Source organism: Oreochromis niloticus, unplaced genomic scaffold (genome assembly GCF_001858045.2).
Source record: "Oreochromis niloticus isolate F11D_XX unplaced genomic scaffold, O_niloticus_UMD_NMBU tig00000282_pilon, whole genome shotgun sequence".
NCBI lineage: Eukaryota > Metazoa > Chordata > Actinopteri > Cichliformes > Cichlidae > Oreochromis > Oreochromis niloticus.
Window position 1 is genome coordinate 165,546 of NW_020327106.1, and position 72,089 is coordinate 237,634.

The 72,089-nt window shown below is 41.8% G+C and overlaps 2 protein-coding genes and 1 long non-coding RNA gene across 3 annotated transcripts; 1 reads left to right on the plus strand and 2 right to left on the minus strand.

Annotated features, from left to right (window-relative positions):
* Positions 1-2,317: 2,317 nt before the first annotated feature.
* On the minus strand, positions 2,318-16,709 carry LOC112844488 (protein NLRC3-like). The gene is made up of 5 exons (XM_025904189.1): positions 16,480-16,709; positions 16,294-16,395; positions 6,406-6,484; positions 4,271-4,472; positions 2,318-4,107 (listed from the first exon to the last, which is right to left on the minus strand). Exons 1-5 carry the CDS (start codon positions 16,566-16,568, stop codon positions 2,318-2,320), a joined length of 2,262 nt encoding a protein of 753 aa, XP_025759974.1. The 5' UTR covers positions 16,569-16,709.
* Positions 16,710-45,002: 28,293 nt separating this feature from the next.
* On the plus strand, positions 45,003-54,389 carry LOC112844486 (NACHT, LRR and PYD domains-containing protein 3-like). Its single transcript, XM_025904187.1, has 5 exons — positions 45,003-45,636; positions 52,025-52,198; positions 52,405-52,569; positions 53,080-53,253; positions 53,639-54,389. Exons 1-5 carry the CDS (start codon positions 45,125-45,127, stop codon positions 53,748-53,750), a joined length of 1,137 nt encoding a protein of 378 aa, XP_025759972.1. The 5' UTR covers positions 45,003-45,124; the 3' UTR covers positions 53,751-54,389.
* Positions 54,390-58,661: 4,272 nt separating this feature from the next.
* Positions 58,662-59,148, minus strand: LOC112844489 (uncharacterized). The gene is made up of 2 exons (XR_003217217.1): positions 58,955-59,148; positions 58,662-58,840 (listed from the first exon to the last, which is right to left on the minus strand). It is a non-coding gene; the product is annotated as an uncharacterized LOC112844489 (long non-coding RNA).
* Between the last annotated feature and the right edge of the window lie 12,941 nt (positions 59,149-72,089).

Below are 72,089 nucleotides of genomic sequence, written 5' to 3' on the forward strand. Positions count from 1 at the left end.
TGACACCATCAATAGTGGAGCTACCTTTTACAGGTGAAACTGATTTGACCTACTGTATAAGGCTACTGCAGTTACTTCTTATCAGGGTTAGTAGGGAAGACATCTGGATGAGGTAGTTAGTAGTTGGTAGTTAGTACCGGGCGAGTCCCCTAACCCACATTATCTACAGAACCCTGCATTATCTACTGGGTAAGAATGCCTGTTTTATCAAACTATGGCCATTACTACTGTGATCATTTGATGCCCAGTGTGCCGCTCTCTTAACGTCTCTATAAAGGTTACCTGTTTATACAATAATATAAAATCACATTTAAAATGATCATCTGTTGAAAGGTTTGAATCCTGACCTGAGAGTTTCCACTGCACAGTGTGAACTCTTTAGTCCAGCAGACAGAAGCTTCACTCCTGAATCCTGCAGGTCAGAGTTACTCAGGTCCAGCTCTCTCAGACTGGAGGACTGGGAGCTGAGGACTGAGGACAGAGCTTCACAGCTTCTCTCTGACAGGTTGCAGCCACTCAGTCTGAAAAATAAAAGACAATCTATGAAACAAATACTCATGTAGAGTTTGTTAATACATTTCACAACATTAAATCTTGACTTTCTATTTTTAAAGGAAACATTAACATACTAAGAAACAACGTCATATGGATGAACTTTAATTAATAATTCTAACAACAAACTGTTTTCTGATCTGACCTCAGAGTATTCAGTTTACAGTTTAAACTTTGTAGTCCAGCAGACAGAAGCTTCACTCCTGAATCCTGCAGCTTTCTGATACTCAGGTCCAGCTCTGTCAGACTAGAGGACTGTGAGCTGAGAACTGAGGACAGAGCTTCACAGTTTTCCTCTGAGAGTTCACAGATGTTAAGTCTGAAGATAAAAACATGAATAATTATTGTTGTTAAAGTGTAATCAGGGTGCAATAGCTTATTGTCTTGTGCTGAGCAGGTTAGTATAAGTTCACTTTAAGTTAGAAATGAATAAAAATGCTATGAAACAAGGATAACTGGATAAAGTTTACCTTTACTGGTTAAATTGTTGATTAGTTTTGTCAGTTGATATAAACAAAAACAAACATCAAACATATAAACAAACAGAATTAAATAGAATACAAATTGATCTGACCTCAGAATATTCAGTTTGGCGTGTGGACTCTCCACTGCAGCAGACAGAAGCTTTACTGCTGAAGCCTTCAGGCTGTTGGTACTCAGGTCCAGCTCTCTCAGACTACAGGACTGGGAGCTGACCACTGACAACAAATTTTCACAGCCTTCCTCTGAGACGTTACAGCTGCTCAGTCTGAGAGAGACAGGAAAAAACAAAACAAAAAAAAACAAACAATATATGTGACAAATGAAATTTGTTTATGTGTTGAACCTTTTTTTAATTTTATTTTAAACCTATGAGACTATGAGTGCTACCAGTCCAGTGCCCACGATTGGTACCTTGATGGTACCTTGATGGTACCTTGCTCAGGGGTACCTCAGGGTAGCTATTCGGTGGATTCGACCCCCGAGCTAAAGATCATGGGGCGACCACTCTGCCTACTGAGCTAATAATTCTGTGTACACTATCATACAATATTAACTAACACAAATATTTTTTTAAACATTTCAGTAATTCAGAAATTATTATGCTCATTACCTGTGTACTGTGAGGAACACTGGATTTTAAACACTAGCTGTATAAAACTCTTCCTGTTAAAGGTGCGTATAAAGGAGATGAGCTGAAATGCACATCATGGAGAATGTTTGCTGTCAGGATATGTCAAAGGCAAAGCAGAGATCCATCCAGTCTCTTCCACTTACCCCACAGAGGGACAGACAACCACTCTCACTCACACCTGCATGAAGTTTAGATCACCAGGTAACCTAACTGCATGTCTTTGGATGTTGGGAGGAAACTGTAGAGGACCCAGAGAGAACCCACAGTAATTCTGTGGGAACACTGGTTATGGCAGCCTTACAGTTAGATATGAATACTGTCAAGAAACAGGACCTTAGAGGCAATTTCAGTTATGAAGGATGAGTTTTCCCCTCCATGCTGGATGAAAAAAGGACAGCCACAGCAGAGATTTATAATAAACAAGGGAGAGTGTGCACTGAAAGTGAGACAAAAAACAAACTGCTGGAGTTGGAGACAAGTGAACAAGCTGAGGATAATAAACCTGTCAGAGGGGCTGAAGGATCAGAGCTCATGATCTTATTGGCTGGGTCTGGATTTTACTTTGATAAGAGTTACAGACAAAAATGTGTCAGAAATGCTGACACGTCCTGCTGGACTGAAAAAATATATAGGCGATGAGTTCATGATTACTTACAGAGCTTTGTTGGAGGCTTTGACCACTGGCAGCATTCTCAGAAGAGCCTCCTCTGAAGCAGAGTATTTCTTCAGGTCAAACACATCCAGATCTTCTTCTGATGACAGTAACATGAAGGTCAGAGCTGAGCACTGAGCAGGAGACAGTTTACCTGTGGAGAGACTTCCTGAAGTCCTGTATTGTTGGATCTCCTCCACTAGAGAACGATCATTCAGTTCATTCAGACAGTGGAGCAGATTGATGCTTTTCTCTGCAGACAGATTCTCACTTAGCTTCTCCTTGATATACTGGACTGTTTCCTGATTGGTCTGTGAGCTACTTCCTGTCTGTGTCAGCAGACCTCGTAGGAGAGTCTGATTGGTCTGCAGTGAAAGACCCAGGAGGAAGCGGAGGAACAAGTCCAGGTGTCCATTTGGACTCTGTAAGGCCTTGTTCACAGCACTCTGGTGAAAAGATTTTTTTTTGCTTAAAAAGCTAAAACGCTTGGAGGTTGTTTGTTTCTGTTCGAGCAGATTGAGTCCAGAGTTGATGAAGGTCAGATGGACATGAAGAGCAGCCAGAAACTCCTGAACACTCAGATGGATGAAGCAGAACACCTTGTCCTGGTACAGTCCTCTCTCCTCTTTAAAGATCTGTGTGAACACTCCTGAGTACACTGAGGCTGCTCTGATATCGATGCCACACTCTGTCAGGTCTGATTCATAGAAGATCAGGTTTCCTTTCTGCAGCTGATCAAAAGCCAGTTTTCCCAGAGACTCCATCATCTTCCTGCTCTCTGGACTCCAGTGTGGATCTGTCTCAGCTCCTCCATCATACTTGACCTTCTTCACTTTGGCCTGAACCACCAGGAAGTGGATGTACATCTCAGTCAGGGTCTTGGGCAGCTGTCCTCCCTCTCTGGTTTCCAGCACATCCTCCAGAACTGCAGCAGTGATCCAGCAGAAGACTGGGATGTGGCACATGATGTGGAGGCTTCGTGATGTCTTGATGTGGGAGATGATCCTGCTGGCCTGCTCCTCATCTCTGAATCTCTTCCTGAAGTACTCCTCCTTCTGTGGGTCAGTGAACCCTCTGACCTCTGTCACCATGCCAACACACTGTGGAGGGATCTGATTGGCTGCTGCAGGTCGTGTGGTTATCCAGAGGCGAGCAGAGGGAAGCAGTTTCCCCCTGATGAGGTTTATCAGCAGCACATCCACTGAGGTGGACTTTCTAGGGTCAGTTAGGATTGTAGTTTTGTGGAAGTCCAGAGGAAGTCGACACTCATCCAGACCATCAAAGATGAACACAACCTGGAAGTCTTCAAAGCTGCAGATTCCTGCTTCTTTGGTTTCAGTAAAGAAGTGATGAACAAGTTCCACCAAGCTGAACTTTTCCTCTTTCAGCACATTCAGCTCTCTGAAAGTGAATGGAAATATGAACTGGATGTCCTGGTTGGCTTTGTCTTCAGCCCAGTCCAGGGTGTATTTCTGTGTTAAGACTGTTTTCCCAATCCCAGCCACTCCCTTTGTCAGCACTGTTCTGATTGGTTCATCTCTTCCAGGTGAGGCTTTAAAGATGTCTTCTTGTCTGATTGTTGTTTCTGGTCTGTCTGGTTTCCTGGATGTTGTTTCAATCTGTCTGACCTCATGTTCATCATTGACCTCTGCAGTCCCTCCCTCTGTGATGTAGAGCTCTGTGTAGATCTGATTCAGAAGGGTTGGGTTTCCTGCTTTAGCGATGCCCTCAAACACACACTGGAACTTCGTCTTCAGTGTGGATTTAAGCTTACGATGACAAACTGCAGCTGGAAGTTCTGAATAATAATAATAAAAGTACAACTTGAACAATCATATTTTACAAAATGCTGATGACAATTTCTGACCCACTGAGAAATGACTGAACACGCTGGTGTCACAAGTGTCTAAGTTATCTAACAGCTTAAAACCTTTAGTAAGAAATCCTCTTACTGCTCTGCAGACGGTCAGCCAGCTCCTCCTGCTTCATTCTCCTCAGGAAGTCCACTGTGATCTTCACAAATGCCTCTCTGCTCATCCTCTGCTCATCATCCTCCCTCTGAAACTCCAAGCACTGGGGCTTATTTGGATTCAGAGCCTTCTGGATCTTCTTCAGCTCGTTCTTCACAAAAGTGATCATGTTGTCCTCCAGCAGCTGGAACAGAATACTTTATGAATGACCCACCACTCTGAACTTCAGTCTACACAACGTTCACTTCTTTATGATCAAGGAACATATCATCCACGATCTCTTCACCAATTATAAGTTTGACTTTATCTAATTAACTGAGACATTCTCCACAACTCCGTGATCCTAAAACGTTGATTCTGTTCATATGAATGCAGTGATTTCAGTGGGAGAAACATTTCACTGGTGTTCAGAGCTGAACTACCAATGGGTTGATGATTGAAGCCAGAAACTTGGAGATGTTTCAGGTGACTGAGTTGATCGTACAGACAGCTGGTCTTAAAGGTTCACTCTGTTTACACATACAGATCAGTATTTAAGGTTTGACTCTCATCATCCACTGAAGCACAAACTGGGCGTCATCAGGACGCTACAACACAGAACAAACACCATCCCCACAGACACAGCAGCCAGGGAAGCAGAAGAACATCATATCAAGAAGGTCCTGAGTAAATGCGAACGCTGGTTTGACGGCGGAGTCAAGGAGGCCATTTATGTGAAAAGGGAAAGACCATCTCTGAATGGAGGAGGGGCCTAAGTCTGTCACCATCTTACAATGCTGTGATTGCAGCCATTCCCCAACTCTCTGTGAATGGGACTGATGGACATTGATCAATGATCCTGACAATATGCGTACCAATGATCAAGGAACTGACCTCCCTGCCCATTGTTCCTTCAGTGCTGCTAGTTTCAGTCATTATGCAAATGTCCTGTTTATAAGGTTGGAAACCTGCAGTCAGCTGAGACTGAAGAAGTCACTGTGATGATGATGAAACGTTTCTCCCACTGAAAACATCCAGATGAACCAGATGAACAGGATCAACCTTTTTGGGATTTACGTGCCTGGATGATTGAGCATCAAGACACAACTCTGTGACTTTTCTCAGTTGAATAAATCCTCTCCTCCAGGTTTGTTTACATCTACCAGCCCTGTGGCTCTGCCCAGGGACAATAATCTATGTGATAGGTGGAAAGTCATACAGGTGTCTGCTCCTGCCTTCAGTTATTTTTATCTACTGTGTGTCAACTGGCTGAACCTACTCCAACTGTCTACCATCCCCCTAAACTCAACAATGACTTAGTGATCAATCCATTCTCTGACCAAACACATCCTGCTGCAGGATGTTAACATAGCAGCACACTGATGGTCCCACTCACTGTGAACAACACATTTGGACCTGATTGGCTGCTCTGGTTTACACGCGAACTTTGACTGCTGTCACCAACTTGAGAGTTGATGACAGCAGCCGCTGAGAGTCCTCCTCCTTCCCATGGGGTTTACTTTCTCTACTACTTTCACTATAAACACGCCCCTTTCATGCACCTGCAGAGGGCCACCAGCAGATGGAGCTGTCTTAAACAAATCCACTCCACAAGTGTTGAGCGACCCATAATTTCTCTGTACTTTTCATAAGAGCAGCCAGACTTTCAGCTAGTTTTTCTTTTTTAAGTGCTCTGCAGGCTTTATGAAGGTGTGTCAAAATTGTTCTTTGGACATTGGCTGCTTTTTAAATCATTTTCAGTCCTCGTACAGGAACATTCTTCAAGCTAAATCCAAGTGTGTTAGACCAGAGTTAACTTGATAGATATGCGTGGGTGTGTAACTCTTAGAAGCTGTTTGGGCTGCTTTTTATGGGGGCTGGGTCTTTGGAAAGTGAGCACACAACAGTTTTAGTAACACACCCTGAACTGCACACTTTAACAAACAACATGAGATTTTAACAGTAATGTAAAAATGTTTAAAACGTTTCCCTGTGATCACATTTGCTCCGTCTGATTTCAAAGTTTGTTTTCTTTTGGTCATTTAGTCCACAGAGTCCTTGGTGTTCTGAAAGGGACCTATAAACAAATGTATTATTATTAATATTAATAATAAAGTAGTTGTTGTCCATGTACAGACCATAAATATGGAGTCCAGCTGTGTTTGATGCTGCTGGGCAGACTGACTACTGGGAACCTCTGAGCTCTGCTGGTCCACTCTGTGGAGGAACCATCAAAAATTGGTTGTCATTGTACCAACACACACACACACACTCTTTGGTTGGAATGTGAGTTTAGCCTCTAAAAGCTGTGTTCAGTCACTTTTGCTGCTTCCCTTGTTGTATCTGTATTTGTAGTTTCACTGCCAGAGATAATAATAATAATAATGATAATAATAATAATAATAATAATAATAATAATAATAATACTAAACTTTATTTATAAAGCACACTTAAAAACCAAGGGTATGCCAAGGTGCTTAACAAGTAACATAGAGAATAGAAGGAAGATAATAGAAATAGGACCAAAGCAAGTACTAGCAGGTAGCTGTCACTGATACATAGGAAAGCAACAGGTACAGAGCAAACAAGAAATTAAATGAGCATAAAAGTGCATAATATAAAATCATAAAAGAAATATTAACTAGAGGGAAAGGCAAGATTGAATAAGTGGGTTTTTAGTCGTGATTTGAACAGTGCAATGGAATCAGATGCGCGGATGTCAAGAGGAAGGGTATTCCACAGTACCGGGGCAGCCAGAGCAAACGCACGGTCACCCCGGGCCTTCAGCCGAGATCTGGGTTGGGTCAGAAGTAGTTGAGTGGCAGATCTAAGTGTTCTAGCAGGAGTATGTGGTTTGAGAAGTTCACTAAGATAACTTGGCGCTAATTTATTAATAGTTTTGAATGTAAGGAGTAATATTTTAAATTGAATACGGCACTTTATGGGCAGCCAATGCAAGCTAGCTAGAACAGGAGTAATAGGGCAACATTTCCTGGTACCAGTCAAGAGGCGGGCTGCTGCATTTTGGACTGTTTGCAGTCTAAGAAGAAGAGAAGAGGGAAGACCGTAGTACAAGGAGTTACAATAATCCAACCTGGAGGTCACAAAAGCGTGAATAAGCTTCTCCAGGTCCTCATGCGGAACATAATGCCTAGCCTTAGAGATAAGGCACAGTTGGTGGAAGCTAGATCTCACTACAGGGAGTGCAGAATTATTAGGCAAGTTGTATTTTTGAGGAATAATTTTATTATTGAACAACAACCATGTTCTCAATGAAACCAAAAAACCCATTAATATCAAAGCTGAATGTTTTTGGAAGTAGTTTGTAGTTTGTTTTTAGTTTGAGCTATTTTAGGGGGATATCTGTGTGTGCAGGTGACTATTACTGTGCATAATTATTAGGCAACTTAACAAAAAACAAATATATACCCATTTCAATTATTTATTTTTACCAGTGAAACCAATATAACATCTCCACATTCACAAATATACATTTCTGACATTCAAAAACAAAACAAAAACAAATCAGCGACCAATATAGCCACCTTTCTTTGCAAGGACACTCAAAAGCCTGCCATCCATGGATTCTGTCAGTGTTTTGATCTGTTCACCATCAACATTGCGTGCAGCAGCAACCACAGCCTCCCAGACACTGTTCAGAGAGGTGTACTGTTTTCCCTCCTTGTAAATCTCACATTTGATGATGGACCACAGGTTCTCAATGGGGTTCAGATCAGGTGAACAAGGAGGCCATGTCATTAGTTTTTCTTCTTTTATACCCTTTCTTGCCAGCCACGCTGTGGAGTACTTGGACGCGTGTGATGGAGCATTGTCCTGCATGAAAATCATGTTTTTCTTGAAGGATGCAGACTTCTTCCTGTACCACTGCTTGAAGAAGGTGTCTTCCAGAAACTGGCAGTAGGACTGGGAGTTGAGCTTGACTCCATCCTCAACCCGAAAAGGCCCCACAAGCTCATCTTTGATGATACCAGCCCAAACCAGTACTCCACCTCCACCTTGCTGGCGTCTGAGTCGGACTGGAGCTGTCTGCCCTTTACCAATCCAGCCACGGGCCCATCCATCTGGCCCATCAAGACTCACTCTCATTTCATCAGTCCATAAAACCTTAGAAAAATCAGTCTTGAGATATTTCTTGGCCCAGTCTTGACGTTTCAGCTTGTGTGTCTTGTTCAGTGGTGGTCGTCTTTCAGCCTTTCTTACCTTGGCCATGTCTCTGAGTATTGCACACCTTGTGCTTTTGGGCACTCCAGTGATGTTGCAGCTCTGAAATATGGCCAAACTGGTGGCAAGTGGCATCTTGGCAGCTGCACGCTTGACTTTTCTCAGTTCATGGGCAGTTATTTTGCGCCTTGGTTTTTCCACACGCTTCTTGCGACCCTGTTGACTATTTTGAATGAAACGCTTGATTGTTCGATGATCACGCTTCAGAAGCTTTGCAATTTTAAGACTGCTGCATCCCTCTGCAAGATATCTCACTATTTTTGACTTTTCTGAGCCTGTCAAGTCCTTCTTTTGACCCATTTTGCCAAAGGAAAGGAAGTTGCCTAATAATTATGCACACCTGATATAGGGTGTTGATGTCATTAGACCACACCCCTTCTCATTACAGAGATGCACATCACCTAATATGCTTAATTGGTAGTAGGCTTTCGAGCCTATACAGCTTGGAGTGAGACAACATGCATGAAGAGGATGATGTGGACAAAATACTCATTTGCCTAATAATTCTGCACTCCCTGTACAGCAGACACTTGCTTATCGAGTTTGAGCGAGCTATCCAGCAGTACACCCAAGTTACTGACATAGTCACAAGAAAAGCTAGCAAAGGGACCCAGGGCAGCACAGAGTTGGGCACGAGGGATTTTACTGTTGAACACCACAATCTCAGTCTTCTTATCATTTAAAACAAGAGAATTACTCAGGAACCATTCTTTGACCTCCCGCATGCATTCTTGAAAGTAGTGTAGGGACACAGCAAGGTCGTCAGTAAGTTCAAAATAGATCTGTATGTCATCAGTGTAACAGTGGAAGGCGATATTGTATTTTTCAAAGATTGCGCCTAGAGGGAGAAGAGAATAGGGCCTAAAACTGATCCTTGGGGCACACTACAACAGACCGGAGCGGAGGAAGAGGAGAAGGTGCCTAAGTTACTGATAAGGATCTATCAGCGAGATATGATTTAAACCAGTCGAGGGCAGTGCCTCGAATACCCACAGTGTGCTCAAGTCTTAGTAATAAAATGTTATGGTCCACCATATCAAAGGCCAAAGAGAGGTCCAGTAAAACTAGGACCATAGAGCGTCCAGTATCAGTGATTACAAGAATATCATTAAGAACCCTAACCAACGCTGTTTCAGTGCTATGCAATGGCTTAAAGGCAGATTGAAATTTCTCAGCAATATTGTTTGTGTCCAAGTACGCCTGGAGCTGGGAGAGAACTAGTCTCTCCAGGATCTTGGACAAGAATGAAAGCTTAGAGATCGGTCTGTAGTTTGAAAGGTCATAACAGTCAGAGTTTCTTTTTTTAAGAATCGGGTGGACTACAGCATGCTTAAAGGCAATGTTCCCTCTAATTTTTCACGTGTCTGAGCGAACACACAAACTCCCTGAGCGATCCCTTGGACCACTGTGAGCGACATCAGCACTGTGGTCACGCCAGCATCTAATCCATCCAAGTTTCATGGTTTATTAAAATAATCAAATTACAGCATTTACATTTATGTTAGACTACTTTTAATTAACTGCTTTATCCCACTTACAATGAAAATGTAAACAAATCTTGTTCATGACCTGTGTAGGATGTTAAGACTATTGGAAGTAAAAATAACTTGAACTCCAATTTTGAAAAAACAACTTCTTTTTTTTTATAAAGCTCTGACTTGTATTATGAGTCTGAGTCTGTGGTCTGGGAGAGAGTCTGTAACTCTGTCTGCAAAATACAGTACATAATGACCAATGTTGAGCAATTAATTATATAGTTACTTCTTCAAAACAGTAACTGAGTTTTGCAAACAACAAAGTTTTTTGCAGCTTTTTTTTAATGCAGCCAAGGCGTTTTTTAAACAAACATTTCAAACTATTTACAGAACAATCAGCTGTTCTGCATCAAATCTGATGCCACACAAATTATTTGTGCCACTCCAAAACATAATTTCTGTCCACTATGAGATAAAGGAGAACAACAGCCTGATACCTGCAGGCCTGACAACAGCAGATGTATCACTGCTGTAACACCTGCAACACTCAGCAGTCGCCTCATTGTTCTGACACACACAACAAAACTATTGACTACACTACACACTAACTACACACTAACTACACAAGATTTGCGCTAAACGTCGCAAATCTCTCACATCTCAAAACACCGCCGTCACTCCTAAAACTTCCCCCCGTGTCTTAACAACTAGATGCCACGTTGCCATATCATTTTTTGATTGGTCGACATGGTACTTTTTTCGACCAATAGGAAAGGGCAGTGTTTTCTTGGTTTTGTTTTTGCTCACAGGCGGAGAGCGCTTTCGAGAGTTTTCCTTATAAAACGCCGTTTTTACCGTTTCTTCCCGCAGTAAATATAAATAGACAGTATTCAGGAAGAAAACCAAACATTGTATATATATTTTTTTTATCATAACTCTGGTTTTACGTGGCCTATCAACACAATTTAAAAACTGGTATAAAGTCCACACTTTTTTTCCGTCAGTTGTTCCGTCTGTCCTGCTCACATCTCCAATGGTTGTACACGTTGTCATTAACGTGGCTTCACTCCACATCAGCCACGCCGCTTTGCTAGCTAAAACACCGGTGTCGGCACATAAGGACGCTGTCATAGCCTGTCAACCGTGTTGATGGGCTGCGTATATACGAATGTGAATCCCATCATTGGCTGGACTATGGGATAAGGTGGCATCGTTCTAAACACATACAGGAGCAGCCAGTCACTTACTGACTAACACTGCAAAACAGAATTGTTAACGTATTTATTTTAATTTCAATTCAGGTTACATTTTTTTTTTTGTGCGCAACGCAGATTTTCTGTGCGCAGAGACCATGCCAGCAGTGCGCAATTGCGCACGTGCGCAGCTTAGAGGGAACATTGCTTAAAGGCCAAAGGAACACAGCCTGAGAGCAAGGAAAAGTTCATAAGAAATAGGATACTAGGTCCAATTACATCAAAACAGTCCTTAGCTATGCGAGATGGAAGAATGTCAAGCACAGTATTGGTGTTATTCATTTGAACAACTAGCCGCTTAAGAGACAAAAGTGACACAGGCTCAAACTGGTGGAAAGTTGAAATGCACTCAGGAGTGGGGAGAGGATATAAAACAGGGGGAAGGGAGGACTTAAGAGATGTGATCTTATCTAAAAAGTGAATTTGAAATCGCTCACAAAGAGCCTGAGAATAAATTAAAGGCATGTCCGGGGAAAGGTTAACCACAGAGTTAAAAATTTTAAATAAGGTACGGGGGTTATGGTCATTGGCAAGGATGATTTTGGACAAGAAGGACGCTTTGGCCATTTTAGCAGCACTTTGGAATTTTAAGCGGCTAGTCCGTAGCATGTCGTGAGAAACCTGAAGTTTATCTTTTTTCCACCTTCTCTCAGCGCGCCGACACATGCGATGTAAAGCGCGCGTAGTGTCATTAAGCCAACACTGAGAGTAGGTTCTAGGGAGCTTCATTTTAATGGGGGCAACAGTATCAAGGATTGAAGAAAATAGCGATAACAAGGTATTAGCACAGTCATCAACCGAGCGAAAAGAACAACAGTCAAGAGTGACAGATGCAGAATCCAAGAAAGACATAGAGAAGTTTGACACCGCTTCAGCATTAATTACACGTAGCGGGCGAAGGGGAGCCGCAGGATGTAGTTCATTAGTGCATAAGCCAGTATCAAATATAACTGGGAAATGATCCCAGATCCCAGCGTCACTCATATCCTTGATACAAATGTCCAGACCATATGAGAAAACCAAGTCCAAAGTATGTCCTTTAACATGCATTGGGTCATTAACCCACTGAGCCAGGTTAAAAGAGTCCGTTAAAGCAAGGAAGTCTTCAGCAAATGGGTCATCCTTACAGCAAGTGTGTATGTTAAAATCACCGACAATGAGAACACAACCATACTTAAAAAGAATGGAGCCTAGGAGATCAGCAAAGTCCGTGATAAAATATTTGCTATATTTAGGTGGTCGATAAACCACCCACTCGTGACTGCATCCACGACCACACTCGTGGATGCAGTCATCTCCAATAATTGGACTTCAAAGCTAGAGTAGGTAGGTGAGGGTAGCTGCCGAACTGCATAAGAATTTTTAAAGACCGAGGCTACGCCACCACCCCTACCAGTAAGGGTTGGTGAGCTAAAAGTGACACAGTCCGATGGAAGAAGTTCGGTAAAAGGGATAAACTCACCAGGACGAATCCAGGTTTCAGTCAGGAATAAAGCATCAATCCCATTAGTGGAGAGGAAGTCATTTAAGAGAAAAGTCTTATTGACCAGCGACCTGACATTAACCAATGCCATCCGTATCCTAGGGGTTAAGTCGCTACGGGTGGTGCGTCGTAGGACACTTAGGTTGCTTCGGCAAACGCCGCATCCGAGCGATGTTATCCAAACCCAAGCAGGAAAACATGCCACAGGAATGGCAGGGTAGACTTCGTGGTCGGCCAAGCAGATCCAACGGTGGGTGAGCAACTTAGCATCAGAGCGCTCCTGGGAAGGAGGGAAAGAAGATAAAATATCCAGGCTGGCATGTGGGTAGCCTGTGGCTCTGGCTTTAAAGTAGACCCTGAGGCGAACGCAACGGCCGCTCCTTCTACCGCGTTTCCTATAGCGTTTCTTGTGTAGATTCGGAATAGGTAGGTGGAGGAAGCTGGTCAGAGGGGCCGGTCGGGGCGCGGTGGCGTCACCCAGGTTCCAGCAAGGATCAGCCCGAGAGGAATGAGAGAGTCTTAGATTTAAAAGTGTTTGCCTGTCATATGTAATCAGTGCACAGCCATTAGATGAGCATACAACTAAAAGGATAAAAAAATACAATGCCAAGGTCCATAAAGAGCGTAGAGAGGGTAAAAAGCAGTGAAGCAGATACAGCCGAGGACGGCAAGCCACGTACACCGGCGCCATCTTGGACAGACAGGATCAAAATGATCAATAATACAAATGATACTCCAGAGTCGTTCCACTGTTATCCTGATCACTGACACTTCTTTGTTGGGTTTTAAACTCTGTAAAAACACAAAGATCATAATTCCCTGAATGACTTCAGTTTTTTTCTAACTGAACTTTGATTCTAAAGTTAAAGACGTCTTGATGCATTCTCAATCATCCAGGAAAGTAAATCTCCAAAAGTTGAATCTGTTCATCTGGACGTAGCGTTTTGTGGGAGAAACGTTTCGTCACTCATCCAAGTGACTTCTTCAGTCTCAGCTGACTGCAGGTTTCCCCAAACCTTATAAACAGTACATTTGCATAATGACTGAAACCAGCCCACTGAAGGAACAATGGGCTGTGAGGTCAGTTCCTTAATCATAATTATGCAAATTCCCATGACCATTGATCAACAATCACTGACCAAAACCCACTGATCAAAGAACACTGATCAATGGCCATGAGTCCCATTCACAGAGAGTTGGGGAATGGCTGCAATCACAGCATTGTAAGATGGCGAAAGATGTACCCTTAGGCCCCCTCCTCGATTCAGAGATGGTCTTTCCCTTTTCACGTAAATGGCCTCCTTGACTCCGCGCTCAAACCAGCGTTCCTCCCTGTCCAGGATGTGTACATCCTCATCATTGAAAGAGTGTCCACTGGCCTGTAGGTGTAAATAGACTGCAGAGTCCTGGCCTGATGAGGTTGCTCTTCTGTGTTGTGCCATCCGCTTCGCTAGAGGTTGTTTGGTTTCCCCGATGTATAAATCCTGGCAATCCTCCTGGCACTTAACAGCGTACACTATGTTACTCTGTTTGTGTCGGGGGACCCGATCCTTGGGGTGGACCAGTTTTTGGCGCAGCGTGTTTTGGGGTTTAAAAGCCACAGAGACCCGGTGTTTAGAAAAAATGCGTCTCAACTGTTCCGATACTCCTGACACATATGGGATCACTAAAGTTAAAGACGTTTCTCAATAAATGTACTTGTGATACGTCATCATTCACAGATCAATTACTGTTCAATTCAAAGTATGTATAAAGCCAAGTGTGTAAGTTCATCTCTGAATGTTTGTGAAGCATTCCTACATTAAGCTTAACAACCGATATATGAAGCTCTGACGTCTGTGCGTTGTCATTGGTGAGTCTGTTTGTTTGTTAATTCCAACCACCAAACTGTTTACCTGCAGCACAGTTTGTTTGTTTTTCAAAGTAAAACTGTGAAACACACTTTTTTCATACTTGTGTTAAGTTTTGTATAGAAATGACACAAAATTCAGTGTCAGGTTAAATGTGATAGAAACAACTCACATTGACATCCATCCTGATAAAAGATGAGTGCTGGAAAACCGTGTTTGCATTTATTTGCACTGCTTTCCACCCTGATTGTCTCTTATTTTCAGCTTCAAGTATAAAAGGGTCCATTCTACAACCTGTTTTTGTTTAGTTGTTTAATATTACTATGTTGTGCTGATATTGCACTTTTTTCCAGAACCAAGGAGTTTTTGAAATCTGCCTGTAATTGCATTTTAAATGACTTTTTCAATATTACTTTAAATACTTAGATTTAAAGTTTTGCTAACAGTTTATATAAAAAGATCAGTTTTGCTGACCTGTGAAATATTTTGGGTGCAGTGTAGTTTTTGCATACAGGTATAACAGAATAGCTTTAGTGTTTGTTTGTTTTTTAAATATGACTACAAAATGCAGCAAGATATATTAAAAAAGCAGTTTTAGTGATTATAAAATAGACTATATAAGATTTGGCAGGTATCCAAATGTATGATATCAGTACATAAAAACACTGGTGTGGTGCCATCTCTGCCAAGAATGCGATTGCTTGAGTATTGAGAGTATTTTTTGGTCCTGATCACATTTTTAATCTCATCTCTCCACCTTGAACAACTAATAACTGAGTGAAAACACTCTGATAGAAATCTGAGCTCATCTTTGATCAGCATGTGAATGTTAAGCAGCAAACAGAAGTCTAGTTCAGTCTCATTTGTACAGGTTACAAAGGTTTCTAGAGTCCCATCAGCGCTCCTGATCAGCTGATCCACACTCTCATTTCCTCCTGATCACATGATTGCAGCTCAGTGTATTCAGGCCTAACTGATGCAGCAGTGTCTCATCTACAGTTAGTACAACACACAGCAGCAAAGCTCCTACACACACTGAGGACAGTGAACACATCACTGCAGCAGCTTCACGTTCACTGCAGAATCCAGTTTAACCAAATCTCTACATGTTACAGCTGCACTTTATATCTCAGAGCATCTTCTAGCTGAGACCCTCAGACCAGAGAATAAATGACTGTTACAGGGTCAAAGGTCAGGATTCAAACACAGGACTGTGTTTCACTGTTTCAGCATCAACACTGTGGAACAAAGTTGCTCTCACTGTGAGATCAGCACAGTCAGTGAGGTGTAGTAAACTCCTCTGGATGAATCCTCCTGATCTGTCACATTGATCCAGCTGTCTGCAGATTCATCACTGTGGTCGGCCTGCTGCCGACAGCAGCTGCATCGCTGCTGCCAACAGCAGCTGGATCACTGCTTCATGTTTGAAAGGAGCTTTCTTTATCAGTCAGTTCATTATAGGAACAAGAAGCTCATCAGATCCTGTCTCTGTGACACTGAAGGTGAGATTAACAATGAAAGATGCAGTCCCAGTGTGAGCCACTAACAGTGTGTTATCATTTACATATAAACTCACAGGAAAAGAGTAAAAGCACTCGTATAAATGTGTGAATGAGGCGAGTATCAAAGAGCTCTGAGTCTGACTTAGATGTGTTTGCACTGCAGTTTATATCCAACAACATCAAGCAGTTAAATCAAAGAGTTCATGTTACTAACAGCTCACCTCTCTGCAGCAGACACAGGCTGGACTTTAAAACTAATGGGTACACCTTTAGACCCGTCACTCTGTAAGGACACAGAGCTGGGTGGAGGTCCAGGCTGGTTCCTGTGAATAATGATGGAGCAGTGCTGTGAGTGCTGAGCTGTGACATGGAGAAGAGTCATGGACAGTTAGAGATGGTCATCTCACCTCTGAGCTTTGGTCTGGCTCTCATGTTCCCCACACAGAGTGCTTTTAGAGGGAGGGACTCCCTCCTCTCTGTCCTCACACTGATCCATGCTGCTCAATTCACATCAGCTCACACACACTTTCTACCTTCACCTGCAGAGGAAACACAAATCATTCATGTGCACATCAGCTGAGAGCTGCAGAGGTCGTGTCTGATGTGTTGGACTAACATCCATCTGAGACACAGCTTTCATCAGTTCATATAAAAAGTGTAACAGAGATAGTTTTTATACAAAACAATTCTTTTTCTTTTTTGTAATTTTACTTAAGAGCTCTTTGATTTACCTTTAACTTAGCATTAGCATGCTGTGTGGCTAGCTTAGCGTCAGAGCTCTGCAGGTGTCTCGTTTGTAAATATTAATCACAGTGACAGTAAAAGAGGTAAAGGGATGACGTCATCGCGTACGCTGCGTCCTCTGTGGACTCTGAGTGAACTCACAAAGTACAAACTATAATATGTCACGTGAAGATTCATCAGCCAGATGAAGTGTTTACTGACAATTGACATTGATAGCGGACATCATCATCACTATTCCAACAATCCTCTCCACACAGACAAGCATAAACACACTCGACTATCACTAAATCAAATTAAACATGCATTTGTAATGACGCTACTTCAGTTTACAATACGGTTCATTCGCTCGGTCAGCAGGTGGCGGTATCCTCGTACACTGGGGAGTAAACTGCCATTAAACGACACAGAAGAAGAAGAAAAAATCTGCACATGCGCAGTACGGATCGGGTAGACCCGATTTGTACGGTCCGACTTTGCACATGCGCATTAAGGATCGGGGAGTCCTGATCCATAAGTATATTTTTATTTTTTGTTTGTGTCTACATTGTACTGAAATGCTTCATTATTCAAGCATTTTAAGAGATACTTATTATTCTTAACATCTTAACAGATACTCTGACCTGTAACTATCGTAAAATGCTTCGGCCGGAAGTAGACACCTTTCGCACATGCGTGGTACCGATCGGGTTTCCGGTATGGATCGGGTAGTGACAGCGGCGTGTCTCTCTCTTCACTTGCATACCCACCACGGAAGCAGTGGAGACTGTCAGAAAACGACTACAAGAAGACAGCTCCTTGGAAGACAGGACCAACTTCACACCCGATCAGATTTGCACACTGTTAGACCTCTGCCTTACCACAACATACCTCAAATACAACGAAGGCTTCTACAGACAAAAACATGGCTGTGCCATGGGCTCCCCCGTGTCACCTATTGTAGCCAACCTTTACATGGAGGAAGTGGAAAGAAAGGCTCTTGGCTCTTTTAAAGGGAGAGTACCCAGCCACTGGTACAGATATGTAGATGACACCTGGGTCAAAATCAAGACACAAGAAGTGGAATCCTTCACTGCGCGCATTAACGCCGTGGATAAAAACATCAAGTTCACCAGGGAAGACACAAAGGATAACTGTTTGCCTTTCCTGGACTGCGCTGCGCACATTGAAGAGAATGGCAACCTCAACATTGAAGTTTACCGGAAGCCCACACACACGGACCAGTACCTCCTCTTTGACTCCCATCACCCTCTGGAACACAAACTTGGAGTAATTAGGACCCTACACCACCGGGCAGAACTTGTTCCCTCTAAGCCTGAGGGAAAAAAGAAGGAACGCACACATGTAAAGGAAGCACTGAAAACATGCGGTTATCCTAACTGGGCATTCATAAAGTCAGCAAAGAGGCACAGAAAAGAAGATCAGACACCAGCGAGGGAGGATAAGAAAGACAGACGCAACAACGTTGTCATTCCCTATGTAGCCGGTGTATCAGAGAAACTCAGGAGAGTTTTCTCCAAGCACGACATCCCAGTGTACTTCAGACCCAGCAACACACTCAGACACAAACTGGTTCACCCGAAAGACAAAACCCCAAAACACAGACTGAACAACGTGGTGTATGCTGTACAGTGCAGCGAGGAATGCCCGGACCTCTACATTGGAGAGACCAAACAGCCACTTCACAAGCGTATGGCACAACATAGAAGAGCCACCTCCACAGGACAAGACTCAGCAGTCCATCTGCATCTTAAGGATAAAGGTCACTCTTTCGAGGATGCCAATGTTCACATATTGGACAGAGAGGACAGATGGTTTGAAAGAGGAGTGAAAGAGGCCATCTATGTCCACTGTGAGCGACCATCTTTGAACAGAGGCGGTGGTTTACGACACCAACTGTCTGCCATCTATAATCCAGTTTTGAGTTCCCTCCCCAGATGCCTTAACGCCCACTCACATCCTGGGCCATCTGACCTCAGGGATTCACATGACAAGGTGGGGCCAGGTTTCACAATGAGCTCACCCGAAACCCTGGCTGATTAGGTCCCACACCCGCTTTCACACCTTGGCGCATGTGATTAGAGGATCACCAGGGGGTCCTTTGTCCCTCCTTGGGGGGAAACTCCCACTGGGTTTAAATCTGGGACTCTCGGCCTTTTGACCTTAGAACTGAAGAAGCTTCTCGGATGAGAGGTGAAACGTCTTCAAGCAACTTAAAGAAGTCCAGACGCTTTTCTTTGCAAACTCCTTTGACTTTTACAAAGATTCTTTCTTTTGTTATCAATAGTTATCATCATGCTGATTGATGTCCAAGGGGTCTCCTTTCCCATAAGTTTGATTCTAATTCCTACCGCGGTGATGTTAAATTGGGGTGAAACGTCATCATAGCAGCTTTGACTGGCAGCTGCAGTCACGGAGAAACTTGCGTATCTCTGTTTGGGAATAGCAGATAGAGCGTAGGCTCTGAGAGGAGGGCCAGCGTTTACGCTACGAAAACACGACCGACTGTTTTAACCTGACAGCCTGAGGTGTTCTTCAGTAAACTGGACTACCCGACAGAAGGACCCGAGGCCCCGCTGCACTTTTTCGGTAAGTTAAACGTGTTTGTAAGCTAATCCGTAACTACCGTCCTTAGCTAGCTCCTGAGACCTAGCTAGCTAAAATGAGGACTCGGCTGTCAGGGTTTGTTTAGCTAATCTGTGCAGGTGAATGAATTTACTAAAGAAATGAAGAGAAACGGTCCGGGCTACTCAGTCACTAATTACTGTTACTGTACTTTTATTACAAGTATTATACTGTAAAAGCAACAGGCTGCACCCTGCTGCAGCTCCTGTGCAGAGCTGAATATTAAATATGTGCAAACAGCATGTTTTCAGGCTCTTGCCACATCTGTAAAGACAGTAACATCTTTTTTAAAAACTTGTACTTCAGTAACTCCTCATTAATCAGGAACTATGGATTAAAGTACTGTAGTGTACTGTAATACTGAAAAAAATGTAAGAGAAGAACTAAAGATCCTGAGTGTGTGAGGACAGAAGAATCAGCTTTATTTCAATTTTGAGGGATAAAATTTCTGAGTTTGATGGTTCTGTTCTCTTTGTGATTACAGGAGCTGCCCTCAGATTCAGACCTCAGCACCACCCAGTGACAGCAGAAGTGTCTTTTTTATAACAGTGACATGGTTGTATTTACCTTAATTAAACGAGTCGTCAGTCGCGGTAAACCAGCAAAAAAACTTGAGCAGCCGGGCTACGTAAAAAGTGTAGGGGGGCGTGTTTGGGGTCACGTCCAGCGGGTGTGTGGGCGGGAGCGTTACACAGTCGCTCCACCTCAAGTCACTACTGCGCAGACTCTGGCTCCAAATTTGCAAGATGGCAGCCTCCACAAGCGGGATATTTTGGCTTCATTTTTGCACAATGGGAGGAGGCGGAGTCGCGTCGTCCATGTTTTCTACAGTCAATGGTTTTTTTGTTTTGTTTTGTTTTTTTTGTTTGTTTTTTTTTTTGAGTTTCCGGTATGGTTTTTTTTTTTTTTTTAAATTTAAACTTTATTTAACAAACAATGAGTATACAACATACGAACAGATGAAGTATACAAAACAACAGAACATGAACACACAAAGCCAGGGGTAAAAAGTTACAAGAATACACGCAAAAATTCACAGATATATATTGTTTTGAGAGCCTTTTTGTTGGTAGAGTCTGATATTGATTGTATATACATTTCCACATCCTTAAAAAAATGACAGAAATATGGTGTTTTGTTAGTAAACTTACATTTATGGATAAAAAATTTAGCTAAAAGTATTAACAAATTTATCATAAAAAAAACATTTATCATTCCTCTTGGGGAACCTGAAGAAACAGAATAAAACATTTTCCCATCGTAAAGAAAATTCCCTTAAAATATGGACAATAACAAAACTGCTAAATTCCTTCCAGAATCTCTGTGTAAAAGAACAGTACCAAAAAAGATGTGTCACAGTTTCTGGATGATCCCCACAGAAAGTACAGTTAGTATTTATGTCTCTTTTAAATTTTACCATGTAGTGACTGGCTGGATAACATTTATGTAGAATTTAAATGAGACTTCCTTCACCTTATTTACAATCAAATATTTATGGGGGATCATCCAGACTGTCTTCCACTTGATATCTGGAACATATCGGTTCCAGTAAGATATTACATATGGGAGAGAGACGACATCTTCTTGGAATAAACTACGTATTCTCTTATTGTTGTTACCAAGTTCCTGTGAAAAGCAGATTTTTCCTATTGGTGACTCAGCTGGATCAGGGAGAGTGACTGAGGTAGATATTGAGCTGTCAGTGTTTTTATATAACATTAGAGTCCCTGAGGGTATGGCACCAAGCACCATTGAGAATTCCTGAACACTGATTGGAAAATTATATAGTGCAATAAAGTCATTGTAAGTAAGTAGTTGTCCCTCTTTATTAACCAGCTGAGCCACCAATAGGATCCCATTTTGGACCCAAGTTTCCAGGAAAAGTGATTTATTTTTATATAAAATATCTCTGTTGTTCCAGATAAGGTATTTGTGAGGTGAGAAGTTGTGTTTATAAATGAGGGTCCACGCTAAGAGGACTTGCTTATGGAAGGATGAAAGTTTTACAGGGAGTTTCTCAACATTGTAATTACAATTTAAAATAAAATTGAAGCCACCAAAACAAGAGAAAATATGATATGGTATAAAGTTCCAGATAGAGGTAGGGTTTTTAAGAAAATGTTTAGCCCAATTAATTTTGAAAGTGTTATTTAAAGTAGAAAAGTCTAAGACGTTAAGCCCACCTGATTCGTACTTATTCATCACAACAGTTTTTCTAATATAATGCGTACGGTTTTTCCATATAAAATTAAAGAGCATACGGTCAATATCTTTACTAATTTTCTTATCCAGATGTAAGGAGAGAGCAGCATATGTTAATCGGGATATCCCTTCAGCTTTAGTAATTAACACTCTACCTTTCAACGACAAGTCCCTTTGCAGCCACTGGTTGAACTTTTTTAGGGTTTTCTGTATAATTGGAGTGAAGTTTGAAGAGCATCTTGATTTTTGGTCTTTGGATATCAACAGTCCCAAGTATGTGACTTCTTGTTTAACAGAAATATTACAGATAGTATTTGCAGGGCAGTCTTTAATTGCTAGTAACTCACACTTTTTTAGATTTAGGCATAAACCAGAGGCCTCAGAGAAATCACTAATCACACTAAGGGCTGGAGGGATTTGGTTTGCATTCTTCAAGAAGAGTGTGGTGTCATCGGCTAACTGGCTGATGACGAGCTCCTTATCAGCTATGGTGATTCCTTGTACAACACTGTTTGAGATATTAGTTGCAAGAATTTGTGTACAAAGTAAAAATAAATATGGTGAAATAGGACATCCTTGGCGAATACCACGTTTCAGGTCAAATCTCGGGGTGGAGCCGTTAATCATTTTAATAGAACTATTGCCATTCGTGTATAAGGTTTTGACAGCTTTACAGAAAAATTCACCAAAGCCAAATTTTTCCAAAGAGTGGAAAATAAATTGATGTTCAATTGTATCAAAAACCTTATAAAAATCCAGGAAGAGAATGAAGCTATTGTCAGGTACCAAATCAGAGTAATCAAGTAAATCCAGAACCAGTCTAATGTTATTAGAAATGTGTCTATTTCTCATAAAGCCTGATTGTGTCTCATCAATAATTGTGTCCAAGACCTCTTTAATTCTGTTAGCAAGTATTAAAGCCATAATCTTATAGTCATTATTGAGCAGGGAGATGGGTCTCCAATTATCAATAAAAAGTAAGTCTTTGTTTGGTTTTGGAATAAGTGTTATGAGACCTTGAGTAAGAGTAGGAGGGAGGGTGTTATTCTCTATACTTTCTGTGAAAACCTGCAGTAAAAACGGAGCCAGGAGATTAGAAAATGATTTATAAAACTCTGCAGTCAAACCATCTGTGCCGGGAGATTTGTTGGCCTTAAGTGCAGAAATGGAAGTACAAACTTCCTCCACAGTCAGAGGACTGTCACAGTGACTTCTATCTTCCACAACAAGAGTTTTTAGGTTTTTAATATTATTGAAAAATCCTGTTGAGACAACCTCATTATATTTTGAGTTGTATAGTTTAGTATAGAATTCGGCACAGAAATGTGAAATTTCTCTAGGATTGTCGGAGACAATGCCATTAATATTTAGTTGATGAATAGAGTTTATTTTTGATCTGTATTTTTCAAGCCTGAAAAAGTAAGCAGAATTTTGTTCATCCTCCTCCAGCCACTTCTTCCTGGATCTTACAAAAGCACCCTCAGCCTTGCGTCGATATAAACCGTCCAATTTATTTTGAAGTTCTAGTAAAGTTAATTTATCTTCCTCTGAGATTTCTTCTGGGAACTTCTGGTAATAAGAGGCAATTCTGCTTATCACTTCTTGTTCTTCAGCCTTCCTTAATTTAGTAATTTGACTCCCATATCTTCTCAAGAATTTGCATGCTTCAAATTTAAAAAGTTCCCAATTGGTACAAAAGGACTTCTCTGTGTTAGCTTTATTCCAATAATAAACAATTAATTTATTAATCTGCATGTTAACCATCTTATCTTTTAGTAAAGAATTATTTAACTTCCAATAAGAGAATTTATGAGGTATATTATCTAGTGTAAACATTTGGACGCTAATGTGAATTGCTCTATGATCAGTGAGGGGGGTGGCGAGTATATTAACAGTAATATTATCTTTATCAATACAGTCAGAAACAAGCCAAAAGTCAATACGTGATTGCCTGGATCCTGTCTTATTGCTCCAAGTAAAGAGTCTATCGTCTGGAAATTTTTCTCTCCAAATATCCACAACATTAAATTTTCCCATAAAATTTTTTAAGTTTGCACTGTATGAAGACTGCTGCCCTGGAGGCCACCTATCAACCGTATTATCTAAAGCAATGTTAAAGTCTCCACCAATTAAGAGGACTGAATTTGGGTATTTGGAGAGCCAGAAAGTAATTCTTTCTTCTAAGGAGTCAAGTAATTTATCATTTTCAGTTTTATTATTGTAACCATATATATTTACTGCAATGAAAGTACTGTTATTGTGTCTGATTATTGAGCAGAGATAGTGTCCTAAGGTGTCACAGTCAGAATGTAACACATCCCCAGAAAAAGAATTTTTAAGCGTGGCAACTCCAGCAGAACGCTCAGAGCCATGGGACAACCAGACGTCATTACCCCATTGTGATTTCCAAAAATTTGTATCAGCAGGTGTGGAATGACTCTCTTGGAAAAAGCAAAAATCTGTTTTAAATTGTTTGGCAAACAAAAACAAAGCTTTGCGTTTACATGTTTGTCTTAAACCCCTGGTATTAAGAGAAACAAATGAAAAAGACAAAGTTATTAGAAAAAAGAAAGAGAAAAAGTAAGTTCTAAACTTCTACAGCTAAGAATAGATCTATAGAATAAGGGGACCGGGTGCTGCACAATTTAGGTAATAGAACAGTAAAAACCCTGAGTGACTAAGCTTATAAAAATATAGTATTTAACTATCTGCTATGGTTCAAATCTAGCTTTTTATAGAAAAACACACTCTTCAACACAAAATAAAACTTTAACCTGAGGGTGAAAATATCAAGTTCACCATGTAAACAAGCTTACAGAAATGTCATTTTGGAGACTGAAAAAGCGTCTCTATGAAGGAGGGAAAACTTCTGATCCACTGATGAATCCTCGGCCTCCCACGAAATAAGCCGACTTACCCTCCTTACGGGCTTTGTCTATCATCGGCCACAGTTTGTCACGACGTTCTCTGTCCTCCCTGGACAGATCTTCAGCGAACCTCAAATGATTGTCCTGCAGGTAGGAGGATGTTTTGGCTGCTTTCCATACAGCATCTCTGTAGATTCGGGAGGTGAACTGCACGATGATGCCTCTAGGTCTGGTGCTACCTTGTCGCTTGGCTCCGAGTCGGTGTACGGTGTCGATGACGTCAGGCAGCCTATGATTTTGCTCTGGCAGAACAGACTGGCATATCTCGATCACCTTTCCCCTTACGTCTTCTTTCTCAGCCTCCTTGACTCCATGTAGTCTGAGATTCCACCTCCTGGAATATCTTTCCAACTCAGATATTCTCTGTTGGCAGTTGTCCACTCGACCTTCCTCTTTAGTTACTTTTTTTTCCAGGTCGCAAACTCTCCCCTTCATATCTTTCATTTCCGCGCATACAAAATCAATCGTCTTTTTGAGACCCTCAATCTGGAGCGTATTCTCTTTCACCATGTTCGAGTTCTCTCTCACCATGCTCTCAATGTTATCAGACCTGGAGTTAATTAATGCCGACAAACTGGAAATTATCTGGTTTACATCAACTGGGTCAGAGCTGCTGCGTTCGTACATCACCTTCTTCGGAGCTGGCGATTTAAGAGGTGTGACAGGGAGAGGTGGGAACTCATCCATTTCTTCTTCGGCTAACGTGAGTGCCACCGTAGTAGCTGCGTAGTTATGGAAGCTATCCATTAGCATGTTGCTGGGCGTAGCACTCCCCTCGTTAGCATTCTCAGGCGCTATCTTAGACTTGGAACTTTCCAGTCCCCTTTTCGCTCCTTTCTGATTCGGCATTCTGCTGCTTCTTGCCCTATGATTGCTGTATCTTCACTTGTTTAGTCAACTGTTAGTGTTAGCAGCATAAAGTTGAGGTTTTACCGTTGTTCACGAACTTTCTGTGCAGACCTCGGTAGAGAGCGTCTACTTACTCCGCCATCTTGGCACGCCCTCTACAGTCAATGGTCACTACCCGATCCGTACCGGAAACCCGATGGGTACCCCGTATGCGCAAATCTTACGTCACTTCCTCTCTTTGCCAACATTGCGACATTCAATATATTTGAATGATACGGCTAGCGCCCAGTTAGCTCCTAGCATTTCTCAACAGCTCTGCCTCCTTTTCGACTACTGGGACATTTAAACAATGGATAATCCGTATACAAACAAATTCATGCTTTTCTCCTCAACAGAGAGCGTCCCCCGATTGAACAACAGCACCGTAAAATAAGAAGAATGGCGCCTAATTACAGAGTTAATAATACAGACTTTGTAATATCTCACGTGTAGATTCATCAGCCAGATGAAGTTTTTACTGACAATTGACAGTGATAGCGGACATCATCATCACTATTCCAATCAATCCTCTCCACACAGACAAGCATAAACACACTCGACTATCACTAAATCAAATTTAATACACGTTTGTAATGACACTAATTCGGTTTACAAAAAGGTTCATTCGCTCGGTCAGCAGGTTTTTTTGTTTTCGGTTTTTTTTACAGAAGCTCGGTCAGCAGGTGGCAGTATCCTCTTACACTGGGGAGTAAACTGCCATTAAACGAACAGAAGAAGAAGAAAACCCCTGCACATGCGCAGTACGGATCGGGTAGACCCGATTTGTACGGTCCGACTTTGCACATGCTCAGTAAAGATCGGGGCGTCCTGATCCGTAACTATCTTTTTATTTTTCGTTTTTGTCTACATTATATTGAAATGTTTCATTATTGGAAACATTTTAAGAGATACTTATTATTCTTAACATCTTAACAGATACTCTGACCCGTAACTATCGTAAAACACTTCGACCGGAAGTAGACACCTTTCGCGCATGCGGGGTACCGATCGGGTTTCCGGTACGGATCGGGTAGTGACACGGCGGTGTAGACTTCGTGGCCCAACATATCCCAGAATGCATAGCGTGGCGGTGGGTGTGGATAATTTTGCCAAAAAAAAAATGGTGGAAGAGGGGCGCCCGAGGAGTAAACTTTTAAAAATTAGTACTGAATATTATGTCACTTATTTATGTGCAAATGTTTAATAATGAAGAACATTAAAACATTACCGTTGGCCGCATGTCGGCAAAGTTATATGACATTAGTGATGTTTGTACTAACTTGGTTTTAAAGCCTTTACTTTAAAATATATGCCGTTCAATAGTTTTCCTTAATCTTACAGAGAATGTGATGATTTTATGGATATTTAAAGTAAGCACTGAGACAAATTTAGTAATGCCAACATATTAAAAGAACAATGTTTGTCTCTTATATATAACACAGTTATATATACAGTGTCAAAGGAACCTGTCTTTGAGCTAAGATTTAAGGCGACAGGAAATATAAATAAATGCAGCTTGAATCTTTACTGAAGCTCAGTATTTGAAACAGAGTTCATTCACTGCTGTAATAACTAATAATGATTGAAATAATAACTTTAATATTGGCCATATTATATTTACATTACCAAAGTAAGATGACTTTAGTCTCATGAACAACATTAGCTAATTGTTATTTACTAGCCAATCTTAAAATGACTGTTCAGTACAGAAATGAAGCCCAATAATCATGATTTCACAGTCCCCTTGTCTCAGCCTCAGATACTTATCACATCACACAAAGCTCATGTAGAAACAAATGAACAAAATATGTTCTCCTTCATTTCTGTCAAGCAAAGCTGTATGAAACGTTTCCAGCAGTTAGTATAATGGTTGCTAGGCAACCTGGGCAGCGCGACGGAGGCTAGACCGTCCCATTTCACAAGCCTCGCACTTCCGGCCTTAGCGGTCTTTGAGTACGCGGCCCTTGTGGACCGTTAAGGCTGCGTACTTTAAGGCTGCAGACCCTGAATTGGGACACAGCCTATAAGTACAGAAACACAAACGTAGCTCAGAGTGGGACACACTCGGCCTCGTTGGTCCAGCTGTCAGTCCGTTACCGTGAACTATGGAGCGGCAGATTTGTGCTGGAACTAAGCTGCACACAGCTGATGTTAGCCAGGAAACATTACACACTGACTTTAATGGAGAGACCGGAAATAAAAACGCACACAGTTTTTTGTGTGAAGAAATCAAACATGAGCTGAACAAACAGTAAAGTAAAGACAAACTGTTAAAGGAGGAAACAAAGCAAACTTACAGTTTCTTCACACACCAACAACAAGCTCCACTTACTTCCTGATAGTTCAGCTGCTTCCTGGAAAGCCAGGGCTTCACCTGAGCGTAGGCAGATTTTCACAATAAGAGCACTCTGTCACTAATGTAACGTCACACTAACGGTTTGTAAATGGTAAATGGACTGGTTCTTATATAGCACTTCTCTACTGTTCTGAGCACTCAAAGCGCTTTATACAACTTGTGCGTTCACCCATTCACACCAGCACATTTTTCCTAGCCAGGAATCGAACCACCAACCTTCCAATCAGTAGATGACCTGCTCTACCACCTGAGCTACAGCCACCCACACAAACCCAACAGTTTGTGACTGTTTAACTTTGTGCTGACAGAATTAAAGTAACTTGGTGTCACTTCTTCTTTCCTGCTTCTCTGAGCAAATTCAGCTCTGACTGAACTAATCAGACTGGTAATTATCAACCATTGTATTAAAGGCTTTATTATTTCATTCTGAAAATCAACAGGAAACTGGTGCTGATCAAAGAAGCTCCTTTTAATGGCTGTCATTCAAAGCTTTAAATGGTCTTACCAACTTGTTGCTTGGGATGGTTTTAGAGGTCTGGACACTGAGTGAATCAATCTAAGCATTATCAGCTGAAATGCAACAAATCTCTGCTACACTTGATGTAACTGAACTCTGGCCATGAGCACCAGTCCAACACAGTGCTTTGCTTAACACTTTAAGGCTCATGTAGCCCCATTATTTTATATTGCACAGCTGCCTCGTGGTTTGTGTCACATATTTGTGTTTTGTTGCCCACAGATGTGCATCGTAGTATAGTTTTGGATTTGGACTGCTACACTACTAACAGACAGAAACAAAGATAAGCTGTCTTCTCTGAAGATGGTCTGCCTGGACTCGTGATGACACCAGAAGGTCCAAACCTTTGAGACTGACTCTCCCAAAGAAAAACAGGCAAGAAATTCTGCTGTTAGGACACACCCCCTTGTCTAACTCTACAGGCCTAAACAGAGGACCAGAAATGGTTGCCATGGTGTAGGGAGATGTGGGAAAGGTGCAGGAGATGAAACGTGAGTTGTACATGGGTCTTTTATAAAGTCAGCAAAGATGCACAGAAAAGAAGATCAGACACCAGCGAGGGACAAGACTCAGCAGTCCATCTGCATCTGAAAAACCTCGGAAATTCCCAAACCTCTGGCAGGTCGTGATTTTTTTTGCTGGTTTTCCTCTTTGAAACACAAACATCCGTCATCATTTTGTTGTTCTTCTTCCTGCAGCGTTTGAAAATTTCAGCGCTAAACTGATGTTTGTTCAAAGCTCATTTCAACCTGTTGAATTCATGAATGAAAGTGCAGACTGAGAGTGGATCACATGATGTTTAGGTGTGTCATGTGACATGTTCAGTATTGTCACACATGTCTAGATTGTTCCTGATATCATAACTGCTCAAACACTGATGATTATATTTGAAGAATTCTTACTGATGGCAGCAAAGTTTGAATGGAGCTCTCTGTCTGTGCTGATTTGTCGCCCCCTGGAGGTCAAAGCACAAACTGCATGATGTCACTGTAACCACCACAGTGACAGGAAGTGTTTTTAAATGAAGAAATATGTGAGTGATGCTGATAGTGTGTTCATCACAGACGCTCAGGCTTCATGTTGACATGAATCAAAGTGAAAGCAGAGAAACTGGAATGAATCAGGTGTTGTAGAAGATGGAGAAACAGGTTGGAGAGAGGATGCTGCTCCTTCTATGAGATCAAACATGTCGTGTTGTTCACGTGCTGTCAGCGTGACGCAAAGAAACCATGGAAACAAAGTGTGAGTGAAATCAGTCCAAAGTAACAGAGTGAAGAGCAGCAGATGAAGCACAGAGGACACAAAAAGGAAGGAAAGAAGGAAACAAGGTCCATCTGTGTCCTTTCAAACAAACAAGCATCAACGTCCAGGACTGAAACATGAATCCACATATTTATACACATATTTATTTAATGAGAATAAAACAAGAATATTTATAATCCATCAGCAATAATCAGGCCTGGGATCCTCCTGGTTACAAACAGGGTCCAGGACTGGGACACTCAGGTGGATCCTGCAGGGTCTGGTTCAGGAAAAGGTGGAGACCAACAGAAACAGTTTTAGTAGAAAGGTATGATTTCATTTATTTGAAGAGATCAGAGCATTATTCTGATTATTAAGCTTAAGTCAAATATACTAATGCGCACGGCGCACCCCGCCGTGACACTTAATGATCTGTTATTGTACATTTGTCACATGTGTGCATTTGTTGTTGTATTTGTGAGTATTGTTGCTGCCATGATGCATCACATGGGACCATCACACTACCACCACCATATGTGACTGTTGCTATGAGGCTCCTTTTCATTGATGCTGTGTTAGTTTCAGATGTAACAGCACTCAAAGCTGTCAGAAAGCTTTTGTCTCATCAGTCCACAGAGTCTTTCCCAAACGGGATCATCAACATATTGTTGGACAATGTGAGACCATCCTTTGTGTTCTTCTTGGTCTGCAGTGGTTTTCTCCTTGGACTGCCCCATGGATTCTCTTCCTTATTGTTCAGTTATGACCTTAATAATAATAATAATAATAATAATAATGATAATAATAATAATAATAATAATAATAATAATACATTTTATTTATAGGCGCCTTTCAGACCCTCAAGGTCACCTTACAGTAACACGTAAACAATACCATAAAAAACATAAGAAAAATGTATATATAGCAAACATGGTAGATAAAATTTAGACATAAACAGTCATAAAAGTATAAAAGCAAATATAAAAACTGAGCAAGGTAAAAATGGCCTAAGACAGATCAGGTGTATGCAATTCTTGGGTTTTGAGTAGTGATTTAAAAGTGGTGAGACAGTGTGTGGTCCGTAGAGCAAGTGGAAGTGCATTCCAAAGTCTCGGGGCAGAACAACTAAAGGCTCTGAGTCCCACGGTAGTCAGGCGAGCAGGTGGAACTGACAGAAGGGAAGCTGAAGAAGAGCGGAGTGTACGAAGGGGTGAGTATATATGGAGAAGATCGGATAGATATGGAGGAGCAAGGTTATGAAGCGCTTTGAAAGTGAGAAGCAGGATCTTGAAATTGACACGGAGGTGAATTGGGAGCCAATGGAGCTGTTTAAGAACAGGTGTTATATGTTCAGTGGATCTAGCTCTGGAAATAACACGAGCAGCTCTATTTTGAACCAACTGCAGTTTATGGAGGGATTTATGAGGTAGACCATAGAGAAGAGAGTTACAGTAATCCAGACGAGATGTGACAAGAGCATTGACAAGTATGGCGGTACTGTGTGGTGTGAGTGAGGGACGAAGACGGTTAATATTACGGAGATGAAAGTAGGAAGACCGAGTGATATTATTTATATGTGCTGTGAAGGACAGAGTGGATGACACCAAGACTCTTAACCTGAGGGGAGGGTGTGACAACAGAGTTATCAATGGATAACGAAAGCATGGTTGGAACTGTAGTCAGTTTTGATCTGGTGCCTATTAAAATGAATTCTGTTTTATTGCCATTAAGTTTAAGAAAGTTGTGAGTAAACCAGACCTTGATTCCACTTAAACAGTCAGAAATGGATGTGGGTGGGAGAGTAGCTGTAGGTTTGGAGGATAGGTAGAGCTGGGTGTCATCTGCGTAGCAGTGAAACTGGATGTTATGCTTCCTAAAAATATTACCTAGGGGTAGGAGATAGATGATAAAAAGTAAAGGACCCAGGACAGAGCCTTGGGGTACACCGGAATTAACTGGAGTAGATACTGATCTGTGAGGGAGTAATTGAACAAACTGTGAGCGGCCAGAGAGATAAGAAGTAAACCAGGCGAGTACTGTATCATTGATGCCAATAGATGCTAATCTGTGAAGGAGGATGCAGTGGGAGATAGTATCGAAAGCTGCTGTAAGGTCAAGGAGAATGAGGATGGAGATAAGTCCAGAATCAGCTGCAAGCAGAAGATCATTGGTGATTCTGTACTGTGACATGAACGGAAGCCGGACTGAAACTGTTCGTACAAGTTATTTCCAGTGAGACGATGATGAACCTGTGCAGCCACTATCTTTTCAAGAATTTTTGCTTGGAAAGGGAGATTTGAAATTGGCCTGAAATTATTTAGATTGGAGGGATCTGAACCATTCTTTTTCAGTATTGGAGTTATTATTGCAGTTTTAAGAGAAGAAGGAACAGAACCAGATATACAGGGAGTGCAGAATTATTAGGCAAGTGGTATTTTTGAGGAATAATTTTACTATTGAACAACAACCATGTTCTCAATGAACCCAAAAAACTCATTAATATCAAAGCTGAATGTTTTTGGAAGTAGTTTGTAGTTTGTTTGTAGTTTTAGCTATTTTAGGGGGATATCTGTGTGTGCAGGTGACTATTACTGTGCATAATTATTAGGCAACTTAACAAAAAACAAATATATACCCATTTCAATTATTTATTTTTACCAGTGAAACCAATATAACATCTCCACATTCACAAATATACATTTCTGACATTCAAAAACAAAACAAAAACAAATCAGCGACCAATATAGCCACCTTTCTTTGCAAGGACACTCAAAAGCCTGCCATCCATGGATTCTGTCAGTGTTTTGATCTGTTCACCATCAACATTGCGTGCAGCAGCAACCACAGCCTCCCAGACACTGTTCAGAGAGGTGTACTGTTTTCCCTCCTTGTAAATCTCACATTTGATGATGGACCACAGGTTCTCAATTGGGTTCAGATCAGGTGAACAAGGAGGCCATGTCATTAGTTTTTCTTCTTTTATACCCTTTCTTGCCAGCCACGCTGTGGAGTACTTGGACGCGTGTGATGGAGCATTGTCCTGCATGAAAATCATGTTTTTCTTGAAGGATGCAGACTTCTTCCTGTACCACTGCTTGAAGAAGGTGTCTTCCAGAAACTGGCAGTAGGACTGGGAGTTGAGCTTGACTCCATTCTCAACCCGAAAAGGCCCCACAAACTCATCTTTGATGATACCAGCCCAAACCAGTACTCCACCTCCACCTTGCTGGCGTCTGAGTGGGACTGGAGCTCTCTGCCCTTTACCAATCCAGCCACGGGCCCATCCATCTGGCCCATCAAGACTCACTCTCATTTCATCAGTCCATAAAACCTTAGAAAAATCAGTCTTGAGATATTTCTTGGCCCAGTCTTGACGTTTCAGCTTGTGTGTCTTGTTCAGTGGTGGTCGTCTTTCAGCCTTTCTTACCTTGGCCATGTCTCTGAGTATTGCACACCTTGTGCTTTTGGGCACTCCAGTGATGTTGCAGCTCTGAAATATGGCCAAACTGGTGGCAAGTGGCATCTTGGCAGCTGCACGCTTGACTTTTCTCAGTTCATGGGCAGTTATTTTGCGCCTTGGTTTTTCCACACGCTTCTTGCGACCCTGTTGACTATTTTGAATGAAACGCTTGATTGTTCGATGATCACGCTTCAGAAGCTTTGCAATTTTAAGACTGCTGCATCCCTCTGCAAGATATCTCACTATTTTTGACTTTTCTGAGCCTGTCATGTCCTTCTTTTGACCCATTTTGCCAAAGGAAAGGAAGTTGCCTAATAATTATGCACACCTGATATAGGGTGTTGATGTCATTAGACCACACCCCTTCTCATTACAGAGATGCACATCACCTAATATGCTTAATTGGTAGTAGTCTTTCGAGCCTATACAGCTTGGAGTAAGACAACATGCATGAAGAGGATGATGTGGACAAAATACTCATTTGCCTAATAATTCTGCACTCCCTGTATAGAAACAGCTGTTAGCTGTGGGAAATTTACCTTTAACCTAGTGGCTAAGCTAACAGAAACAAGCGTGCCAGCTGTGCTCTGTGAGGATAATACACTGCTCTAGAAAGCAAACAAATTTTATTCAATTCAATTGAATACACAAGTCCCTGCATGTGTGGGTGATTGTGGTGGAGGGAAGGAAGGGAGTGGCAAGTGACCCCAGCCCAGAGACGGAGCGCCCCCAGAACCTCACGCCCGTCCCGGACCCAACCAGGGGCAGCCAGGGTACCAGGTCAGTAACCCACGTCCGTCAGCACAGACCCTCCCCTAGCCCTGCTGCACGCAGCCATGAGGAAACCGTCACCTAAGAGCCATCAGAGCCCTTAATTGGCCATGACCGCTACCCCGGGTTGAGGCCTGCAAGGAAGATGCTCCTGGGGAACCCCCAGATGCCCCAAGCCTGTCCCTATCCCCACACCAATCACAACAGCGAAGGTGGGACCAAACTATGACCCCCCACCCCCACTAGGTGATGGAGCTAATCAAAGGAGCCCAGAGCAATTGATCTGATGTGGTGGCAGAGGCTGTATCAAGACTAATGTAATCTAATAGATAATTTCTATATTGGTTAGATTATTTTTATTTTTCCAGTTCATGAGGACTGTTTTCTTGGCTATGCATAGGGCAGTGAAAACCATATGGGCTATATTCTTTTCCGTAGTGACATTATCTAAGCTGCCCAACAAACACACTAAAGGGGAAGTTGGAATGTTACATTTCAGACACTTTGATAAGTCTTCACATATCTCGCGCCAAAACTTCTGAACTGGTGGACAGAACCAAAGAGCGTGGATATAATTGTCTGGTGAATTGGTTTGACAGTGTGAGCAGTTGTTGGTAGAGGTAAAGCCCATCTTGAACATCCGATGACCTGTATAGTGCACTCTATGTAGTATTTTGTATTGAATTAATTGAAGACTGGGATTTCTAATTAGATGAAAGGTTTTTAAGCAAATCTGAGACCAGAAGTTTTGGTCTAAGTTAACTGATAAATCCGCTTCCCATTTTGCAATAGGAAGTGATATTGATTCATCTGTTTTAGAAAGCATTCTGTATATTTTGGACAGTAATTTGGGGGTTTTAACAGTAAGAAATTGAACCAGACTTGGTGGTGTTTGTAGTTCAATTTGACCCGGTTTAAATTTCTTTTTTACTATGGATTTAATTTGTTGATATTCTAAAAATCTTTTCTTGTTGATCCCATATTGTGTAAGTAGTCTGTCAAATGGAATAAATTCTGTTCCTTCTAGTATATGTTCTAAATATTTGATTCCTTTACCACTCCAATCTGAAAAGTTTATCATATTATTGTTTTGTAATATGTCAGGGTTGTTCCAGATAGGTGTACGTTTGCATGGGATTAATGAAGACTCCATCAATTTTAGAAAATCCCACCATGCTGTCAGAGAAGAGCTGATGTTGACGCTTTTGAAGCATTCATGTCGTTGGATATTTGAGCTAATAAATGGTAGGTCTGAAATCTCTAGATTATTGAAAAGTGCTTGTTCTACATCTAGCTAAAGTTCGTCTAAGCGGGTATGTTTTAGCCATCCTGAGATAAACTGAAGCCTGTTGGCTAAGAAGTAGTGCTGAAAGTTAGGTAGTTCTAATCCTCCTTTATCCTTGGTCTTTTGTAGTGTTTTTAAGCTTATACGTGGGGGCTTATTTTTCCAAAGGAATTTGGACATATATGAATCTAGAGATCTGAACCAATCTTGTGGCGGTTTAGTTGGGATCATTGAGAATAAATTATTTATTTTTGGTAAGACCATCATTTTTATAGTGGCAACCCTTCCCATGAGTGATATGGGTAGACATTTCCACCTAGCCAGATCACCTTCTACTTTCTTTAAAAGTGGGATATGGTTTAATTTCGTTAGATCTGCAAGCTTGGGAGAAAGATGAATACCTAAATATTTTATATTTCCCGATTGCAGTGGTGTAAAAGAAGAATTATGGAAGGAGCAATTAATTGGAAGGACTGTAGATTTTGACCAGTTAATTGAGTAATCTGATATTCTTGCAAAAGAGTTTATCAATTCAATCACCCCAGAGATTTTGGTTTGTGAGTTTTGGAGAAAAAGTAACACATCATCCGCATAAAGGCTGATTTTATGTTCCACGTTCTTGCATTTTATGCCCTTAATTACTGAATTCTGTCTGATTGCTGCTGCTAGTGGAAACAGAAGCTGGAGGATGTTTGGTCATTTGTTCTGACACAAGCTGTTGGGGAATTGTGTAATATTTTTAACCAGTTAATGAAAGAGGATCCAAAACCAAATTTGTGTAAAGTTGCAAATAGAAATTTCTAGTTAACTCTGTCAAATGCTTTTTCTGCATCTAAAGAAAATATTGTAGTTTCAAGGTTTTTACTGTTTGCATAGTCTATCAAATTAAGTAATCTACGTGTGTTAGTTGATGAGTGCCTACCTTTTATGAAACCAGTTTGGTCAGGATGAATTAAGAGGGGTATTATTTTCTCTAGTCTCTTCGAGAGAGCTTTGCAGATTATTTTGAGGTCTACATTTATAAGGGATATTGGACGATAGCTTGAGGGATATACAGGGTCTTTGCCTGGTTTTAGCAGGAGATTAATGTTTGCAGAATTCATATTTGATGGAAGTCTGCCCTTTTCTTTGATTTCCAACAACGTTCTGTAAAAAACTGGTGCTAGAATCGTCGAATTCTTTGTAGAATTCTGCAGGAAAGCCGTCTGGACCTGGAGCCTTATTATTGGGCATGCTCATCAGGGCTTCCTGGAGTTCACCTGATGTCAGTGGCGTATCCAGTGCCTTTGCTTGAGTGTCTAATAATTTTGGAAGAGTTATGTTGTCTAAAAACTGATCAATTTCCTTTTTAGATGGGTTTATTTGTGGTGAATACAATCTTTTATAGAAATCCCTGAAAATGTTGTTTATTTGTTTTGGGTCATATATTGTGTACCCAGATGAATCTTGAACAGCACATATAGTTGTTTTTTCTTTATTTATTTTTAGCTGGTTTGCCAGAAATTGACCGGATTTATTACTATGTTCATAATTTTGTAGGCGTAGTCTTTGTACTAAGAATTTTTTTTTTTTTTATCAATTATCTCATTTAATTCTAGTTTTGTTTTGCGTATTTTGTTCAATGTTTCCTGATCTTGGTGGGACGCGTAGGCTTCTTCTAGGGATTTGATGATTTTTTCTAATTCCTGAATAGTTTTTGTTTTCTTCTTTCTTTTTATGTGATGAGAAAGAAATTATTTTACCTCTCATCACAGCTTTCCCTGCTTCCCATAGAACAGATGCTGAAGTTCCGGGAGTGTCATTATAGTCTAAATATGAAGTCCACTCTTTTTAAAAATATTTAATAAAGTCTTCATCTTTAAGCAGCGATGTATTAAATCTCCAGTTTTTACTTGATGTAGTATTATTCTTGTGCATTAGTGTTAAAGATACAGGAGCATGATCGCTGACAGCTATAGGGTGAATCTCAGTGTCTGAAATGTCACTCAGCAGTGAGCTGCTGACCAAAAAATAATCCAGACGAGAGTAGGAGTGATGAACATGTGAGAACATCTGCCTGTACTTTTTTGAGTTGGTTAAATGTTTTTAACCTCTTTTCTCTGGTGCCAGCTCCATTTATATTCCATGTAACAAACCTCAGTGCACCCATAGATGTATAACTAAGTGTGTATAACTAGGGGTGTACACTGTGTCTGTGGCTTAGACAGGTGGAGAGAATACATCACTTGTTCATAAATAAAGAGAAGGAGAGAGAGAAAAAATGTGTGGCGAGATGCTCCCTGAGTCTGATTATGTGTGTGCATATTTACTAATATGAGTACGCTTGGCTTAAGTGTGTGTATCCTGTAGGTCTGTGTGTGCTGTCTGACTGATGTAAATGTGCTGCTGTTGAGCGCATGATTGTGCGTGATCGTGCTGTGCGTATGTGTCGAAATAAAGGATATTGTTTGTGAATGAGTGTGGAAGCAGTTGATCGAAGCAGTGAAAGAAAAACCAAAAAAGAAAGAAACCAAGGACAAGTGTGAGCAGCATAAAAACAAGAGGGGGAAAAGAGAGAAAAACAAAATAAAACGAAATGGGAAAAAAACGGAAACATTCCAATTAAACCACTGACGGAGAGTGACGGTGTTAATTCTGCTATGATGTCACACTTAAGATGCGATTTGATACTGGTAAGTTAAACAGATGTTAATGCAAGTTAGTGTGAGTGGATGGGGAAAGGGTGTAGCGGATTCTTATCTGGTGTGAAGTTAATACAGCCACGGAGTGATGTCGGGGTCGCGGTAAAGCTGTCCGTCCATGTACAGCCGGTCCACAGCGATGACAGCGCCGGAGCCCTTCTGGATGAAGCCGCGTCGGATTGTGAAGAGGACCCTGCGTCGTTGCAGGATCTCTTTGGGGAACTGGTCGTTCATGTTGAAGTCCGTTCCTTTTAATTCCCTGCCGCGGCTTTTCACGTTCCTTTTGTTTGAAGTGGCCGAATTTGGCCACGATAGGACATGGTCTCCCGGCCGCAGCCCACATGGGGCCGATGCGATGCACCCTATCAAAGACGATGTTCTTCACCGTCTCCTCCGGCAGCTTCAGGTGGGTTTTGATGAAGCTTTTCACCGTAGTCTCCGCGTCTTCTCCAGCGGCTTCTGGAATACCAGAAAATACCAGATTATCACGCATGCCACGAGCTTGTAGATCAATAACTGTTTCTTTTATTTTTTTTATTTTCTCTATTTAGCTGGGTAACATTGTCTGTGAGACATTTCAACGACTCCCTTAGCGTAGCATTTTCAGCAGCGAGCATTTCCACCTGCTGCTGGCTGAACTGAAGGATTTAAATTCCCGGTGAAGAATCTCCACCAAGGACAGCCTTGCATCGAAACTGGACAATCGTTGGTCGATTGACTCCAGTATGTCGACAATATCTTTGCCGGCTGGCAATGTTGTGCCAGGGGAATCTGCCAGGCGAAGTCTTTACGACGACGGCGTCTCAGATTTGGATGGGGAAGCTGCACTCTGGGCCTTCTTCATAACGAGATCCTGTAAGCATTGATCAATGTAATCTTGGAGAGCCTCTAAACTCTCCCCGTTGTTCTCCAGGGTGTTGGAGATGATTTAGACAAATGTTGTTAGTTATAAGACAATTGCTAAGTAAGGGCGATCGTGGCTGAAGAGTTGGGAGTTCGCCTTGTAATCGGAAGGTTGCCGGTTTGATCCCCGGCTTGGACAGTCTCGGTTGTTGTGTCCTTGGGCAAGACACTTCACCCGTTGCCTACTGGTGGTGGTCAGAGGGCCCGGTGGTGCCAGTGTCCGGCAGCCTCGCCTCTGTCAGTGCGCCCCAGGGTGGCTGTGGCTACAATGTAGCTTACCATCACCAATGGGTGGATGACTGGATATGTAAAGCGCTTTGGGGTCCTTAGGGACTAGTAAAGCGCTATATAAATACAGGCCATTTACCCTTTATTTGGTAATACTGAAGCTTAAAGGAATTTGTTCAAATCTAAACTACCATTTGCTTTAATTTTCCGCCAAAATCTCAGGCGTCTGACGTCAGTTACAACATGAGTCGCTTACCTTGTCCGTCACTTACCCTCGTCACTCTTCTGCAATATCAACCTGTACATCACCACTACAAGAGAGTTAATTAAAACATATTAAAAATGCCTGATATCTGAGAAAGAGTTCAAAGCTTGACAAACTTATTTGAGTAGAAATCTACTGGATCTTTTTTCCTGTGCTTGGCCTAAGTGTCCATGATTCCTCCACAGAGTGGACCAGCAGAGCTCAGAGGTTCCCAGTGGTCAGTCTGCCCAGCAGCATCAAACACACCTGGACTCCATATTTATGGTCTGTACATGTACAACAACTGCTTTATTATTAATATTAATAATCATACATTTATTTATAGCAACAACTACTTTTACATCTATTCTGTTCACAGTCATCTCCATGCTGCTCTTTGTAGACCAGTTGATTGTCAATGTCATGGTCTGGAGTCTGGTGACTCCGTGTTTATGTTTTGTGTTTATTAATATTAATAAATAATAGTGAGTTAGTTAGTTTTCGGGTTATTTGTTATCATTTATAGTGTTTAGGTGTTCTCTGTGCCTACCTTGTGTTGTGTCTAGTGTTCTTGGTTCTATGTTCAAGTTTCCTGTTTTAGTCCTAAGTAGATCCCAAAAGTTCATTCTGTTCATCTGGACATAGCGTTTTCAGTGGGAAAAATGTTTCGTCACTCATCCAAGTGACTTTTTCAGTCTCAGTTGACTGCAGGTTTCCCCAATCTCATAAACAGTACATTTGCACAATAACTGAAACTAGCACCACTGAATAAACAATGGGCTGGGAGGTCAGTTCCTTGATCATTAGTAATATTTTGCTTCCTCTCGGACTTGTATCATCTGATTAGTGTCAGCTGTGTCTCCCTCCTGTGTGCCATTTCTTCCTTTCCCCCTATGTGTATTTATAAAGTGTTCACCTCTGTTCCTCATTGGATTGTCTGCGTCACTTCCATTTGTCATCCCAGTTCATCATTCTGTTCATCTTCCTGCTTGTCATCCCCTGTGTTTCTTCCGTTTGTGTGCCCATGCCTCAGGTTTCTCATTCCCTGTTGTCAGGTTTTGCTTTGTTTCCTCACGTTCTTTAGTTTGTTTGTTTAGTAAACTGTTTCCAGTTTAGGTTTTGTTTTAAAAAACACTGTAAAGGTTTGCATTTAGTTGAAACTTCACCTTCATCTCCACTGTCTGAGCTTTGGTCCACTCCTCTCATTTCCCAATGATATGCAGATTGTGACAGTCAGTGTGTCCAACATGGATCTGATTTTTGGCTACATGATTTCAGTCTGATTTGTTCATTCATAAAGTATTCTGTTCTAGCTGCTGAAGGACAACATCATCACTTTTGTGAAGAATGAGCTGAAGAAGATCCAGAAGGTTCTGAGTCCAGATTACCTAGAATATGTACAAAGTCAGAGAGAGGATGATGAGCAGAGGAGGAACAGCAGAGAGGCATTTGTGAAAATAACACTTGACTTCCTCAATTCAATTCAATTTAATTTAATTCAATTCAATTCAATTTTATTTATATAGCGCCAAATCACAACAAAAGTCGCCTGAAGGTGCTTCATAGATAAAGAGAAAAACCCAACAATCATATGACCCCCTATGAGCAAGCGCTTTGGCGACAGTGGGAAGGAAAAACTCGCATTTAACAGGAAGAAACCTCCGGCAGAACCAGGCTCAGGGAGGGGCGGGGCCATCTGCTGCGACCGGTTGGGGTGAAAGAAGAAAAACAGGATAAAGACATGCTGTGGAAAAGAGACAGAGATTAATAACAGATATGATTCAATGCAGAGAGGTCTATTAAGAACATAGTGAGTGAGAAAGGTGACTGGAAAGGAAAAACTCAATGCATCATGGGAATCCCCGGCAGCTTACGTCTATTGCAGCATAACTAAGGGAGGATTCAGGGTCACCTGGTCCAGCCCTAACTATATGCTTTAGCAAAAAGGAAAGTTTTAAGCCTAATCTTGAAAGTAGAGATAGTGTCTGTCTCCTGAATACAAACTGGAAGCTGGTTCCACAGAAGAGGGGCCTGAAAACTGAAGGCTCCCCCTCCCATTCTACTTTTAAATACTCTAGGAACAACAAGTAGGCCTGCAGTGCGAGAGCGAAGTGCTCTAATAGGGTGATATGGTACTACAAGGTCATTAAGATAAGATGGGGCCTGATTATTTAAGAGCTTGTATGTGAGGAGCAGGATTTTTAATTCAACTCTGAATTTAACAGGGAGCCAATGAAGGGAAGCCAAAACAGGAGAAATCTGCTCTCTCTTTCTAGTCCCTGTCAGGACTCTTGCTGCAGCATTTTGGATTAACTGAAGGCTTTTCAGCGAGTTTTTTGGACATCCTGATAATAGTGAATTACAGTAGTCCAGCCTGGAAGTAATAAATGCATGAACTACTTTTTCAGCGTCACTCTGAGACAGGATATTTCTAATTTTAGAGATGTTGCGCAAATGGAAGAAAGCAGTCTTACATATTTAATCAATTATTGTAAATGTAAATGTTATCAGGAAATGATCAGACAACAGAGGGTTTTCAGGAAACACTGTTAAATGTCCAGTTTCTATGCCATATGTTAAAACAAGATCTAGAGTGTGATTAAAGTGGTGGGTGGGTTCTTTTACATTTTGAGAGAAACCAATTGAGTCTAATAACAGATTAAATGCCATGTTGAGGCTGTCATTTTTAGCATCTACATGGATGTTAAAATCACCCACAATAATTATTTTATCTGAGCTGAGCACTAAATCAGATAAAAAGTCTGAGAAATCAGAGAGAAACTCTGTGTAAGGCCCAGGTGGACGATAGATGATAACAAGTAAGACTGGTTTCTGAGTTTTACAGCTGGGGTGGACGAGGCTAAGCATCAGGCTTTCAAATGAATTAAAACTCTGTCTTGGTCTTTTGTTAATTAATAGGCTGGTGTGAAAAATTGCTGCCACACCGCCCCCTCGGCCTGTGCTTCGAGATTTCTGGTATTTAGAATGACTCGGGGGTGTTGATTCATTTAAACTAACATAATCATCCGGCTGCAACCAAGTTTCTGTAAGGCAGAGTAAATCGATTTGTTGATCAATTATTAAGTCATGTACTAACAGAGACTTGGAGGAGAGAGACCTAATATTTAATAATCCACATTTCACTGTTTTACTCTTTGGTTCAGATGTGGATACTGTATTGTTCTTTCTTTGTGATTTTTTATGTTTAAGTTGTTTATTGCTGGTTTTTAGTTTGTTTTTTGTCTGTTTGGGAGCTGACACAGTCTCAATGGAGATGGGTTTTTGGGGGGTAGCAGGAGGAGAGAAGCTGCAGAGAGGCGTGTAAGACTGCAACTCTGCTTCCTGGTCCCAACTCTGGATAGTCATATTTTGGGGGGTTTAATAAATTGGTCCATATTTCTAGAAATGACAGCTGCTCCATCCAAAGTGGGATGGATGCCGTCTCTCCTAACAAGACCAGGTTTCCTCCAGAAGGTTTGCCAATTATCTATGAAGCCCACATCGTTTCTGGGACACCACTCAGACAGCCAGCAATTTAAGGAGAACATGCGGCTAAACATGTCACTCCTGGTCTGATTGGGGAGGGGACCAGAGAAAACTACAGAGTCCCACATTGTTTTGGCAAAGTTGCACACCGATTCAATATTGATTTTAGTAACCTCCGATTGGCGTAACCGGGTGTCATTACTGCCGACGTGAATTATGATTTTACTGAATTTACGTTTACGCTTAGCCAGCAGTTTTAAATTTCCTTCAATGTCGCCTGCTCTGGCCCCTGGAAGACACTTGACTATGGTTGCCGGTGTCTCTAGCTTCACATGTCTGAGAACAGAATCACCAATCACCAGAGTTTGACCCCCGGCGGGTGTGTCGCCGAGTGGGGAAAAACGGTTAGACACATGAACAGATTGGTGGTGTACCTGGGGCTTCTGTTTAGGACTATGCTTCCTGCTCACCATCACCAAGCCACCCTCTTTCCCCAGCTGCTTGGGGTCTGCCGGGGAAAAGCTAGCGGGGCCTACGCTATCTTCGGCTGCACCAGCTACAGGGGCCTGGCTAGCTACGGGTGAATGAAGGGTGCGAAGCCGAGTCTCCAATTCAGTAATCCTGGCCTCCAGAGCTGCAAATATGCTACATTTGTTACAGATATCTTTACTGCTAAAGGAGGCAGAGGAGTAACTAAACATCTGACACAATGAGCAGGAAAGTGCAGGAGGGACAGGTGAAGTAGCCATGGTGCTAACGAGTCGGCTACGAGCTAAGCTAAGCTAGCGAAACAGTACAGAGACAGTGAGTGAATACGGCTATAAATTAGGTAGTGAGTACACAGAAAGTGTGCTTCGGATGAAGCACGTGAAGATTATACTATGAAAAAAAGAATGTATTTAAAAGTTTTTAATTAAATTGCTAAGCAGATAAGCTACTGAGAAACACCACTGTGTTTGAGCAGGAACAGGAAGTGATACTCTACCACAAAGCGAGCGAACACCAAGTGACAGCGCCACCAAGAGTCAAAAAAGTGGGCACGTGGCCATGTTTCCTGAGGAGAATGAAGCAGCAGGAGCTGGCTGACCATCTGCAGAGCAGTGAGATATTTCATAAGATATTATATGTTGCTCGATGAATGAATCATTTTACTTCATTTGAAGAAATAGTCAAAATGTATTTTCTCTATTGGGTCATTTAGGTACCTGCACAGGAAACATCAGGTGGTGTCATCGTAACCTTAAATCTGCCCTGAAGAAGAAGTTCCAGTATGTGTTTGAGGGCATCGCTAAAGCAGGAAACCCAACCCTTCTGAATCAGATCTACACAGAGCTCTACATCACAGAGGGAGGGACTGCAGAGGTCAATGATGAACATGAGGTCAGACAGATTGAAACAGCATCCAGGAAACCAGACAGACCAGAAACAACCATCAGGCAAGAAGACATCTTTAAAGCCTCACCTGGAAGAGATGAACCAATCAGAACAGTGCTGACAAAGGGAGTGGCTGGCATTGGGAAAACAGTCTTAACACAGAAATACACCCTGGACTGGGCTGAAGACAAAGCCAACCAGGACATCCAGTTCATATTTCCATTCACTTTCAGAGAGCTGAATGTGCTGAAAGAGGAAAAGTTCAGCTTGGTGGAACTTGTTCATCACTTCTTTAGTGAAACCAAAGAAGCAGGAATCTGCAGCTTTGAAGACTTCCAGGTTGTGTTCATCTTTGATGGTCTGGATGAGTGTCGACTTCCTCTGGACTTCCACAAAACTACAATCCTAACTGACCCTAGAAAGTCCACCTCAGTGGATGTGCTCCTGATAAACCTCATCAGGGGGAAACTGCTTCCCTTTGCTCACCTCTGGATAACCACACGACCTGCAGCAGCCAATCAGATCCCTCCTGACTGTGTTGACATGGTGACAGAGGTCAGAGGGTTCACTGACCCACAGAAGGAGGAGTACTTCAGGAAGAGATTCAGAGATGAGGAGCAGGCCAGCAGGATCATCTCCCACATCAAGACATCACGAAGCCTCCACATCATGTGCCACATCCCAGTCTTCTGCTGGATCACTGCTACAGTTCTGGAGGATGTGCTGAAAACCAGAGAGGGAGGACAGCTGCCCAAGACCCTGACTGAGATGTACATACACTTCCTGGTGGTTCAGGCCAAAGTGAAGAAGGTCAAGTATGATGGAGGAGCTGAGACAGATCCACACTGGAGTCCAGAGAGCAGGAAGATGATGGAGTCTCTGGGAAAACTGGCTTTTGATCAGCTGCAGAAAGGAAACCTGATCTTCTATGAATCAGACCTGACAGAGTGTGGCATCGATATCAGCGCAGCCTCAGTGTACTCAGGAGTGTTCACACAGATCTTTAAAGAGGAGAGAGGACTGTACCAGGACAAGGTGTTCTGCTTCATCCATCTGAGTGTTCAGGAGTTTCTGGCTGCTCTTCATGTCCATCTGACCTTCATCAACTCTGGACTCAATCTAATGGTAGAAGAACAAACAACCTCCAAGAAGTCTGAAACAAGAGAATCTGCAGAGAAACACTTTTATCAGAGTGCTGTGAACAAGGCCTTACAGAGTCCAAATGGACACCTGGACTTGTTCCTCCGCTTCCTCCTGGGTCTTTCACTGCAGACTAGTCAGTGTCTCTTACGAGGTCTCCTGACACAGACAGTAAGTAGCTCACAGACCAAAAAGGAAACAGTAAAGTACATTAAGGAGAAACTCCATGAGAGTCTGTATGCAGAGAAAACCATCAATCTTTTCCACTGTCTGAATGAACTGAATGATCATTCTTTAGTGGAGGAGATCCAACAGTACACAAGTTCAGGACGTCTCTCCTACGATAGAATTTCTCCTGCTCAGTGGTCAGCTCTGGTCTTCATCTTACTGTCATCAGAAAAAGATCTGGATGTGTTTGACCTGAAGAAATACTCTGCTTCAGAGGAGGCTCTTCTGAGGCTGCTGCCAGTGGTCAAAGCCTCCAACAAAGCTCTGTGAGTCAATAAGTGTTCAGACTTTTATTTATAACTAATCTAATGCATAACACAATGTGTTATGGCCACTTAAAATTACAAGCATATTTATTTAAATGATCATCAGCACAAAATAAAGTACATTTTATTTAATGTTTAATAGCAGCGGCAAATGTCAGAGTTTCTTAAATATTTTTGGGGATCAGTTTTTATCAAAGTCATTCAGAATCATCCTGTAAGTTAGTAAACTTTATTTATACAGCAGCTTTTACAGGTGAAAAACCGTGAAGTGCTTTACAATAGAAACAGGCAATAAAAACACAGAACATAAAAACATAAAACAGTAAACATTTAACCTCCTTTAACATACAGCCTATAACTAGTTAAAGGCCAATCTGAATAAGTGAGTCTGAATAACTGAGTTAGTGGGACCATTAACATCCTTTGTCTGGAAGATCTCAGACTGTGAGAAGAGCTGTCGGATTCTCGAAGGTCAGAAATATACACTGGGGCTTGACCACACAGGGCTCTAAAAGTAAGGACTGAGATTTTAAATGAATTCTAACATGAACTGGTTACCAGTGTAAAGAGATTAAACTGTGAGCAATGTCCAGTCTGTTTCACGTGCTGGTTAAAAGCCTAGCAGCAGCATTCTGTACTGACTGAAGAGTTTCAAGACTGTGATGGAGCCACAGGTGATAATCATTAACTCCCTCATTCCTCCTCTGGTCTTATTGCTCTGCATCAGTGCACTGCTCAATTGAAGATGAGTTCACTTCTAAATGTTAAAATGAGCCTCACCAGTACAGTTCCCCAGGATCTGCAGCTGCTGGCAAATTGAATAATATTCCTTGTGTTCCTTCTGGTTTCCTGTTGTTAGAGATTCTTTATTTGTCAGTCTCTCTAATGTCATCACTTTCCGTTTGAATGTACACAGTCTGCAATACCCATAAAAACCCAGAGGACACTGACATTTACACTGTGCAGTATGAGTCATGAGACTTCATCTCACTGCTTTGTGAAGGACTCTGATGTAAGGACCATTCAGTGTATCAGCTTTGCAGAACACATTTACATTAAAAGTTTACTTCCCCTCTGCAAATCGCTACCTTATTGTGGTGGAGGGGTTTGTGTGTCCCAGGGATCCCGGGATCTGGACCCTGTCTCAGTCCGGAGTTGCCCCTGGTGAGAGGCAGCTGGCTGGGGTGGGTATTCTAGTATCTCTTCGGCTTGCTCCTTGTACATTGGGGTTCTTCCCAGTGGATGAGAGGGTTTGTTTCCTGCACCTTCGGTTCGGGGAATGGGTACTGACTGTCATCTGCGCTTATGCATCAAGTGGGAGCTCAGAGTACCCAGCCTTCTTGGAGTCCCTGGGTGGGGTGCTGGAGGGTGCTCTCCCTGGAGACTCTGTTGTCCTTCTGGGAAACATCAATGCTCACATAGGCAACGACAGTGAGACCTGAAGGGGTGTGATTGGGAGGAACGGCCTTCCTGATCCGAACCAGAGTGGTATTTTGTTATTGGACTTCTGTGCAAACCACAGTTTGGCCGTAACAAACACCGTGTTCGAACATAAGAGTGTGCATAAGTGCACGTGGCACCAGGACGCTCTAGGCATCAGGTCAATGATTTTGTAATCGTATCACCAGACCTGCGACCATATGTTCTCGATACTTTGGTAAAGAGAGGGGCTGAGAGGGGCTTGATTTCTTAATAGAGAGCACCAAAGCCCCCCCAGCTATGTTCTTTGATGAAAGAAGGGTGGGAAAAAATCAATTATCTCTCCAGTTGCTAAGACCACAAAACCTACATCATTAAATGATTTTAGGCCTGTTGCTTTAACATCCTTAGTGATGAAGTCCTTTGAAAAACTTGTCAGGAAGGAGATCCTGCAGCAAGCAGAGAAGCTTATAGACCCACTACAATTTGCATACAGGCCTCGTAGAGGTGTTGATGATGCAGTGGTCACTCTGTTGAACTTCCTCTATTGCCATCTTGATGGCGCCAAAGCTCACGCTCGGCTCTTATTTATTGATTTTTCTTCAGCTTTTAATGCTATCCAGCCACATCTTTTAGTTGATAAACTTCTTAACCAGTTTAAACTTGATTTTGATCTCATTGGTTGGATTTTAGACTTTTCAACTGACAGATCTCAGTGTGTGAGGGTAAACGGTTGTTTTTCCAAACAGCTGAACTCTTCTACTGGCTCACCACAAGGTTGTTGTCTCTCTCCTCTACTTTATATTTTGTACACTAATGACTGTCGCAGTACACAGGCTAACAGGCATTTCATTAAATATGCAGATGACACAGTCATTGTAAGCCTCCTTCATGGTGAAGAGGATTCCCATGGGCCTGTTGTGGATGAGTTCGTTTCGTGGTGTGATCAGTCCTTCTTAATTAACACCTTGAAAACCAAGGACATGGTTATTGACTTCAGGAAGACATCCCCCCATCCTGCACTAACAGTGGTAAATGGTGCTGCCATTGAACTGGTGGATAGTAATAAGTATTTGGGGGTTGTTCTTGATAAGACTCTGTCCTTTGAGTCACATCTTGCTGCTACAGTAAAAACGGTTCAACAAAGACTGTACTTTTTAAGGAGATTGAGAGGTTTCAATGTTTCATCTGAAATAGTGAATCTTTTTTATAAAAGTTTTATTGAATCTGTTTTAACTTTCTGTATCATTGCTTGGTACGGTAATATGTCCCTGAATAATAAGACCAGACTTAGCAACCTGGTTAAAGTGGCTGGTCAGATTTCAGGGAGGTCTCAGGTCCAGCTTGTGGACTTCTATAACAGGCAGGTGCAACCTGTGTCCTGTTGTGTTCAGATCATCCTCTCTTTATTGATTTTCAACTGCTTCCGTCAGGTCGTCGTTACAAAGTGCCTGCAGTGAAGACAAAGAGACATAGATTGTCTTTTCTACCTACTGCTATTATCATAGTTAATAACACTAAACCATAAGTGTTGTTGCATTGCACATTGCACTTTTTTGATGATAAAATCTAGGTTGTTTTCTCAGGCTTATATTATATTATATTATATTATATTATATTATATTAATTCTTTTTGTGTGTGTATGTGATGTGTTGGTTGTCTGTTTGTTTGTTTGTATGGACATACTGCAAACCAATTTCCCGTTAGGGACAATAAAGTTACCATTGAACCACCACTGAGCTGTCAAATGATCACCACCTGGTGGTGAGTTAGGTCAAGTGGCGGGGGAGGATGCTGGACAGACCTGGTGCACTTAAACGTATAGTGAGGGTGCGCTGAGAATGCCCAGCAGAGGCCCCAGTCCATGAGATCTTCAATGCACACCTCTAGCAGAGCTTCAACAGCATTCCGAGGGAGACATTGAGTCCGAATGGACCATGTTCAGCACCTCCATTGCCAAAGCTGCTGCACTGAGCTGCGGCCGCAAAATGGTCGGTTCCTGTCGTGGTGGTAACCCCCAAACCAAATGGTGGACACCAGAGGTGAAGGGAGCCACCAGGCTAAAGAAGGAGTCCTATTGTGGGACTCTGGAGGCAGCTGATAGGTACTGACAGGCCAAGTGGAATGTTGTTTGTGCAGTGGCTGAAGCAAAAACTTGGTTGTGGGAGGATTTCGGAGAGGCCATGGAAAAAGGCTTTCGGACTGACTCGAAGAGATTCTGGCAAACCATCAGGCAACTCAGGAGGGGAAAGCGTTCCACCTGCACTGTGTATAGTGCTGGTGGAGTGCTTCTGACTTCGACTGAAAATTGTCAAGCGGTGGAAGGCATACTTCGAGGAGCTCCTTAATCCCACTGGCACATCTTCTGTGGAGGAAGCAGAGTCTGGGATGACCTGCCAATCTCCGGGGTTGAGGTCACTGAGGCAGTTAAACAACTCCTTGGTGGCAGAGCCCCTGGGTTGGACGAGGTCCGCCCTGAGCTCCTGAAGGCTCTGAATGTTGTAGGGCTGTCCTGGTTGACACGTCTCTACAGTGTTGTGTGGAGATCAGGGGTGGTAACTTTAGACAGGCAGACTGGGGTGGTGCTCCCCATTTTTAAGAAGGGGGACTGGAGGGTGTTTTCCAACTATAGGGAGATCACATTTCTCAGCCTCCCTGGGGAAGTCTATGCCAGGGTGTCGGGTCCGTTAGTCGAACCATGGATACTGGAGGAACGCAGTTTTCGTCCTGATTGTGGATCACTGTACCAGCGCTTTATCTGCTCAAGCATCCTTGAGGGTGCATGGGAGTTTGACCAACGAGTCTACATGTGTTTTGTGGACTTGGAGAAGGCATTTGACTGTGTTCCTCAGGGTGTCCTGTGGGAGGTTCTGTGGGAGTACGGGGTGTCTGGCCCATTGCTACAAGCTGGAGGAGGTGGCTGGGGAGAGGGAGGTCTGGGGTTCTCTATTTAGGCTGGTGCCCTCACGACGTGGCCCCAGATAAGCGGAAGGATGGATAAAAGTTTACTTGTTCAGTCTTCCAGAATCTCTAGATCATATCTTGACCTTATTAGAATCAAAGGACTTTTGCAGTCCTTGAGTCTAACTAGCTCTCTCTCACAAGGATCTGAGGCCGCCTTCCATCTGATTGGTGAATGCTTACAGACTTATCACCTGATCACTGTATGAGGAGTCATCACTTGTTTTCATTTAGCATTTTATTTTATGAGCAAGCTACAGGTCTTTGTCTTTTTCCCTGCATAAATATACAGGGAGTGCAGAATTATTAGGCAAGTTGTATTTTTGAGGAATAATTTTATTATTGAACAACAACCATGTTCTCAATGAACCCAAAAAACTCATTAATATCAAAGCTGAATGTTTTTGGAAGTAGTTTTTAGTTTGTTTTTAGTTTTAGCTATTTTAGGGGGATATCTGTGTGTGCAGGTGACTATTACTGTGCATAATTATTAGGCAACTTAACAAAAAACAAATATATACCCATTTCAATTATTTATTTTTACCAGTGAAACCAATATAACATCTCCACATTCACAAATATACATTTCTGACATTCAAAAACAAAACAAAAACAAATCAGCGACCAATATAGCCACCTTTCTTTGCAAGGACACTCAAAAGCCTGCCATCCATGGATTCTGTCAGTGTTTTGATCTGTTCACCATCAACATTGCGTGCAGCAGCAACCACAGCCTCCCAGACACTGTTCAGAGAGGTGTACTGTTTTCCCTCCTTGTAAATCTCACATTTGATGATGGACCACAGGTTCTCAATGGGGTTCAGATCAGGTGAACAAGGAGGCCATGTCATTAGTTTTTCTTCTTTTATACCCTTTCTTGCCAGCCACGCTGTGGAGTACTTGGACGCGTGTGATGGAGCATTGTCCTGCATGAAAATCATGTTTTTCTTGAAGGATGCAGACTTCTTCCTGTACCACTGCTTGAAGAAGGTGTCTTCCAGAAACTGGCAGTAGGACTGGGAGTTGAGCTTGACTCCATCCTCAACCCGAAAAGGCCCCACAAGCTCATCTTTGATGATACCAGCCCAAACCAGTACTCCACCTCCACCTTGCTGGCGTCTGAGTCGGACTGGAGCTCTCTGCCCTTTACCAATCCAGCCACGGGCCCATCCATCTGGCCCATCAAGACTCACTCTCATTTCATCAGTCCATAAAACCTTAGAAAAATCAGTCTTGAGATATTTCTTGGCCCAGTCTTGACGTTTCAGCTTGTGTGTCTTGTTCAGTGGTGGTCGTCTTTCAGCCTTTCTTACCTTGGCCATGTCTCTGAGTATTGCACACCTTGTGCTTTTGGGCACTCCAGTGATGTTGCAGCTCTGAAATATGGCCAAACTGGTGGCAAGTGGCATCTTGGCAGCTGCACGCTTGACTTTTCTCAGTTCATGGGCAGTTATTTTGCGCCTTGGTTTTTCCACACGCTTCTTGCGACCCTGTTGACTATTTTGAATGAAACGCTTGATTGTTCGATGATCACACTTCAGAAGCTTTGCAATTTTAAGACTGCTGCATCCCTCTGCAAGATATCTCACTATTTTTGACTTTTCTGAGCCTGTCAAGTCCTTCTTTTGACCCATTTTGCCAAAGGAAAGGAGGTTGCCTAATAATTATGCACACCTGATATAGGGTGTTGATGTCATTAGACCACACCCCTTCTCATTACAGAGATGCACATCACCTAATATGCTTAATTGGTAGTAGGCTTTCGAGCCTATACAGCTTGGAGTAAGACGACATGCATGAAGAGGATGATGTGGACAAAATACTCATTTGCCTAATAATTCTGCACTCCCTGTATAGTTTTTTATTCACCAGAAATAGTAATACACGCTGACATTTGTCTTTCTTGTAAAGGTTCAACATATGAAAAATTTAAATGGATTACAAACCATTTCTGATCAAGTGACCACTTTTTCAAATTGTGTTTTTGGTTTGATTTTTTTTTTCTAGTCTGAGTGTCTCTAAACTCTCAGAGAGAGGCTGTGAAGCTCTGTCCTCAGTTCTCAGCTCCCAGTCCTCTACTCTGAGAGAGCTGGACCTGAGTATAAACACCCTGCATGATTCAGGAGTGAAACTTCTGTGTGCTACAGTGGAGAGTCCAGAGTGTACCCTGGAAACGCTCAGGTCAGATCAACTAATATTCTGAATTCTTTATAAATTAAGATAAGTTGTTAATTAAAATTCAAAGCAAATCAAGGTCAACTTTTAGTGTTGTTTTTACTAAGTACATGAGACAGATCTTTTGATTCTGAAGTTATGGTAGCCTGCCACATTTCTAATCTCTTTAACATCAGAGAACAAGGACTTTAAAAAATGCTCTTCTCCCCCAGACTGAGTCTTTGTAATTTGTCAGAGAGAAGCTACGAAGCTTTGTCCTCAGTTCTCAGCTCCCAGTCCTCTAGTCTCAGAGAGCTGGATCTGAGTAACAATGACCTGCAAGATTCGGTAGTGAAGCTGCTTTCTGCAGGACTGAGAAGTCCACACTGTAAACTTAGGTGAGATCAAGTAATATTGTGCTTTTCATCAATTGGCAGAATGAACCAATATGAATACACTGCTTGAAAAAAAAGATAATGAAAATAAAGGAACACCTTTTAGTCAGAGTATAGCATCAAGTCAGTTAAACTGCTGCAACATTTTTATAATCATTTATTTAGCAGAGAGAATTATTGATCAATGTCAGCTGCTTTGATGCTAATACACTGTCCTCACTGTACTGCCAGTGTTAATGCACATGGAGTCCAATTGCCATTTGCCATAAAATCGCAGAATTGATTAAGCATTATCCTGACTACCATTTTGGTATTTTATTGTTGTTGTTCCTTTTTCTGTTGAGCAGTGTATTTTAGCCAGTAAAGGTCAGTGTCATCCATTTGTTGTATCTTAGTAAGGCTTAAAGGACTCCTGAAAAAAATGGATTAAATGCTAAATCTAATAACTCTTCAATGCGCCCTCATTACACTTCAAAAACAGTGTTTGTTTAATGTTAACCTTTTATTTTTCAGACTGAGTCACTGTCAGATCTCACGGAGAAGCTATGAAGCTCTGTTCTCAGTCCTCAGCTCCAAGTCCTCTAGTCTGAGAGAGCTGAACCTGAGTAACTCTGACCTGCAGGATTCAGGAGTGATGCTTCTGTCCTTTGGAGTGAAGAGTCCACATTGTAAAATGGATACTCTTAGGTCAGAATTAAAAATTTTCCTCTTCAAAGCATTTAAAATCTTATTTATATTACTGAATAAACAGTAACTTGATAAAAATTTCTTAATGTAGGAATCAGTGTCTGAGGTTATTAGTGATATATGTTCATTTTCTGTCTTTCATTTGCAATGAAATGTCAAATCTGATCCTCGGAGTCAAAAATCTTTATGTCAGCAGGGTTTCATCCACCAAACCTTTCAGTTTGATTTCTGGCTGTATTCTGGAGGTTTTTACAGAGCTGTTCGTTGAAGAAACTGATTTACAGAACATTTTAGTAATAAAAAATATGGTCAAATGGATTAGTTCTGACTGAAAATACTAAATCTAATTTCTGGTCTTTAAAATGGACATTTGCACACATTTTAGAGATCAACCTTTCACAGGTACAGATGTTGCAGCTGTGGCCAAGTACTTGTGTGCAGTCGAGGCCGTGCTGCATGTTTGGAACAGCACTCCAATGGACAGACCTCTGTACTGATGGTGGGCTCTGCTCTGTATCCACCACACTGTTCTCAGCTGAGTCTTCCTCCTGTACACACTCTGATGAAGCAGCCAATAGGGCCAACTTTTTCTCTGGTGGCTCGGATGTTGTTGCTTCCACAGGTTTCTCTCCAACAACCCTCCGTTCCTTGAGTAAGTTGGTGACTGAGGCCAAAACTTCAGCCCTCTCAGATCTGGATAAACACTTGAGGTCCTTGAATTTGGCTTCAGTGCAGCAGCAATTTTCAGATATACAAATGTCCACTCCAGCTGTAGTTGCCATGGCAACCTTGGTGTTGTGAGGACGTTCCTGAGCGGCTGCTTGTTTCTGCAGATCATGTCCAGAGTGGATGGAAGTCCATCTGGTTGGACTGTCTTGTATTAGTGACTTTTTCTTTTGTCCATGTTCAATTTGTTGCTGTTCTAATTCTGCAGCGTTTGCTGGACTGTGTTTAAAGTGGCCCACAACCTTTGTGCACTTGGCCAGGACATTGTCAAACTCACTGTTCTGCAGAGATACTGTGACAGAACGCTGGAGAACGTGCACGATGCAGGGACGTGTTCAAAGGCAGACGTCTGGCAGCAACCATCATATTTCTTGCACTATCTGTACTGAGTGGGCTGACTTTATTTCAAATGTCCCAGTGCTGTGCAACATGAATGAAATGTTCTGCACATTTCAGTCAAATGTCTCTGTTTTCATTACAGTCAGAGCATGTGAACGCAGCTCCCACTCTTCATTAATATCATGTACTGTAAATCCGAGGTAACTATGGTCACCCAGCCACATCCAGTAGCCTCCAGAGAGACCAACAGCTGGTGCACTTTGTAAAATAATTGTTGTTGTTAATCAATTAATGAGTTAACGAGATAATAACAGGTTAACCTGCCCTAATAATTAGACTTTGGTGACAAACTGATGTGATCTCCATGTTTCCTTTGTTGGACTGTGGGCGAGTGTCAGAACTGAATGTACTAACATGTAGTGTTTATATATGTGTCAGTTCCAGTTTTAGAGCTCTAAAGTGCAGCTATCATGTTAGGAATATGTTAGAAATAGACAGTAACACTGAGTTCAAATCTTTATTACCCCTCACTGCATTCTTGATGTTCATGAATTCAGCAGGTTCATGATTGTCTGCAGCATTAATCTCATATTTCCATCTAAAGTTTTGAATTTGACTGTTTGATGTTCTTTATGATCTCTAGCACCAGTACCCTTCCCCTCTGTTTTACTTTCTCCCTTTCTTTCTTTCTCTTCCTCCCTTTCTGTTAGGATGCCTGGGTCGTTGACCCAGGGTTTTGAGTTTATTATTTTATTTATTATTTGTAGTCTTTGGTTTCTTTGTTAGAGTTCTGTCTTATGGTTTATGTCTCTGTGTTCTCAAGTTGTTCTGTCTCCCCTGTCAGCTGGATCCCCTTGTCAAGTTCGCGTCTCTGTGTTATGTTTCCTGTTTTACTTTGAAAGTCCGTGTCTCATGTAAATGTGTCTGGTTTTGCTTCCTTTGTCTCGTTAGGCCTGATTTACCCCAGCTCTGTTTCCCTCCTGTTACCCATTCCCTGATTGCTCCCTCTGTGTATTTAAACCCTGTCTTTCTCTGTGTCTGTGTTGTGATCTACCCTTATCTTGCTGTGTGTGTGTGTGTGTGTGTGTGTGTGTGTGTGTGTGGTGTGTGTGTGTGTGTGTGGTGTGTGTGTGTGTGTGTGTGTGTGTGTGTGTGGTGTGTGTGTGTGTGTGTGTGTGTGTGTGTGTGTGTTTTTACGTGTTTACGTGTGTGTTTACGTGTGTGTTTACCTTGGAGTCTCAGTTTTGTTACTTTTTTGGAGTTCAGCATTAAAGCTGTATTTAAGTTCACCTTTTGTCTCCGAGTGTCTGCACTTTGGGTCCTTTTCCTGCCTGCACACAGCCGTTTCATAACACTTTCTGTCTAATTGATTGTCCAAATTTTAATAACTTAAAAAAATAAAATAAACAAACAGTAATAATTTAGATCAGTCAAGTGGACCAAAAGGAGTTCTTCCTTCCCACCATCACCAAGTGCTGCTCACAGTGGATTGTCTGATGATTGGGGCTTTCTCTCTAATATTGTAGGCTGTTACCTTACACTGCTAAACAGCTTGAGATGACTGCTGTTGTCTGTTGGGATTTGAACCTTATAAATTAAGTTAAATTGAATGGATGTAAATGGATAGGTGTTATTGTATGACAAACAGAAAATGATTATTGACAGATGGATTGTTGTTCTGTGTGTCTGCAGTCTGTCAGGCTGTCTGATCACAGAGGAAGGCTGTACTTCTCTGGCCTCAGCTCTGAGCTCCAACCCCTCCCATCTGAGAGAGCTGGACCTGAGCTACAATCATCCAGGTGACTCAGGAATGAAGCTGCTGTCGGCTGGACTGAAGGATCCAGGCTGGAGACTGGACACTCTCAGGTATGGAGAGAATGTCTGATAGATGATGAAGAGCAGGAAACATTTCCTGTGTCCTTCACTCACTTCCTGTTTGTTTCCTACAGATGACACATGAGCAATCACACATGCAGGAATATTTTCAGGGACAGACACACTAGTCTAGCTGGATAGTACATGAGTCTGTTTGCAGGAACATTAATGATAACTGATAAGTTATGTTGAGAGTTTCATTCAAAGTAGACCTACAGTTAGGTCCATAAATATTTGGACAGAGACAACATTTTTAATTTTGGTTACCATGGTGAATTTTGAATGAAAAAAATCAGATGCAGTTTAAGTTCAGACTTTCAGCTTTAATTCAGTGGGTTGAACAAAAAGATTGTATAAAAATGTGAGGAACAATAAAATAATTGGATGAAAATATAAGAAAAATAAAATGTTCATTTCTAATACTTGGTTGAAAACCCTTTGTTGGCCAATGAGAGCCTGACGTCTTGAACTCATGGACATCACCAGATGCTGGTTTCCTCCTTTTTAATGCGCTGCCAGGCCTTTACTGCAGCATTAAGTTGCTGTGTGTTTGTGGGTCTTCCTGTCCAAAGTTTAGTCTTCAACAAGTAAATTGCTCAGTTGGGTTAAGCATAGATTTTGTCATTCCTAATAGTGCAGCAGTTTCTCAGAGGTTTTTTTTTTCTTGTCAAAGCTTAAGGATGGCTTGTTTCACCTACATGGAGAGCTACTTTGGCTGCATGTTATCTGTTTACAGCAAAATGTTCCAAAAGCAAGCACCATACCTCAAATCCACCCCCTGACTTTTGTCTGCTTAATAGATGATGACATAGCCAAGGAATTGTTCTCTCCTGCCCATGAAATGGATGATGAATCAGTTGTCCAATTATTTTTGATCTCTTTAAAAAGAGCAACCTTTTGGGTTTCAGTAAACAGGTAAAAAAAAACTTGTGTCAGTGTCCAAATATGTATTGACCTGAGTGTAAATAAAAAAGCACTATTGCATCTGAGATGATCAAAATCCAGCTGTAGTTGAGCTGCAAGAAAACGTTTCATGTTCCAGCTGTGCCACATTTCATATTCATTTAAAATTAGGCTTCAAAGTGAGGATGACTGATTTTGTTAGACACCTGTTTCCATGAGTCCTCTCTCCTTTTGTCCCTTCCTTGGCTCCTCTGCTCACAGCTCTGGTGGGAGGGGCTAAGATGTGCGGAGAGCAGTGCAGGATGAACAAAGTGAGGAATGAGAAAGGGGCACAGACTGAAAAGCTTGATGACCTTAGGCAGGTCTATGGGACAGACAGTAAATTTATCATGTTTGAATCAGTGAGTGAGATGAAGAGTGATGGTGGAGATGGACTACATACACAGGAGGCTGGCACTGAAATAATCTGTATAAAAGGTGAATTAATACTGAGGACAGGTGAAAGATGCAGAGGAAGGTGAGGAAGTGACAAAAGGAGCCTTTATTGACCAAAAGATAAAAGTCCAACATCAGGAAACACAAAGTCCATTGAACAGAAAACAGTCCAAAGGAAGAGGGTCCTAATGCGATTGGTAACTGCGATAGACTGTTCAGGTTACTGTGTTGAAGTAACTTCATCCTGGCAGCGTGTGCTATTTTGAACTGTATTTGTTTACAATTTGGAAAGTCAAGTTTGCTGAATGAACTATGAGCAGTTTGAATCAGTTATATTTCATTCAATACAGTGGTGTATTGACAGACCCAGGATCAGTCCAAATCAGCAGTTTGATCCACGTATGGATTGAAGTGTATTTGTGAAAATGTTAGACTGTTTCTTTATCAGTGTCTAACAGTATGTGTATGAGAGCCATGTAATGTCCATGTGTGCATGCTGACTGTGCTGCTCTGACCCCTCCTCCTTTCAGGGTGGAGCCTGCTGGAGTCCGATGGTTGAGACCAGGTCTGAGGAAGTGTAAGTGTGTTTTTAATGGGATTCATGAAAACAAAGCAGCGCACATTCAACCATCTTCATCATGTCAGGAGTCATCATCAAAGTGTCAATCAATGAACAGATGATGGATCAATAACTGCAGCTGGATTGTGTTTGTTCTCTCCATCAGATTCCTGTCAACTCACAATCGACACAAACACAGTGAACACAAACCTCCAGCTGTCTGACAACAACAGGAAGGTGTCACAAGTGAAGGAGGTTCAGTCATATCCTGATCATCCAGACAGATTTGAACTTCCTCAGCTGCTGTGTAGAAATGGTCTGACTGGTCGCTGTTACTGGGAGGTCGAGTGGAGAGGAAACGTTTTCATATCAGTGAGTTACAGAAGAATCAGAAGGAAAGGAGGCAGTAAAGACTGTAGGTTTGGTAAAAATGATCAGTCCTGGCGTCTGAGTTGCTCTGATTTTTGTCCTCGTTCTGTCTGGCACAATAACAGACAAACATCCATCTCCTCCTCCTCCTCCTCCTCCTCCTCCTCCTCCTCTTCTGTCTCTAACAGAGTAGCAGTGTATGTGGACTGTCCTGCTGGCACTCTGTCCTTCTACAGAGTCTCCTCTGACACTCTGATCCACCTCCACACCTTCAACACCACATTCACTCAAACTCTTTATCCTGGGTTTAGGTTCTGGTCTCCTGGTGCCTCAGTGTGTCTGTGATAAGTTGAGTGTAAAGTGATGAGGCAACACATTCTCCTGCATTGTAAACAAATACAGTTACACAATTCCATCTCCTCAATAGGTACACACTTTGACCAAAAGAAATCGGTCAGATCTGCAGGTGGGGAGAGTCAACAGAGATTTACTCACCATGTGGATTTCGTTCTTCCTTGTGCTGTTAGTGGTGTGCGCCCATGAGACTTTATATTTGTGTTGTTTGCCCTGTTTATTCTTTGCTGTGGACATTGTCCTCCGGGATTTAAACTTCACTTTTAACAGGAAGAAACCTCCGGCAGAACCAGGCTCAGGGAGGGGCGGGGCCATCTGCTGCGACCGGTTGGACTGAGAGAAGGAAAACAGGATAAAGACATCCTGTGGAAGAGAGACAGAGATTAATAACAGATATGATTCAATGCAGAGAGGTCTATTAACACATAGTGAGTGAGAAAGGTGACTGGAAATGAAAAACTCAATGCATCATGGGAATCCCCCGGCAGCCTACGTCTATTGCAGCATAACTAAGGGAGGATTCAGGGTCACCTGGTCCAGCCCTAACTATATGCTTTAGCAAAAAAGAAAGTTTTAAGCCTAATCTTGAAAGTAGAGATAGTGTCTGTCTCCTGAATACAAACTGATGATAAGATGGGGCCTGATTATTTAAGACCTTGTATGTGAGGAGCAGGATTTTGAATTGAATTCTGGATTTAACAGCAAGCCAGTGAAGGGAAGCCAAAACAGGAGAAATCTGCTCTCTCTTTCTAGTCCCTGTCAGTACCCTTGCTGCAGCATTTTGGATTAACTGAAGGCTTTTCAGGGAGTTTTTAGGACTTCCTAATAATAATAAATTACAGTAGTCCAGCCTGGAAGTAATAAATGCATGAACTAGTTTTTCAGCGTCACTCTGAGACAGGATATTTCTAACTTTAGAGATGTTGCGCAAATGGAAGAAAGCAGTCTTACATATTCTTTTAATATGTGCGTTGAAAGACATGTTCTGGTCAAAAATGACTCCAAGGTTCCTCACAGCATTACTGGAGGCCAAGGTAATGCCATCCAGAGTAAGAATCTGGTTAGATACCATATTTCTGGTCTTTATGTCTTTAAGACATTCCTGCAGTTTAACTAATTGGTGTGTGTTACCGGGCTTCATGGATAGATAGAGCTGCGTGTCATCTGCATAGCAGTGAAAATTTATGCAATGTCTTCTAATGATCCTGCCTAAGGGAAGCATGTATAATGTAAATAGAATTGGTCCTAGCACTGAACCCTGAGGAACACCATAATAGACCTTAGTGTGTGAAGAGGACTCTTCATTTACATGTACAAATTGGAGTCTATTAGATAGATATGATGCAAACCACTGCAGCACAGTACCTGTAATACCTACAGCATGTTCTAATCGCTCTAATAGGATATTATGATCAACAGTATCGAACGCAGCACTGAGGTCTAGCAGGACAAGCACAGAGATGAGTCCACTGTCAGAGGCCATAAGAAGATCATTTGTAACCTTCACTAAAGCTGTTTCTGTGCTGTGATGAGCTCTGAAACCTGACTGAAACTCTTCAAATAAGCCATTCCTCTGCAGATGATCTGTTAGCTGTTTGACAACTACTCTTTCAAGGATGTTTGATATGAAAGGAAGTTTGGAGATTGGCCTATAATTAGCTAAGACTGCTGGGTCTAGAGATGGCTTTTTAAGTAAAGGTTTAACTACAGCCAGCTTGAAGGCCTGTGGTACATAGCCGATTATTAGAGATAGGTTGATCATATTTAAGATTGAAGAATTAATTAATGGCAGGACTTCTTTGAGCAGTTTTGTAGGAATGGGGTCCAAAAGACACGTTGATGGTTTGGAGGAATTAATTATTGAAGTTAACTCAGAAAGATCAATTGGAGAAAAAGAGTCTAACTTAACATCGATGGTACTAAAAGTAGCTGTAGATAATATTACATCTGTGGGATGATTATTGGTAATTTTTTCTCTAATGATAAGAATTTTATTTGTGAAGAAGTTCATGAAGTCATTACTAGTTAACGTTAAAGGGATTGTTGGCTCAGTAGAGCTCTGACTGTTTGTCAGCCTGGCTACAGTGCTGAAGAGAAACCTGGGGTTGTTCTTATTTTCTTCAATCAGTGACGAATAGTAAGATGTTCTGGCTTTGCGGAGGGCTTTCTTATAAAGCAACAAACTATTTCTCCAGGCTAAATGATGCTCCTCTAAATTTGTGATACGCCATTTCCTCTCCAGCTTACGAGTTATCTGCTTTAGGCTACATGTTTGAGAATTATACCACGGAGTCAGGTACTTCTGATTTGAGGCCTTAGTTTTCACAGGAGCTACAGTATCCAGAGTCGTATGTAGTGAGGAGGTAAAATTATTAACAAGATAATCGACCTCTGTTGGAGTAGCATTCAGATAGCTGCTCTGCTCTATGTTGGTACAGGGCATTGAAGATGATAACAGTGGGTGGATTATATTCTTAAACTTAGTTACAGCGCTTTCAGAAAGACATCTACTGTGATAAAGTCTACTCTCCACTGCTGTGTAATCAATTATTGTAAATGTAAATGTTATCAGGAAATGATCAGACAGCAGAGGGTTTTCAGGAAACACTGTTAAATGTTCAGTTTCTATGCCATATGTTAAAACAAGATCTAGAGTGTGATTAAAGTGGTGGGTGGGTTCTTTTACATTTTGAGAGAAGCCAATTGAGTCTAATAACAGATTAAATGCGATGTTGAGGCTGTCATTTTTAGCATCTACATGGATGTTAAAATCACCCACAATAATTATTTTATCTGAGCTGAGCACTAAATCAGATAAAAAGTCTGAGAAATCAGAGAGAAACTCTGTGTAAGGCCCAGGTGGACGATAGATGATAACAAGTAAGACTGAGTTCTGAATGTCCATTTTAAAGTGGTCGTGTGTAGGATTGTGTTTCCTTCCTTTGTGCAGTTCTTACAGTAAACATGTTTGAATGTTTCCTGTTCCCCTGATGCTTCTTCCTGTTGGATAAAGTTGGTTTGAATAACATGTTCTTATAGGTTTCAATGAACTTCAAACTGGGATCCACTTACAAAACTGTCTCATTTTATTGGAACGATCCACATTTGCATCCATTCACGGTACATTTGACATCTGAACACGTTTGTACACATGATGAAAGGACAGATGGTGTTTGTGTGTCCTTCTTAAACTTAGTGTGAATGTTTCATCATGTAGAACTACTTAGAACAAAGTCTTTGGGAACATTTGGAGAACACGTTTAGGAAAGTAACATCCTGGTAGAACATTTTCTTAAAGCAAAGCAGAGCTGCAACATGACTGTGAGGATTCACAATAATAAAGTCACAATACTTTATTATTATGAAGACTAAAGTGCACCTTAATGCTGCCAATGAATACACATGTTCTTTGTGAAAGCATGAGCACAGCTGACATGCACCACACTGACCCCACTCGCCCCATTTCTTCATCCACTTCTTGCTCTTGTGCTTGAAATGAGACGCAGACGCAGCAAAAGTCAGAGGCTCTAAAATCCACAAAAAGGGGGCTTGTTAGATCAGGATATTGATGTGATCCATAGAAAACATGGATAATACACCACTTTATTTGAAGACATCTGTAGCACTGCCTCAGGATGTTTCCACAGACTCCTCTGTGCACCTAAAGAAAAGGTCAAAGGTCAAGTAGTGACTAAAGCAGAGCCCTGACGTTCTGACATTTATCACACAGTTAGAACAAATGTCTGCTGATGACTTCATCTCATGAAATGACTGATAGATGTCAATTCATTGATCAGCTGAGCTGCTGCTGCTGATCTTCATCGTGCACAGAAACATTCAGCTTGTTTCAATCAGTAAATAACTCCCACTACTCCCAGTTTGAACTGTTCCCACTCAAAATGCTGTCAGAACAATGATCATTGTAGAACTTCACAAACATCACGTGTTGTTTTCCACATGTAAGATCAGCAAACATACAGAAACTTCCTGTTGCCACACACGGCCTCTAAAATCTCTTCCACGCTTTCTGTCTGAAGTCCACTCTCTGTGTCGGATCCACAGGAAACAACAAGATCTTATTAACATGGTTTTCAATGTGTCTCCTTCCAAAAAGTCCAACCAATGAACAAATGTGTATATTTGTGGAGGCCGAACAAAAGCATGACACATTTCTCTGTTTCTATAAACTGGTGTCAAACACAAATATGAAGAGTTTCATTGACAGACTCCAAAATGCCCCCGCAGTGAATCACAGGGAAATCCTACAGTGTGCAGAGAATCTTAATGGCTCCAACATCAACACATCCACAATGTTGGATCCAGTTCTACCTCACAGAGTTACTAAGACACACCCTCTGCCAGCATTACAACAGCTCCACCTGCTTCACCTGCCTCCTCAGCCTCTGTACACCTGAAGAGAAAAGAAAGGCTCCAAAAGCTCAAATCTACAAAGGATTCATGAAGTTTCATCCAACAATAACATGTTTGCCTTCCACAGTGTGCTGTTAGACACCACTGTACCTCTGCCATTTCAAAAAGAGCAGCTTGGGAACATTTTGGCTCCAAACACTTTGTGTTTAAGTTCCTAATCTTTGTTTTCTTTGTGAACAACATCTGGAGCTTTTTGACTCATAGAAACATCATTTTGTTCTTTAGATGACAGCAGATTGGGACTGAATAATCAATCACTATCAAACCAATAAAGATGCTGATTTTACAGGAACTTTGTTGGAGAAGCTGGAAAGACATGAAACTGGTGGAGATCCCAAACCAGTTGATAGTGCTGATTATTCCAAATAAAGCTGTTTTCCATTTGAGATGAAATGACTTTCTGTCCTGATATATAATAAAGATGTGAGTTGTTTTTGAGCCCCTGTATTAAAAGTAGATCCAGTTTAAAGTCAGCTTGAGTTTGATGTCTTTATGTCAAAGCTGCTCATGATGTTGAGCTGCTGATGGAATAAAAACAGGTAAAAATCTGCCTCAATATAAAAGCATGTAGTCCAGACTTAAATGTAGCCTATTGTTAGCTGAGGTCCACACACAGTGTTTGACAGTGTAAACTGTGTGAAAGGGCTGCTGGTGGAGCTCACTAGGATGAGCAGGTGACCATGTGCCACGAGGTGGAGAGCAGCTGGCCTGGCTTTGATTCTGACCACGCCCCCTTTCTCTCTCCCTCTGCTTTGCTGTCACTTATCTTCACTGCTCTGTCCAATAAAGCTGAAAAAGGCCCCAAATCAAAGAAATCTGCTGCAGCCTCTGAAATGTCTTCTGTTTCCTTCCCGACGGCTTTTTCACCGTCAGCCCATCAGACAGTCCAGCAGCATTTATGATGATGTCATGATGTTGAAGAGACTGCTATGGTGGCCTCCCATGACCCCCAGCCTCATCTACACTGAGATGCAGACATTTGAAAACATTCAGCAGACGACTGAATAATAGTCCAACACAACAGTCTGTGTACAGACACACACTGAGCTTTCATAGAGTCAAAGGAGTCAATCAAACACAGCTAGTTGAGTCATTTCTTGTGTGAGTCTAAAGTGAATCTAGTATTTGAAAGTCCACTTCCTGTATTTGTTGTTGAAGACTTCTTCAGCTTCTTCTCAAGGACATCAGCTGCTTGTTTGGCAGCAGAGGCAGTTAAGAAGCTTCCTGAAAAACACTGAACAGTGAGTTCACTGTGGCATATGACAAATTCAGCTTTCTATGTGCAAATGTGTCTGTGTCAACCTTTCAAATGCTGTTGAAGCCAAAACATCAGCGGCTCCTTGGCTGCTCACTTCATGCACTTCTGTCTTTGTGACAGTCCAATGACATCACAGCTGTTTCCACCCCCAGTGTCTCAGGACTGGACACCTTTAAACATGTGGAGGATCAAACAGCCGTCCAGCTAAACATACATGAAACTATCAAAGCTGACAATCATTCCAATAACATCTAATGGTACATATATATAGACACAGGACTACAAGGAAATGGCTCTCAATTCAATTCAATTCAATTCAATTTTATTTATATAGCGCCAAATCACAACAAAAGTCGCCTCAAGGCGCTTTATATTGTACAGTAGATAGCACAATAATAAATACAGAGAAAAACCCAACAATCATATGACCCCCTATGAGCAAGCACTTTGGCGACAGTGGGAAGGAAAAACTCCCTTTTAACAGGAAGAAACCTCCGGCAGAACCAGGCTCAGGGAGGGGCGGCCATCTGCTGCGACCGGTTGGGGTGAAAGAAGGAAAACAGGATGAAAGACATGCTGTGGAAGAGAGACAGAGATTAATAACAGATATGATTCGATGCAGAGAGGTCTATTAGCACATAGTGAGTGAGAAAGGTGACTGGAAGGGAAAAACTCAATGCATCATGGGAATCCCCGGCAGCCTACGTCTATTGCAGCATAACTAAGGGAGGATTCAGGGTCACCTGGTCCAGCCCTAACTATATGCTTTAGCAAAAAGGAAAGTTTTAAGCCTAATCTTGAAAGTAGAGATAGTGTCTGTCTCCCGAATCCAAACTGGAAGTTGGTTCCACAGAAGAGGGGCCTGAAAACTGAAGGCTCTGCCTCCCATTCTACTTTTAAATACTCTAGGAACAACAAGTAGGCCTGCAGTGCAAGAGCGAAGTGCTCTAATAGGGTGATATGGTACTACAAGGTCATTAAGATAAGATGGGGCCTGATTATTTAAGACCTTGTATGTGAGGAGCAGGATTTTGAATTCAATTCTGGATTTAACAGGAAGCCAATGAAGGGAAGCCAAAACAGGAGAAATATGCTCTCTCTTTCTAGTCCCTGTCAGTACTCTTGCTGCAGCATTTTGGATTAGCTGAAGGCTTTTCAGCGAGTTTTTAGGACATCCTGATAATAAAGAATTACAGTAGTCCAGCCTGGAAGTAATAAATGCATGAACTAGTTTTTCAGCATCACTCTGAGACAGGATATTTCTAATTTTAGAGATGTTGCGCAAATGGAAGAAAGCAGTCTTACATATTTGTTTAATATGTGCGTTGAAGGACATGTCCTGGTCAAAAATGACTCCAAGGTTTCTCACAGCATTACTGGAGGCCAAGGTAATGCCATCCAGAGTAAGAATCTGCTTAGATACCATATTTCTAAGATTTTCAGGGCCGAGTACAATAACCTCAGTTTTATCTGAATTAAGAAGCAGAAAGTTAGCGGCCATCCAGGTCTTTATGTCTTTAAGACATTCCTGCAGTTTAACTAATTGGTCTGTGTTACCTGGCTTCATGGATAGATAGAGCTGCGTGTCATCTGCATAGCAGTGAAAATTTATGCTATGTCTTCTAATGATGCTGCCTAAGGGAAGCATGTATAATGTAAATAGAATTGGTCCTAGCACTGAACCCTGTGGAACACCATAATTGACCTTAGTGTCTGAAGAGGACTCTCCATTTACATGTACAAATTGGAGTCTATTAGATAGATATGATACAAACCACTGCAGTGCAGTACCTGTAATACCTACAGCATGTTCTAATCGCTCTAATAGGATATTATGGTCAACAGTATCGAATGCAGCACTGAGGTCTAGCAGGACAAGCACAGAGATGAGTCCACTGTCAGAGGCCATAAGAAGATCATTTGTAACCTTCACTAAAGCTGTTTCTGTGCTGTGATGAGCTCTGAAACCTGACTGAAACGCTTCAAATAAGCCATTCCTCTGCAGATGATCAGTTAGCTGTTTGACAACTACTCTTTCAAGGATTTTTGATATGAAAGGAAGGTTGGAGATTGGCCTATAATTAGCTAAGACAGCTGGGTCTAGAGATCCCACAGCCAGATCAGCATCTGGCTGTGGGAACAAATGATCCCTGTTTGTCTTCAAATTGTGTGCATGTTTTAGACGTGTGTCACATGTAGAAACACAAAAATCCCACAATGACACAAAGATGTGTTTGACACAACTGTGCAGCTGTAAGTTGTTTCTAATGATTCATTGAAGCTCTTCTAACATTCTGGAGACAATCAGTCCATGAATCTGTTCAACACCACAACAATTTGACTTCAATGTGAACGTTTGCCATTAAATAACCTTCTTCATCCAGCTGACAGCATCCTTCATTCTATGATATGAACAGTTCCTCCTGTTGATGACAAACCTCTGACATGATCTGCTTGAGGAGCTTTTTCATGTGAAGCTCTCTGAGCTCAGGGCTAAGTTGCTGTGTTTCATCTTTAAGAGCTGCTGCCTCCTCGCCGGACTTGTTCTTCTCTTCTTCTCCTAATGACACCATTTCTGCTTCAGATCTTTCACTGGGCCTAAAACAGATGAAGAGTAGATCTACTGCTGTTCACTGTTTGTGTCAATATGGAGAAATATGAAAGACAAACACAGCACATACAGAGAAATGTAGACAGAATGTGCAGCCAGTGCAGTAAATGGTCTAAATATCAGCTCTTTAGAAAATGATCCTGATGAACATGAAACTAACATCCAATGAGAAACACAGCTTCCTTGTTTCATGTCCAATAACAATAAATGAAGAGCTAATAAAGAGCTATTCTATTGTAAAATGCTGAGATGATTATTAGACAGAACCCAGCGGCTCACCAAAAGCCTGCATTGAAAATCTATATGAAAGTAATCTATGCTCATATATGGCAAAATCCTTTAAGTGTCACTGTGTTTTTCATCTGTGCTCTTGTTGGTTGGACAAGTTTGTAAATGACAAAGAGCTCAGTGGACTTTGCATCCATCAAATCCTGTTAGATGTTTGTTTTTCCTTCACAGCTTTGTGATGAAGGCTAAAGAACAGAGATATGAACTATTGCCAATATGAATCCTGATGCATGACGTGGGCACAGACCCACCAAAGCAACACTCAGCTCACCTCATTCCAGGCGCTTGTCTGCTGGAGACCATGAGCCTTGTTAGTCACACATTAGCACCGTGGTAGGAAACAGCCTCCATCATTTCATTAGATCTGAATTTGGACTGTTTCCCTCTGGATGAGAACCAAGTCTGTCAAATCTATTGATCCAACACAAACTATCAAACACATTGGCTCACAGTCAGATTGGCTTTGTATGGATGGTGTAACAGGGGCTGGGAAAGGATGCTGAAAGCTGAATATAATACAGAACAATAACAGGACATATAATCATGTAGCAAACATGATCTTCAACAGGCACACTTCTATTATTCATGATCACAAAGAACTTGTGCAGCCCTGATATCAGCCCTAATATATGAGTGTGTTTGCCCAAAGATTGAAACAGCATCAACATGACAGCTGTAAGAAATCTTCTCTCAGCCTTGTTTGGCAGAAGATCCCTGCAACAAAGATTGTAGCTGAAAGATGACGTGTGTAAAGTTTGTCTTTGGGAGGGTTGAGGCTGTTTTTAGACCTTTGATAGTTTCAATCCAGTTCTGAAAGACAGAAATAAAAACAACATCATTAAGATCAGATCATGGAGCTGTTTCCTGCCTTGTTTCTAGCTTCACATTACAAGACTTTACTACAATAAAGATGCTAACATGTATCTGTAGGAACAACATCATTGAATCTAGAACAACTGGAGCCAAACCAGTGGCTCTGCTGGGATCACTGGTGAGCCAACACTTCCTTGTTGGATGCAGATTTCAGGGCTTCCTGTTGCTCCTCCGTTATAACTGTTCTCTCTTCTCAACACATGATGACACAAAGGAATCAGCAGTGACGAAGATGATGCTGAAGCACACATTTCACACATATAACAGAGCAGTCCAGTTACACACACCTCTGCTTGACATTAGGCCTCAAACAAAGACACAAAACACTAACTTGACTCTAAATAGAAGAAACTGGCAGCTTTTTCTGTTCTGTGCTTCTTTATATTTGACACACATGCTTCTCTTTGTGCAAACACACATCGCACTATAAGGGTAACCTAGCACACAATGATTGGACAGCACAGTGATGATGCTGGGAGATCCTATACGAAGCAACACAGAAACACTGAGAACTTTAAACATTGATTATATTGAGATAAGCAGCCGACCCAGTCTAGATAAAGGCGAGCAGCTGGGACCGCTGCTGCACCAAAAACAGGTTTCAGTGTTTCCATGTGTGTGTGTGTGATGTCTTTACTTATACTGGTCAATAGACTTTAGTCAACACATGATTGAAAGGTGTTACACATGAAATAAAAACAGTGTTTCATCTTTATTCCTCTGAAGCAGCTGCATTATAACCAATCTGCTCCTTTGTGGCCTTTAAAACAGCTTAAATAACTGTTGTTATATTTGTTTCTGCTCCTCTTGGACAGACGACTCTTGAAAAGACATTTTTGAATTTCAATGTGACTTTAACTGGATAAATATGGGATATATAAACGTCCCTCTGCAACAAACTGATTCCAGCTTCTACCTCATGATAGGAATGTTTTTGTGGCTCAAGATGACCTGATATCTTTCATGATGGAGACATTTGACACATGTTTCACATATTATAGACCAACAAGTTATTCATAGCAGTTTAAATACGGGGAGTCACTTTTGGGCCCAGCAGATAAAACAGAGCCAATATTTCCTTCTTTATTTAAGTGACGTGTGTCACAGATGTGACCTAGTAAAGTGTAACTGAACATTAGTAACGTTATTAACACTCTCAGCTGGTCCTTGTTCCAGACCTGAAGATCCTCTTCTTTCATTCAGCAGCAGCTTCAGGTCTCTGATGGTCCAGGCTTGTTGTTGGGAAACAGCCCTGCTGGGATGATGGTGTCCTCACAGAAACAGTCAGTGATGCTGTTGATCTCCATCACAGAGCACGTCCCAGTCTGCAGTCTCAGTCCTGCAGGGCCTCGCTGGCTTCCTGACTCCACCCAGTCAACAACAGGAAGTGTTTGCAGGAACAAACTGAGGCTGTGGTCAAACAGGAGTTTTTATCTCCTGGCTCTGACTCTCACTGCGGCCCCGCTGCTGTGTCAACATGTGTTTGTGCTAAACAATGATGGAAAGTGTTATAAATGACTTGTTGGCCTCTGATCTGTCACAAACAGCTGAAATGTGTCTCTCATGAGTCACATGAAGGTTTCTGACAGAAAGGACAAAAAGTAGCTGCAGTCAGTTTGTGTCATTTTTATATTTATTCATCTGGGAGAAAAATCTGAGGGACATTAAAATGTGTTTTTCCACAGAGACAAGAACATAAATATAACAGAACAGGTAAATGAACATATTTCAAGTAAACAGCTGGACTGATCAGGTCCAAACACAGAGTGATCAACAAACAGCTGTCATATCTTTATATATAAGCTCTTTATAAATCCTGTTCACTGCAGTCTGTTTACTAATAATGTCAAACTGTTAGAAACACAGAAACATCAGAATCGTCTTTGTTGACATAAACCTGTCTGGGATCCTTTGTTGTTCTTTTGATGCAGAGTTACATTATAAATATAAAGAGTTATTTCAGAGTCTCATCAGTTTTCCTGCATGTCTTTATTGAACACATCAGCAGGGCTGAAGCTCTCATGTTAAACACACACTGATCTATGGACACGTTCATGTGTTTCTAACAGCATCATAACCAGGCTGTTATCAGCTGCACTAACATGATGTCACACACACTGAATGTAACAGTGACATCATCACACAATCAGCTGTGATTGTTTCACTGTCATCAAACTAGTCAACAGGAAGTAGAATCAACAGAAACCAATCATTTACTGACAGCATGTCTGATTGAAATAAGTGCAGATTATGTATGAAGTATAACTGCACACAGTAACTGTGTTACAATAAGGACTTAACAGCGCCCTCTGCTGGAGTGTTTCAGTACTGCGTTAACTAGAATACACCACCTCCTCCTCCTCCTCACACCACCTGCTACAGCTCTACTCTTCTATGACTACAGTCATCCACAGCACTGATGTGAGGTCACATGGTTCATATGTAAGGAGCACAGAGACGTCCTAGCAGCTGACCTCAGGTCAGTTTAATGACTGTGAGCAGCAGCTGTGTTATTGTCACTGTGACAGGGAGACACTCTCAGACACAGCGCTCATGTCAGCTTGTTCTCATGCAGGAGGATCAGGAGCTCCATGTTTGTCTTTCTGTTTGAATCATGATGTGTTTGTGCCATCAGAGTCTGTCATGAGTACTCAGGGTTTCACAGCAGCTCTTCTGAATGCTGACGAGGACTCCAACCTCATGTTTCACCTCTCTGAGCTTCTGATGTCTGTGAACACTCGTGTTTCTTCTCTGGGCTCATCTGGACAAAAACACCTTTCTGTGTTTGGCTCCAGCCTCATGCTGACTGACAGGAAGTGTGTTATCCATGAGCTGCACTTCTTTGTTTCCTGCTGTGTTTCCTGTCTGTGGACAAACACGAGTGTTTCAGCTGAGGACTTGGTTCCTTCCACCTGTCCATACAGGACATCACGCTGTCTTTTCTCTTTAAATGCAGCTCCAGGTCCTTCCACGTGCTGCTCTGTATTTGTGCAGTTTGTAGTGTGTCCTGGGAAACGTAGCACACATGGTGTTCTTCTGGTGTTTCCTCCTTTCACTGAGTGTGAAACACTGACGCTGTGCTGTTGTTCACAGAGCTGATTCTAGCTGCAGCTGGACTCTGTCATCTAACTGAATGTGTTGGTGCTGATCACGGGGCTCTGAGGGGGGAGCAGCAGGAGGACTCTGGATGCTGACGTCAGTGTATCTGTGGAAGCTCACACAGCGTCTCTGTCATTCAATATTGTGCTATATATTGTATCTATGCAAAGATGAACAGACTGTGTGTTCACTGGTCTCTGTGCTGCTGACTGCTTTGCTGCAGCTCTGATGTCATCATCACTCCCTCCTCCACCCTCAGCAGTCCCAGCATGCTGCTGTGGTGCACCCCACCCTCACTCTACACCTGAGCCATAGACCACACCCTCCACCTCAATATACACCACAGTTTTCTCTGCTATGGAAATGAGACCAGGAGGAAATCATTATTATTATTATTTAATAAACGCTCACATTAATGTGGGCTTATTTGTTTCATATTAGAAACATTAGTTGAGTGTTTTTAGTATAAAATGGTGAAAGTCCCTCTTTTTGCTCCTCCCCTCACCTGTGGATGGACGGTGCTGTTACCGTGGTGACAGCTTGGATGTGTTTCAGTCCTGCCTGGTTATCACTGCAGGAATCTTTCACATTTATTACAGGTAATAACTCTGATTTTTCTGTGTATTATGAACTAAATGTATCCTGATACACACAGATGGATGAGCAGAGGTCACATGATGAAAGAACAAACATGGAGTCTTTGATTTATTTAGATA

Bases quoted from the DNA above. Each gene is read 5' to 3' on its own strand.
- LOC112844488 (XM_025904189.1), bottom strand. From the start codon at position 16,568: ATGGATCAGTGTGAGGACAGAGAGGAGGGAGTCCCTCCCTCTAAAAGC. The intron at 4,473-6,405 runs GTCTGTACATGG...ATTCTGTTCCAG, and splicing joins AGCTGGACTCCATATTTATG to CTGCTGGAGGACAACATGAT. The intron at 4,108-4,270 runs GTAAGAGGATTT...CAGAACTTCCAG, and splicing joins GGCTGACCGTCTGCAGAGCA to CTGCAGTTTGTCATCGTAAG.
- LOC112844486 (XM_025904187.1), top strand. From the start codon at position 45,125: ATGGTAGAAGAACAAACAACCTCCAAGAAGTCTGAAACAAGAGAATCT. The intron at 45,637-52,024 runs GTGAGTCAATAA...TTTTTTTTCTAG, and splicing joins AAAGCCTCCAACAAAGCTCT to TCTGAGTGTCTCTAAACTCT. The intron at 52,570-53,079 runs GTGAGATCAAGT...TTTATTTTTCAG, and splicing joins AGTCCACACTGTAAACTTAG to ACTGAGTCACTGTCAGATCT.